Source organism: Pinus tabuliformis, chromosome 8, assembly GCF_031772625.1.
Source record: "Pinus tabuliformis cultivar Carrire ecotype Pingquan chromosome 8, CPIR1, whole genome shotgun sequence".
NCBI lineage: Eukaryota > Viridiplantae > Streptophyta > Pinopsida > Pinales > Pinaceae > Pinus > Pinus tabuliformis.
In genome coordinates, this window is record NC_142294.1 from 1,403,745,446 (window position 1) to 1,403,817,534 (window position 72,089).

The window sequence follows — 72,089 nt, forward strand, 5'->3', positions numbered from 1 at the left end:
AGCTATATAGCGCACAAATAAATTAAAAGAGTAGCATACATGCAAATAGTGATAATTAATTAAAATGAATATATATATATATATATATATATATATATACACGAGGAGAAAATACATATTTATACAACTGTAGAAAACTCATGTGACTAAATTTAACTGATAAATTAATGCAGTCAATTAAAGACCCTTGAGATAAAGGATATGAAAAAATTATGAAATAGTAGTAAAGGTTTTAGGCCTTCAGCCTTTTCACAAAAATAAGATAAAAATTTTCCTCGGGAAAAATTTAGCTTTTTCCACAATCAACGAACACACAAAATTGGAAACAAATCCATAAAGCATTAGAGACCAGAAACCCTCTAACAGAAACTGCCTGCCTTGTGTATGGAGAATCAGAAGGTGGAAGAGTTGTTTCCAACCTGGGATGACAAATCAGAAATTTATGTTAGATATTTGGAAACCCATGATAAGTGTTGAAGTTGTATAGGCAGAGAATGAACCGAGTAGCAGCAATCATCAAAACCTATTACAAGACTCGAAGGCTTTTAGCTGAATTGAAAATAAAATCAACTATACAAAAAAAGGGAAATAAAAACATTAGCAAAGAAATGAGAATTTGGAGCAGAAACCGAGTGAAGAAGATTTCCCTTGAAATAATCGATGAAATCGCTCCAGCTCTTTGCCTGGAGAGCAAAAGACATTAGCAATTATGGAGAAATATATTGTGCAGGAATGTAATAAATAAATAAATAAATATTCTCGCAAAAACCTAGCACAAAAAGAAAGTAAGCAATTACTTGGCGCACAAAATGAAATGTATATAATCTATATCAGAAGAGGAGTTAACTAAAATCATGAATTCGACTAAAAATCCTTTAATTAAGACACGATACTTCGACATAGCCCTAAACCTTCGACTTGGAGAACTGTTGCAAGTTAACAGAGGGCAAAGTTACACCCTCCATAAGCGACAGATGGTGTCTAATGTCCAAGCAAAAAGACAAGGAGCACAATCGTTAATGGGTTACCTACAGAGACTCGGCATGTGTTGTCACAGAGAGGTCAAACCCTAACCCCTGAAATGGCTGCAGAGACAATTTTGGAAACAAATGAAAGATTGAAAAATACCAAAAAAAAAACAAAAAGTCATTAAAACTCTCATGAAACCCTAAGTTAATTAAACATCGTTGATCTTGTGAAAACCGATCCAAACCGTCGAGTATGTTATTACGGAACCAGTATACGTGGCTAGTATATATTTTTCCCGCCCATGATTGGAAACCTCTGGAAACTCACTTAAGTAATGTAAGGAGTTGAGCGAATAATAAGAAATACATGTAACATAGAGTTAGTACTTGTATAAATATTGTTAAAAAATAAAAAATGGTGGTATTGTAGGGTCTTTACAGTGTTATCATGAATCTATGGAAACAACTATATCTTCAAGGACTCCCTCTAGTTTTACAAAGGACCTATCAATTAATTAAAGCATTGTTGGAGTTGGTCGTAGTGTTGATAGTTGGAGTTTTTCCATAGTTTCTTTTGACATCTAAACATTAATCATTGCCCCTAAATATTTCAAGGTATTAGGTATTGGGTTATGGTTAATATTAACGCTTACGATTGGACTCCCAATGTTTGTGTATTTGGCTATGGAGATTTTGCGCAAAATTAGGTCACCTAGTTTCCTTGTGATTTATACAACCTTGGGTCCTTGTTTCTCTTTCTTGGCTTCTTAAGACAGAGTTCTTGAATGGTATTATCATAAATTGGAACATCTTTTATCGCTTGGAATAGTGGAATCATGACACAAATGCTTCTAAGTTCCCCTAGAAAATGAAAATCTGGTGGTGAAGGAGGATTTTCTAAACATAACATTTTTGGATACGAGGGAACTATCTCCTTTCTTGATATGAGTTCAGGAGGTGAGGGTCTATTTTCATAATTACTCAGTCTTAGAATACTTTCTTCGTCATCATGTTATTGAATAACAGGAGTAGCCATATTGTTGATAACCTTCCTTGATTGTAAATGGATACCTTGGGAATCTATTAAAGTTATAGCATAAGAAGGAAAATGGTGTGGAAGTATGTGGCATCTTTGAACAAGGTTGTATGTAGCATATTTGAACAAGCTTGTATGTAGCATCTTCGAACAAGCTTGTAAAGCTTGGCTTCTTTCTGTTTCTTTTGAGCTTTTAAGATGTATATTTGGGAAATAATTGTTCTAAGAACATTGGTCTTAAATTTACCAACAAGTTTCCTAGTTTAGCTTTGGTCACACCAATCACATGTGATCGATTAGTTTTAAAAATAGCATTATGAGAATTTCTTCCATACTTAGAGCTACCTCTAGAATATCATCAACATTATTCAGAGATGGTTGGATAAGTTAATTTGGAAACATCCCCTACTCCCATAAGATTTAAGGTATCAATAAAATCTTCTTGTATCCCTTTAAGAAAATGGATGTGCAATCATCATCTAGAATGTTTTGTTTAGTTCTTTGGAAGTTGTATTGAAATCTCTCCACATAATCCTCCAAACTTTTGTCATCTTTTTGGGACATCCTAAATATTTCTTCCTTAATATCTTAGACCTTACAATAGACTTGATACTTCTTTAAAATTTAGTCTTCATATTATCCCAAGTTCGAATGGTATTTCCCCTAAGTCCTATAAACCAACGAAGAGCTAAGTCCTTTAAACTCGCTAGCAATAACTTCAATTTGTGTGCATCTGTAAAATAATCGTAGATATTACAAAGGACATCAGACTCAAACAAAAAGGTGTCTAGGTCTTCACTTGTGAGACCTTGAAAGTATAAAAGAACAAAAGAAGGGATGTTTTTCATTAATACCATTCCCTTGTGTCCCTATATGGGAAAGTTAAATTTAATGGGTCCCTTTGGTTTAGTTATCCGATGATCCCCCATTCCTATGAATGGTTTCTCTTGTTTTGGGATCTTGTTGGAAGCTTCAAAACTTTTGGGTTTCTCCACCATTGTTGGTTCTCCCCTATGAAGTTGAGCTACATTGTTATGGAGTCCTTATTAAGGATTGTTTTTCCCACCTTTACCTACCAAGATGTTTAATATGGATGGTTCCTACTACACCACGTAGTAGTTTATTTTCTTTTAATTGTGGTATTGTAATGCACCTATCATGCCCTAGTATGCAGGATAACAAGACAAAGGTTACTGAAAGGGGTAGTCGACAGTTCCATTTGGTCGATTCTACTCTTGGTATCATTTTACCCTATTCTGGTAGATCCCTAATTCTTTTTAGTGCCCCCCATCAATGGTGCCAAAAAAGATATTGTATTTATACTTTTCTCATTTCAATTAAGGATTTTGGGATACATTGTACATTTATTTTTTCAAACCGCAATTAGTAAATTTGTGAGGAAATCTATACAGTATATACAAAAAGTGAGCTCCTCATCTTATCCTAAATGGGCTAATCTATTAAATAGAAAAATCTACGGGAACACAATTTCAGATGGGAGGATTGTCCAAAGGATGGTCCATAACTTAGCTAGATTGCACCTTATGTGCCCAAATTTTATTCTCAGGTGGTTAGCTCTATGTCAGTAGGTAGGCCTAAATCCTGCCAGTTCCACTGCATGCCAATTCTGCAACATCTACTTGCCACAGTTCGAAGCAAGTTGACTCTATAACAATTAGCTATAGGTCTTGTTCCCCAACATTAAAGTTCTCAATGAAATGGACTCCAACACTATTAATCTATAGATTCATAAAATAACAAAAAACCACTCTAATAGCTTATTATGATATCTATTATTTCAAATGAATCAAATTTGAAACAACTAATCATAAAAAAGATTCAAATATAACTACTATAATCACAAACAATTTTCACTCTACTTAGAGAAACAAAACAAAAAAATTAATGACCATAGCACCATATGTTGAGTGGGACCTTCCCCAAGGTTTTCATATGCATTTTACAGTAGTGAACTGTCAACACAAGCTCGAGTGCATCCAAGTTTACCCACAACAGGAACTCACAACATAATCATGAAACTCCAATCGATTTTATAACACACATAGTTTTATATTATTTTCTTAGAAACTAACGAAGATTGATTATAAAGTATTGATTACAGATGATACTATCACTTCATTGAATCATATATATATATATATATATATAGAGAGAGAGAGAGAGAGAGAGAGAGAGAGAAGGGAAACCATCATTTCAATCGCATAATAAAATGATTCCACCTTTGTGAACCAAACAGTGGATAAAATAAGGAAAAACCATTTTTGTTACAATAAGGACAAGGAATGGTTACAACAATTTGGGATGCCACGAGAATTGATACCCCTCATGGACAACATTGTGACTTTATGTCAGTTATGCATGCATGTGGAATAGCCACCCATACTATTCGTTGAAATAATTAGATCCCTATTCTTCTTCTAGGATACTTGCATTTGGTCGAGGTGTTGGATAACACCATATGCATTGTATGAATTCCTTGATTGTTTATCATTACTCTAGTGGATATACGCCCTGCACGTTGGCTTGTTGGCCCTTGGAACATGGAACCAGTATATCCATGTGGCCTAGTTGAGTTGTCTTTCATTGTTGGGAAAAATGATCCTTGTGGACTTTAAAAATTCCAATCACAAAAACTGCCAACATGCCCTTGTGCCTTTATACCTATGGTTTAATAACTAGTTTGGTATTATACACTTCCAATAGTTATCCACTTATGGCTAAGAACCTTTTCGGAACCATAGTTAGTCCATTTTATTGTGCACACATCATAACTAGACACACAAACACACATATATATAATGTTTATTCGAATGGACGCGAGTGCAGGCTCTTTGTGACCATGTCTGATCTGGAATTTATCCAGGACAAAGAATTAAAGGTATTACAGACTCATGTGCATGGATGTGTCTATGTTACTTTATGCAATGGATCGATAAGATTGTAAAATGCATAGAGACTGAGGCAGTTATAGAAAACATAATAGGAAAACACATGTAATACAACAAGTTTAATAAGGAGTTCACCCAATGCTCCTGGGCTACGTCTCCTGGTCCAGCTTTCAGTGGTGGCCTCTCTATTATGTTTTCAAAGCAGAGTTTATTTACAACAGTGAGCTCAATTTGAGTCTCACTCAACAGATATGAATCAGTAGGATTGGAGTACACAGACTCTCCTTACTGATACTTGACCTCTAATGGTCACAGTAGTATGAGTCCAATCTGAAACTCATACATGATAGGCCTATGCCGAGGAGCTCGCTTGAACCTCTCAAGCTTTCTCTGAGTGCACAGATTCTCTGACTCTCTCTGGCTCTGTTTGGCTCGATGTTACCTTTAGGTCAGCTCAGCTTCTTCTCTCTGTTCTCTACTCTTAGCTTTCTGTGTCTAACTAACTCCTCTTTGTGTGTGTGTTTTTCTGCTTCTATCAGTTCATGGCTTTAAATCCAGTCTGCTTTTTGTCGGTTCGTTTCCGCTTCCCGGTGTTCTGGTTTTCCTGCCTCTATCCGTTTGAACTCCCATGTTCTGCGTCATCATCACTGTGTAACGCTTCACAGGGAGGTGGCCACCTATTCTGTAATGGTTGAGTGTGTCAGGTTCCTTGGACACATTTGAACGGTTGTTATTTCCGTTTGCTCCAAGATGCCCACAAAACACAAATCTGTTGTCAACTCGTTGTCCACGTCGGGCTTCAAATCCCATGTAATCTTGCATTACAACTTTGTCAAATCTGGTCATTTATCGGGACGCGCCTCCGCCGTTGATCTGGGTCCCCCAGATCCTACAATCGTTGTTTATATCATGCGAGTAAGTAGTGTGACGTTTACCCGTCCGATGTGAGCTTTTTTCTCTCTCTTCCGCCAGACGCGTGTCACTCAATGTGTGGCATTGGGCGGGACTCGGTCAAAACTGTTTACCACCTCGAGGCCTTCCGATATCTAGTCAGTTTTGTGGAATCCACGGAACCAAAATAATTACTTTTCCGCATTTCATAGCTATTTCGGGTCCGGGCACTTCGGGGCTTTACTTCACTAAGGGGGACGTCCTGCGATAAGCGATTAGTGCTTTACCATATTGCGTATCAGAAACCACCCCTGTTTCTTGGATTAGCCTCTAGTTTTTCCAATTTGCGCCAATGCGCATTACCATGGGCCAACGGTCTACACACTCGACCGAGGGTCCTCGTTGCTCCGCGCTGATCACAATTGCAACTGTCACGAGGATTCCTTCTGATAGCTTGATCTTTCTAAGACTTGAATCTGTTTGGCATAATTTGAACAAGTTTATGAAAACTTAGAGAGTTTTAGGATCCAATTCGGATCACGACCTTCCCACTGAAAAAGCTTTTGGACCCCAAAAGTTATTTTTAAGCATCAATCAAGTGAGGGTACTGATTGCTCGCTTACCCAATTTATATCCATTTCGCACTGTTTGGTTTTGAACCTTTGAGTCCAATCCGGAGGTACTCAACATCCCCTCTGCATGTAGTTCTTACCTTTCTGTCCAGAGTTGTATCTTCCTGCAATTCATTAAGATATTTAGGCAACAGATCATCAATAGAAGGCAATTGACTCTGCTCTTCGGGATCTTCAATTAATGAAGGTTTAAAAAATCTCAAGCTGTCTGCATTAACAACTGAGTAAATGTGCACGTAAGCTGGTAAATCAAGGCGAAAAGCATTCTCACCAATTTTCTCAAGTATCCTGAAAGGTCCATACCTTATTGGCTTCAACTTCTTACCTTGCATTCTGTCTTTGCTGATATACAGCTAGGCTTGATCACCAACTTGGAAACTATGCTCCATCCAATGCTTTTCATGCCTTGCCTTGTACTTGGCTTGGCTCTTTTCCAGCTATTCATGTATTGCCTGGTGAGTCTCTTAGATTTGTTCGATGAACTTGGTTGCCTTGTCCACATCACTGTGTCCATCAACCGCTATGTCTTTACCAAAGACAAAATCCAAGGGAGACCTTGGTGTGAAACCAAAATAGGTCTCAAAAGGAGATCTCTGTGTAGAAGAATGTTTAGCTCGGTTGTAAGCATGCTACACATAACATAAGTTTTCATCTCAAAGCCTGGGATGCTTGCTACAATAGCCTCTAAGAAATTGGATCACTGTCCTATTGACTACTTCTGTTTGGCCATCTATTTGCGGATGAAAAGTTGTTCTCTTCTTCAGCCTGGTGTCCATCAATTCCCACAAACTTGACCAAAATTTCCCAACAAATCGGGTATCTTGATCAGATATAATGGAAGTAGGTAATCCAAAATGAACCCATACATGCTGAAAGAACAACTTTGCAGTTTGTTCAGCTGTAATCTGTTTGTTACAAGGTATTAAAATACACATTTTGTTGAACCTATCCACAACAACATATAAATAGTCATGATCTTTCCTAGATTTAGGTAGTCCTCCAACAAAGTCCATGGAAACACTTTCCCAAGGATGAGAAAGAACCGGTAGTGGAGTGTAAAAGCCTAGTTTTCTGTTGTTGGGCTTGCTTTTAGCACACATGGTACACCCTCTTACATATCTAGAAATTGTCTCATTCGTTTTTGGCCAATAACAAAATCTTTACAGTTGTGCAACTGTTTTACTTACACCAAAGTGACCTAATATTAGAGAAGTGTGTGCCTCTCGAATTATCTTTACTCTTTCAGTTTTTGGAATGCATAGCTTCCCAAAATGATACAAGAGTTGGTCCTTAACATGATAATCCAATTCTTCTACTTGTTTGCCATGACTTAAAGTTGCATATACATCTTTAAAATCTATATCTTGAGCATACTGTTCAATGTAGCTTTCATGCAATACTGAATTATGCTTAAGTATAGTGGATGCATTTATGATTGGTCTGGACAACATATCTACAACTTTATTGTGTATGCCCTTTTTATACCTGATGACTAGATGAAACTGTTGTAGAAAACCCATCCATCTATAATGTCTTGATTGCTGCAACTTAGTTTGGGAGTGTAAATATTGAAGTGGTTGATGATCAGTATGTATAACTGTCTCTTTGCCCATTAAGTAATGTTTCCACTTTTTCACACTCTGTACTAATGCATACAATTCTTTATCATATATGGGATAGTTAACTATTGTAGAATTAAATGTCTCAGAATGATAACATATGGGTTCACCGTGCTGCATCAACACTGCTCCCATAGCATAGTCACTGGCATCCGTTTCAATCTCAAATGGTCTTTGAAGATCGGGCAGTGGTAGTACTGGTGCTATACTAATCTTTTCTTTCAAGGTGTCGAAGGCTTTCTGCTATTTGCCTCCCCACTGAAACACCTTGTTCAATCCTGTTAAAGCATGTAAGGGAGCTGCAATTAAGGAAAAGTTAGAAATAAACTTTCTCCAATATTGTGTTGCTCCTAAGAAGCTTCTAACTTCTGTAGCAAATTTGGGTTTAGGCCAGTTTACAATGACTGCAACCTTAGAGGGATCTATCTTCAATTCACCACCCCCTACAATATGACCCAAATAATTCAAAGATGTTTTGCCAAATTCACATTTTGAGAGCTTAACATAAAGATTTTCTTTTTTCAAAACATCTAGAGTCTGCTTAACATGCTTTAAATGTTCTTCCCATGTTTTACTGAATATAAGAATGTCATCCAAATATACAATGACAAAATCATCAAGAAAAGGTCTGAGTACATCATTCATTACTCTCATGAAAGTAGCAGGAGCATTAGTTAAGCCAAAAGGCATAACCAACCACTCATACAATCCCTGCTTTGTTTTGAAAGCAGTCTTCCATGCATCTTGCTCTGCAACTCTGACTTGATGATAGCCACTATGCAAGTCCAACTTGGAAAAATAAACAGCTTCCTTTAATTGATCCAATAGATCATCTATGTGAGGAAGGGGATAACGATTTTTTATCGTTATCTTATTCAGTGCTCGGTAATCAATGCACATTCTCCATGAGCCATCTTTCTTTCTCACCAAGACAATTGGAGACCCACATGGTGATGTGCTAGGTCTGATGAACCCCTTCTCGAGCAGCTCCTGTACCTGCTTCTTGATTTCTGCATTCTCTAAAGCGGACAACTTGTACATTCCGATGTTAGGCAATGGAGCATCTTGCTGCAAATTAATATCATGTACTATTTCCTTTTTGGGTGGCAGACCTTTAGGTTCTTGAAACAGTATATCATATTCTGAAACAACTTTTTCTAAATCAGCTTGTTGTTTAGCATCACAACCCTCAAATACATTGGTTTTATCAGGTTTCTTTTCCTTTACAACCATCAGTAAAAATTGTTTGCATGAATTTACAATTCTTTTCATCTGCCTTGAGTTTATGAGAGTATAATTATTCTTGAGTTTATGAGCTCTTACAATATATTTGATTCCATCTTTAACGAGTTGATACTTGTTATAAGAAGAGCTTCGGCGTAAATCACATATAGAAAGACCTTTGTTGACGCGTTTCGAACCAGCAAGTGTGGCTCATCGTCAGGACAAGCCACACTTGTTGGTTCGAAACACGTCGACAAAGGTCTTTCTATATGTGATTTACGCTGAAGCTCTTCTTATAACTGTTATGGATCACAGAAGTCTCAATTCAATAATTGATACTTGTTCTCAGCTCTATAGAAAACAGCTTTTCTATCATGCAAGTAAGGACTTCCTAAAACAATTCCACATATATCCAAAGGAACTATATCTAACTCAACCTCATCTACAAATGCTGACCCAAAAGAAAACCTAAGTTTACATTGTCTAGTCACTTGTAGCTGTGCTTTATCACATAACCAACCTAATAGATATGGCTTTTTGTGAGGTGTGGTTAGTAATCCCAACTTCTTTACAATTGCTTCAGAAACTAAACTTACTTGTGAGCCACTATCAAACAAAGTATCAATCTTTTGATGCTTGGAAATAACTCGAATATGAAAAACTCATGTCTTTTCCTCTCATTTTCTTCATTATCAGTAAATTGTGCAGAATTACTAGTAGATGCTTCATAATTTTTACCTTTTATACATGTGGCTACGATTGTTGTTTCATCTCCTGAGTCTGACCCCAAATCCTTTTAAATAGTCGCAGCAGTCTTCTTCTTCTTGCCCTCAAATTTCTTGGATCTCAGCTCTTGATGCAGGATCCAACAGTGTTCATCATCATGCCCATCCTTCTTACAGTGAGTGCATGAAGACTTGGTCTTTTGTACAGTATTGGCCTTCCTCTCTTTCCATTTCTGTTTTCTCTTTTCCTTGCTTTTGCTTGCAGTGGGTTTTGATGATCCCCCAACTTCTGGGTTCACATTCTTTCCTCTAGCTTCTAGATGTGTAGCCTGAACAGATACCTCATCTATGCTAGTGGGATTAAACATGAGAATAGTGTGCCTTAAGTAGCTGTGTAGACCACCTATATACTTCAGCAGAGTTTCAGGTGAGTCTAAAGAAATTCCTAGAATCAAAGCTCTTTTCCTAAATTCTTGAGTGTAACTTTGTACACTTTTCCCTTTTAATTGGCGAAGAGTTTGCTAGCTCATCATGGCTTGCTGCATATAGGCTAGTGGATAGAATTGCTTTTTAATTGCAAAAACAAATTCACTCCAGACATAAAGAATTTTACCATGTTTCTTCAGGTCAGATTGTGTCATGCCTTCCCACCATACCAAAGAAGTGCCTCCAAGGCGTAGGTTGGCCAGCTGAATCTTACTCTTGTCTGAATTGATGCTCTGCACTCTACAATAAACATCAATCTGTCTAATCCAATTATCCAGCTTCTCTGCATTCAACTCTCCATCATATATCGGTAAATCAAATTTAACATCTAATTTAATCAAAGATGTTTTCTTTTTGTTTTCAGGGCTACTAGGAGGTGTGGGAAGTTTTTCTTCTTTCCCTTTGCCTTTAGAGTGGTCATGGAGGAGAGATTCTTCTGCTCCTTTATCTTGTTTGGAGTTTGATGAATCTTTAGCTCTACCTTTCTTAAATTCTCTATACATTTCCTCCACCATGGCTTTCATGGTCAGGAAACCATCCATGAACTAGGAGTCTGATTCCAAGGGGTTTTCTTCTGACATTTTCCTCTTAGAGTGGACTCTTCCAATTTCAAGGTTAGCTTCAACCAATTCTCCTTCTCCTAATTTAAGCTTTGATCTAGTTAGCATTCAACAACAAAATCCAGCATAAGCTTGTCTAACCTTAGTAACCTAGAGCTCTGATACCACTTGATCTGGAATTTATCTAGGACAAAGAATTAAAGGTATTACAGACTCATGTGCATGGATGTGCCTATGTTACTTTATGCAATGGATTGATAAGATTGCAAAATACATAGACACTGAGGCAGTTAGAGAAAACATAACAGGAAAAACATGTAATACAACAAGTTTAATAAGGAGTTCACCCAATGCTCCTGGGCTACGTCTCCTGGTCCAGCTTTCAGTGGTGGCCTCTCTATTATGTTTTCAAAGCAGAGTTTCTTTACAACAGTGAGCTCAATTTGAGTCTCACTCAACAGATATGAATCAGTAGGATTGGAGTACACAGACTCTCCTTACTAGTACTTGACCTCTACTGGTCACAGTAGTATGAGTCCAATCTGAAACTCATACATGACAGGCCTATGCCGAGGAGCTCGCTTGAACCTCTCAAGCTTTCTCTAGAGTGCACAGACTCTCTGACTCTCTCTGGCTCTATCTGGCTCGATGTTGCCTTCAGGTCAGCTCGGCTTCTTCTCTCTATTCTCTGCTCTTAGCTTTCTGTGTCTAACTAACTCCTCTTTGTGTGTGTGTTTTTCTACTTCTGTCAGTTCATGGCTTTAAAGCCAGTCTGCTTTCTATCGGTTCGTTTCCGCTTCCCGGCGTTCTAGTTTTCTTACCTCTATCCGTTCGAACTCCCCTGTTCTGCGTCGTCATCACTGTGTAATGCTTCACAAGGAGGTGGCCATCTATTCTGTAACAGTTGAGTGCGTCAGGTTCCTTGGACACATTTGAACGATCGTTATTTCCGTTTGCTCCAAGATGCCCGCGAAACATGAATATGCTGCCAACTCGTCGTCCACGTTGGACTTCAAATCCCATGTAATCTTTCTTTACAACTTTGTCAAATCAGGTCATTTATCAGGACATGCCTTTGCCATTGATCTGGGTCCCCCAGATCCTATGGTCGTCATTCATATCGAGCGGGTAAGTAGCGTGACGTTTACCCGTCTGATGTGAGCGGTTTTCTCTCTCTTCCGCCGGACGCGTGTCACTCAATGTGTGGCATCGGGCGGGACTCGGTCAAAACTGCTTACCGCCTCGAGGCCTTCCGATATCCTGTTGGTTTTTTGGAATCCACGAAACCGAATTAATTACTTTTCCACATTTCATAGCCATTTCGGGTCCGGGCACTTCGGGGCTTTCCTTCACTAAGGGGGACACCCTGCGATACGTGATTAGCGCTTTACCATATCACGTATTAGAAACCACCCCCATTTCTTGAATTAGCCTCTGGTTTTGCCAATTTGCGCCAGCGCGTGTTACCATGGGCCAACGGTCTGCGCGCTCGACCGAGGGTCCTCGTTGCTCCGCACTGATCAAAATTGCAACTGTCACGAGGATTCCTTCTGATAGCTTTATCTTTCTACGACTTGAATCTGTTTGGCATAATTTGAATGAGTTTATGAAAACTTAGAGAGTTTTAGGATCCAATTCGGATCAATATCACCTCGGGAGTTAAATCTTATCAAATCTCAACATTGATCCCTGTTGAACTTATAGGGATGATCTTCTAGGCTACATGGAATTATTGTCCTCGTGTTGAAGCTTTCCACCCCCTTTTCCCATCTGTCAATATATTCACACCACACAATGCTTATCCCACTGAAGACCTCGCGCCATGTCATCATGAGGCCTTAAGCCTGGTGGTTCTACCAGGTGCTCCATCTAAAATATATAGGGAACGAGGTCTAGGGTAACATCATTGGTCCTAAATGTATTGATATGACGGTGGAGGGAAGTCAAGAATTCGACGATTCTGATTTGATAGCGAACCCCCCCCTCCCCTTCTCCCTATGATGTCACCAAGGGGGTCTGCTTTCATGGTTCCACTATTAGTTTTGTCACTTGAATCTCGTTTCCACTTGGTTAATGTTATGTGGAGGCTTGACCTCATTTGGTACATAGAAGGAGGGGTGTCCACTTTTAGATCCCCACTGTCTGTTAGTGTTTATGATCCACCATCATTTTGTGCATGCTCCAAAGTGCTCTAGTCCAGGTTACATGCACCATCAGACTCACCCTCTTAGTGATATTCTCTATAGAGGATAAGCCCTTCCCACAATGGGTCCATCGCTTTGCCCCTCAGCTATGACCATGAGTGCCAAACCATTTGACAAGGCTTAGTGCTTAACCCTGTCTCCCTCCCTTATATTCACATGGTTTGTCATGTTACCAAAAGGGAACATCCATGGAACTGAGTTTCTAAACGAGTGTAAATGCCATTTGCACAATGTACACAACAACTGACCCTTGAGCCCTTCGTTACGATTTTGGAGAATAACCTCTTGACCGAACTTAGAACATCCAACATATATATATATATACACATGAATGAACCTGAGATTGTGACTTAGAAACCAGGACGTACTGGTTCCATTATTTATTAATTAATCCACAAATGTTATCCACCTCTCTTTGCACATAGGTCATACAGACAGATCCACAAACTCAGGACATTTATAGAAATAACCATTTCTGAAGGAAAACATTCAAGACCATTTCAACATAGGAATTCCACATTCCTCATTATCAACATGTGCTAGTCCATAACACAAAGACCAAATATACCAACAAGTCAATACAAATATTTTACCCATTTATAGATATTTCAATCTCTTTATGTCCATGTAGGCTTAATTTATTTCAAGATTATCACATCCATGAATAATAAGCCATTTCACAAGAAGTGGGAAGAGTACTTTTCACTTGTGGAATTCGCAAACAACAATGGGCATCAAGATTCGCTAAGAATGATCGCATTTGAAGCGCTTTATGGGAGGAGTTGTAACACTCCTATCAACTGGAGTGATCTAGTGAATAGGTCCTTTATTGGGCCTGATATGTTGAAAGACATGGAGCAATAAATGCAAAACACCAAAAGAAATTTAAAAGTGGCACAGGACAAGCAAAAAAATCTATGAAAACCAACATAGAGTGCACAAAAGTTCCAAGTAAGGGAACATGTTTTCTTGCGAGTTAGACCCAAGAAGAGCTCCTTGAAATTTGGGTCTTGCATGAAGCTGAAACCACGGTTTTTTGGGCCATTTGAAGTGCTTGAAAGGGTAGGGGCAGTGGCATTTGAAGTGAATTTGGCATCTCTATCTGAGATCAATTTCAAGTCGTTGTCATTTGTCACATAAATTTTGCTTCTGAATTTAATCAGCCCTTTTTTTGTAAAGCAATAGTCCTTACCTTCATTGCCTTGAGAGCCTTGTTGTAGCTTCTCCTTTAATTGTTGATACTTTTTATCTTGTTGTCCAACATTTTTTATCTTTTCTTCAAGATTAGTTCCATAGGAACTTATGGTTGTTATATGATGTATTTGCACTCTCCTGCTAAGTGCATTAGCCACTCTATTCTCCTTGCCTTTTATATATTTGATTTTGAATTCAAATTCATTGAGTGTGGCCAACCATATGGCTTGGCTTGCATTTAACTTGAGTTGTTAAAATAAATACTTCAGCCCTCAATGATCAGTCATTAGAGTGAATTTTCTTCCAAGAAGGTAATCAATGATGGTAGCCAATTTGAGATTATGAGTTACATAATTATGCTCATGCTCATTTAATTTTTGAGATTCATGGCAGACCACTTGGCCTTCCTGCATCAGGACTCCACCAAGTCCCTCCTTCCAAGCATCTATAAATACAACAAACTCCTTTTCAGGATCGACTATTCTTAACATTGGTGCATTAGTCAACAACTGCTTAAGATGATTGAAGCTTGTAGCACAATCAGTTGTCCATTAAAACATCTTTCCTTTTTTTTGCAAAGAAGTAATTGGGAAACCAATCTTGGAGAAATTCTTAATAAATCTCATGTAATATCTTGCCAGTCCCATGAAACACTTAACTTTAGCTACATTTCTAGGTGTTGGCCATTCCATGATAGCCTTGACCTTCTCAGAATCAACTGCTACTCCCTCTCTTGAGACAATGTGTCCCAAGTAATTGTTACATGTTATTTTGTCATCATTAGGAAAATGACCGCCAATCTGGATCTCTCGCTATCTGATGAAGTGTTTCAAGAATTCCCCTGCAATGTTGGAAGCAAAACAATCCCAAATTATATGAGAATTCTGGATTGCATTGCTCAAAAACCTATTTTTAAGCACTTGCACAATTTCCTTAGCTATTGCCTGCAAAATCGTAGTTTTAACCATTATGCACTGTGCAAATTTGCGTTATGTCTTCCACTAAAAACTACGTAAATAACTTAACGTGAGTAAAAATAAAAAGTGATTTCTAGAAGCCTTGTTGGAGGAATATTTCCCAACTAAAAGCCTCAAGCCTCTACATACTTGGGCCTCATCCCTCTGTTCATGGAGCAAACTTCCTCCCTTTGTGGAACCCTAATCCCTCCTTTTGAGGATCTCATCCCTTGAGAAGAGGATCTCAAACCTCCTCCTCTTGGCCTATAAATTCAACACATACTAGAGGGCTGGGGGGGCTTCTGAATGTAAACTTATGTTGTTGGAATAGGGCTAGAAATCTTGTCACCTAAGGGGAGGATTGGAGATCATTGGAAGGAGGCTTACATCATCAAGGCTAAGGTTGTATTGCTCCTTCATATTCAATATTAATACAAAAGAGTGTTTATTTCTCACTATATTGTTCAATGGAGCTGATGTATTGTGTATTTACTTCCATTTTTCCATTGATAATGATATTAGGTACTAGTTTCCTTGATCACTAGTATGGGTTTTATTAAGTCATTTATCTATCATATGCCTTTGATCCTTTGTTGTTATTATGTTTGCGGGTCTCGATTTTGAGCATTTAGGAGCTACATCAAACCATAGCGAGGATCTTCATCAGGAATTTCCTTTGAAAGGTGTGGATTTCATATTCTATAATTCTTTCTTATAATTCAATAGGAATGAACTCACAGAAAGATTTACTAGTTTGTTTGTTTGTTACTAGATTCAACCACTGAATCTAGGGAGATTTCTCTTGTCTACAAGAGCGATTTGTGTGCATAAGAAATTGGCGACCATACTAGGGATCAAAGGCTCACTATAGATGCCAATGATATTTATTTCTTAACTAGGCTTTCATGTCGCGGGACTGATATTTCCAAAGCGAGGAAAAGGACTAGGATTCTAGTTAAAAGTGGTTTCTTTATCGATAAATTCTGGAATTGTTGCCATTAGATTCAATTTTAATAAATTTAATTAAGAATTTTAATAATATTAACAGTCCAAATTCACATGTGTTCTTTCCATATAAATATTCTTCCTTTTGAGTAAGACCTCTTGGAAGCCATGATCGAGATGTGCCCCTTGTCATGTGTTTCTTCCTCTTTGAAGCCATGATGAAAATTATTGTGAGGAAGGTTCTTTACTGTGTCAACCTCGCTAAAAAATGAAACAAATTATGAGCATGGTTGTTTTCGTTTCAAGCCCGCATAAAAATGAAACCGACCATGAGCATAGTTCTGTGTCAAGCTCGTTAAAAAATTAAACATATTCCCCTCTAATTAAGTTGAGTCTTTGATTAGGTCGCATAAATGTTAAGTCATATTTTTCATCTCATCTCGTTAATGAACCTTCATTTCATCCACCTATTATTAACCAGTAGTCTACTTAGGTAAATCAAACAAAGCTCGTGGGGCATGCGCCTCTGCAAAGGTACATTGTAAATTGTTGTATCACATTTCACATGTGTGGAAATTTTACTTGTTTTTGTAAACTCCTTTCTACTTCTCCTACTTATCTTGTGTTACACTTGATTTGCAGATGTCGATGCTCCCTCAAACCTATATTAGCTATGTTGATGGTGCTAGTCGTAGAACTCAGAATATGTCTTTTGCAGGTTGGGGCATTTATTCGCCCATCGATGAGTTAATAAGCCTATATGGAATATGCCTTGGCCGAACGATAAACAATATTACATAATATAGTGTAGTTATTGAGCTATTATCTGATGCCATATCTTTTGACATTCGTTGTTTAATCATTATAATGGATTCTCAACTCATATTACAACATTTAAAGTGTGTTTATTCAGTTAGGAGTTCTACAATGTTAAGGAATTTTTGTGGATACACATCGTGGAAAGAGAATTTGATTACATTGAATACCAGCATATTCTAAGACATTTAAACATATTAACTGATGCATTGGCTAATTATGTGTTAAATTGACATTTGAAACATTTGTAAATAGAAAAACAATAGTCATTCACACATTGTACAAAATAAGCTTAGAAAATAGAAGTAGTCTCCATTAATCATAATGTCTACAAAATTTCTAGGTTTACAAAAAATTTCATCCAAGACATATGAGGCTTCGTGGCCTTTATTATCCAAACATGCTGATAGATCAAAAAACAAAATCTAGCCCTATGACTAGCAGCTAAACATGATGATTATGATAGCAGACTATAGCACAAGCCACTCGTCATAATGAACAACTAATCCTCCCAGGTACTCCTACTTTATGTCTTTGGTAGCGGAGAGATGAATCATTAATCCCGATATCTAGGATATCTAGGGTCAACCTCTCTAGGTTATGCTCAATTTTGATCAAAGCCTTTGTTGCCTCGGAGTTCTGTGCTACGGGAGCAAATGGTTTCTCGTCACGTCTGTCAAATCACTGCATCGTTGCTGGTCTGACTGGTCCCACACATGCATGATTATTTTAGATGATTAGTTTTGGATGTAAAAACAAACAAAAAAATACAAAACAAACCAAAGTGATAATTTTTACCTATATCACCCCATTGTATTCCTGCAGTGAGTGGGATATCCGGATCACCGGTGTAGTCCATACCCATATATGGGTAATCCTCAATCATGATAATTTGGCGATCCAGGCATCTAAAAAATGCAAGAGTATATCTGACAATCAGGCCATCACCACCTTCGTGGCGAGCCATCAATGTAACCCACTGCAGCATGCGAAGATCTCGTGGTTCTCCCATCTCCATAGGCATATGTTACAAAGAAGAGGAATCCTCTCCATAGCAAATGAAATAACCATAGCACCATATTTAAATTTCTTTATTTTGTCCTTCTTTGCTCTAATGAGTTTCCCTTTGATATTGGCAACAACTCCTTCGCACAAGTTAAATACAATGGGCTGCAAGAACTCTAGTGAAATATACATTTGGGCTTTGGTAACCAAGTGGAGTGCAACACTTCCACATAGTCGAGCAACAGTAAATGTAATGGTCCTCAATGGAAGCCTCTGGATGCTCTTAATATCGATTCTTCCATTACTAAGTTTGGCCCTAGGACCACAATGCTCGACTAGGTAAGCCTTTGTTGTTCCACCACCTGGTATGCTCCCAAATAATGAAATATCAGTCCCGCAACGTGAAATCCCATTCAAGAAATAAATATCATTGGCATCTATGGTGAGCCTTTGATCCCTAATATGAAAACATTGTTCTTGGATATTCCAAGATCTCACCAACCATGTCAATAAATCCACTTGAGCTTTCATTCCTGGAATCATAAAATATTTGAGCAAGCCACAATTTCTCAAAGCCTGTAATGTAGTTGGATCATTCAAAGCCTCAAAATCTTGAGCTTCATGTTCTCTCTCTCTCCATTCCATTTTTACACTTCAAAAACCTGAAATCAATGATGGAAATTAGTTAGAAAAGAATATAGAAGTTTTTTACAAAAAAAATTGGGCATTTTTCATTATTTTTAGAAAACCTCGACACCTTGTGCAATTGCCTTTTAGGGAGTGCGGATTTGTGTAGTTCCCTTTCAGGAAAACTACGCATATCACAATTTTCCAACAATGAAAAAAAACCGGGTTGCGGAGACCCGATGAAGAAGAATTATGCAAACCTGAGGGCAAAATTTTAACTAATAAAAACCATAAAAGAAAAACACCAAATCACCAGTGAAATGCAAAGTAAAAACTAATTCAAATTGAAGAGAAAGGAGTGATCTTCTACCTGGAAAAAAGCGGCTTGTGAAATGGTCCACCGATCTGATCACTATTTGTTGTTGAAGTTTTGGGTGAAAATGCACTTTCAAGGAACTCCTAATGGTAAAAACACAAATGGTAAAGAATTTTTTACTTTTTGAACTTTTATAAGCAAAATAGGCCTATTAAAATAATACGTTTTGCCTTTAGCTTCTAAAAAATCAAATTTTTAATGTTTTTTTACTATTTTTCGAGTAGTTATGATTATTTTTGAGTTTGAAAGTGCAGTTTACAAGTTTAATTACAAAAATATATCATTTTGACGATGACTAAACTTTTATCACTTTTTTGGGCTCTTATAAATTACAAAAAAATGAAATACTGGAGTTACCTTTAAGCTCTTTTCTGACTCTCAAAATGTGAAAAGATTGTTGAGTATGCTTGTTTGTTTCAAACTCATTAAAGAAAACAAAAAACTTCTACTTGATATAAGTTTATCCCTTTTACGGATCATGTGGACTATTTACAAAAAAGGGTATACTTTGACTAATCATGGTCAAAAAAGTTATCTCTTGCATTATTTTACCCTTTTTCGGGCTTGAGAGACTAAATTTATGAAAAAGGACATTTCAGAGTTTACTTATGTTTTTCTCCTGAACCCCTAAAAATGAAAAACACTGAGATTTACTTTCTCCAGGCTCGTTAAAATTTTAAGTTGTAAAGAACTATATGAGTTTTATTTTTGTGTATTTTCAAACTCTTTAAATATGAAAACGACATCAAGTTACCTCTTCATTCGACGCGTAAAAAAAAACAAATAATGTAGGACTCGTCAACCATAATGAGACTGAACCACTCCTTCCTAAGGTTCATTATTCGAAGGACTCATCCGAAGGATGAGATTATAGAACAAGCATATGTTATCCTCCTCAAGCTTGTGTAAAAATAAAGAGCTACTTACCAGTAATGGTGAGGGGGGATTGGAAAGAAACATTTGTTTTTATATTGTAAGAAGACAATATGTCGCTCTTGACCATGACACTTCATCACTTTTGTGTTTGGGTTGGGAAATCCATTTGTCTCTGAATTGATCATGCCTCATTGAAAGCCTTCATATTGGTTTTTGGTCTTATTTTTTGAGTCAATTGTTGCCAAGTCAAAATGTCGTGTCGTTGATATGTTCAAGAGAAGTTCAACCTCAGTTAAAATTACCTTGCAAATCATAGTCTTCAATTGCATCGGCCATCCTTGATTCAGTCTTGAATCATTCCAAATTTTTTCTTCAAAACATGACATGAGTTTTGTGTCGTAGGCCCTCCTACGATGGGTCGCTTCCTATCGTTTTCAACTTAATATCTAGGAAGTTGACTTAAAAACCTCCTTCAGTACCTTGAAGCATGCACGCCTTAATGGCAAGTTTCTCGCTTCCGACGATAGGTTATCATCATTGACCTTTGACTGAATGATCCTATGAGAGTTTGACTTCAAGACATTCAATCACACTTCATAGATTGTACTAGGGTACCTTGAGAACCATTCTCATTATTGGTGGTTTCTCTCGCACCTGTTAACGGTTCACATCATTGACCGGTAATCATGTGGTTTCTACCATGTTCAACTTCGAGACATTCACTCGCATGGCTAGATTTGTACTATGGATCAATGGAGATGAAGACCAAGATCCTAGATCTAGTTTCATCCATCTAGGCTGCGTGGAGTTTCAAGATATTCATGATTGTAAAGATGGATCCATATTTGATAATTGCGTCCATATTGTGTCTACCGTTGACATGGATATGTGTATATTTCCATATTGGTTCTTTGAGATACTTCTACTCTTGAGTATGGGAATTCCTACCTCAGTGATGTTTATATGAAAATATTGTATCGTAATCCTTGATTGTTTGTTTCAGGTCTCCAACCAATTGGTCTCTAATCCAAACTTTGGCATGATAAAGCGCTTCAGTCCTTAAACATATTTTCTAACTTTACACTTTAGGGGGGAATTTGTTACACGTCATGTTTTCACCATTAGGAAAATGACCTCCAATCCGAATCTCTTGTTATTTGATGAAGTGTCTCAAGCATTCCCCTACAATGTTGGAAGCAAAACAATCCCAAAGTCTGCAAGAATTGTGGATTGCATTGCTCAAAAACCTATTTTTAAGCACTTGTGCAGTTTCCTTACCTATTTTATATGCAATCATAGTTTTAACCATTATGGATTACACAAATTTGCACTCAGTCTTCCACTGAAAACTATGCAAATCACTTAACGTGAGTAAAAGTAAAAATTGATTTCTAGAAGCCTTGTTAGAGGAATATTTCCTAACAGAAAGCCTCAAGCCTCTACATACTTGGCCCTCATCCCTTTGTTCATGGAGAAAACTTCCTCCCTTTATGGAACCCGAATCCCTCATTTTGAGGATCTCATCCATTGAGAAGAGGATCTCAAACCTCCTCCTCTTGGCCTATAAATTCAACACAGACTAAAGGGCTATGGGGGACTTCTAAATGTAAATATATGTTGTTGGAATAGGGCTAGAAAGCTTGTCACCTAAGGGGAAGATTGGAGATCATTAAAAGGAGGATTACATAATCAAGGCTAAGGTTTATATTGCTCCTTCATATTCAAGATTAATACAAAAGAGTATTTCTTTCCCATGGTATTGTTCAATGGAGCTGTTGTATTGTTTATTTACTTCCTTTTTTCCATTGATAATGATATTAGGTACTAGTTTCCTTGATCACTAGTATGGGTTTTATTGATCCATTTATCTATCATATGCCTTTGATCCTTTGTTGTTAGTATGTTTTCAGGTCTGGATTTTGAGCATTGAGGAGCTTCATCAAACCGTAGTGAGGGTCTTCATCAAGCATTTAATTTTAAAGGTATGTGTTTGGTAAATTAATTGTCTTTAATTTACTTCATTAAATATCAATCAAGACTCATGTACTTGTGAAGTGTATGTGCACTATATATGCTAGGATTTCTTCTGTAAATCAAGTGATCTAAGAATATAACTATTTTTAAAGATGGATGAATGTTTTTTATACAATTTGGAGAGAATCAAGGCACGTGTTCTTTCAATATAGAATCCTACCTAGGTTTATCTTTTGAAAATAAAATATCCTATCTATATTGTAGAAATCACACTTAGTTCTAACTGTCAAAAGGAAATGCCTGATAATTGAACATGAAAGAAAATGATTTAACTCTACTATTGTGGAATTGAACTCATTCTACAGTAGTTGTTGAAAATAAATCTTTAATCTAATTAACAAATATGAAAAACCTGATAACGAAATTTAGATTGCAAAAGATAAAGTTGCTTCAAAAAGAGAATGGCAATGAAATCTAAAATGTGAAACTTTAACTCAAGACTTATTACTAATGTGCGCATCAACCTCTAAAATGCATCATGTTTAGCATATCAGAAGTTAAAAGTAAATGAGGAAATGACTTAGAGAAATTGAAATTGAATGCTAAAACAACTAAACAATGATATAACCCCCGATCGGGGTGACGGAGGAAGTAAAGAGCCATAATGGCGATGTCAGACGAGAGACGGAGCGAGGACTGCTCACCGTAGCTCGCATGAGTGAAAGAATGAACGTGGAGAGGTACCGCCGAACGGTTGAGAGAAGTGGCATAAGGAATGCCGAGACGAGGAGAGGTCGGAAGGACGACGATGAAGGAAGGATGGGACAACAAGGTGGTGGTAAGAGATATGAAAGGAGGAGTAAGGCAGAAATGAAGGTTAGAAGGAGAGAGATAAGAAGAAGGAGTAGGACGAGGAAGACAAACAATTAGCCAGAGTTCAGGAAGCTGTTATACTCCTATAGTTATAGGTGTCATATTTCATGATTGACTGGTTGAGCTATGTAATATGTTCATACCTTTCCTTGCTGTAAAGGTTTCCATATTATCAAAAAATCAAAAAAATTAAAAAATGTAAAGAGGGTATACCCTAAAACGAAAATCAAAGGGTGAAAAAAAAAATGGTCAAAAGAAAAAATGAGAAGAAATGAACCCCAAATAAAAAAGACCAGGAAAGTGTGCAAGTCCAAATGCCACTACTATTTCATTTTCTGTAAATAAAGCATCATGTACAGCTTGTTGAAACTTTTTGCCACAATTGATGAATGACCAAACAGCTTAATCTTGGCCAGTTCATGTTTGAATTTCATGTTTTAGAGATAGAGAATAAAAATTTGTCCAAATTGTTTAATCTTGGCAGATAAGTAGATAGGTAGAGAAGCAAAGGAGCTCAACAGTTTAATCTGAGCCCTTGGAAGAAATAAGTGCAGACTTAGGTATTCTTATCATGCAAAAGAAAAGAAAAGTTGAAGAGGGTTTGCTAGTCTAAGTGCACCCATGTAAAGAGAAAAAAATTCTAGGCAAAGTAGGTTGGGTAGGTAGTTTTGGTGTTGCAGAATGAGACTTGTGATAGGTTTTGTCTCTAAAAATGTGTTAATCTTATCTTTATCACAAATGCCATGGCAAACATTACTCTTGGAGCAGCTCAAGCGAGGCATGACTAACTCCCCTTCATCCTTTTCCCAAATCATTCACTAACTCCCCAATGGTATTAAGATCTGCTTAATATCCCTCTTGAAGCCACTCCTTCCATTTCATCCATTGCCTAAGTAAAAACCCCATTTTACTTAGAAAGATTGTATAAAAATCACAAAAAACCCCTCTTTTCCCCTTTAAGCCTGAGTTTCCTAACATTAAACTTGGCACTTTCATTCATTTTTCATATTAACAACTAACATTTATTATATAACTCCCATGCAAATATACCCTTCCCCGTATTAAAAATATAATAAAAAAGCCCTAATATTTAATATTCCCGCCCCGGTTAAGTTATAACCATATCGTTGTTTCAAATGGGGATTAATGGTTTATTTGGAACCGATTAATAACCCACTGCGCGCAAACCTTGGGATTAATTAACCTTTGGTTAATTAATAACCTAGCCAAATCACCCCGATAACCAATAAAATCGCGCTCGAAATTATTTACTAACGTTAAATATGATCGGGTCCGCATCGTTAACCTTCCGCCATTTTTTATGCCCGCCAACCGTCTGATCTTGACCCTATCCATCGAACGACCGATATTCATATCGCAACCCCCCGTTTGCCATTGTTTAAACCTCCGGCATGTTCATTAAGCCTCCGCCATGTCCGCAGAGCGCCCACCGTCGAATCTCGGCCCTCGCATCCAACGGTCTACGATCATTTAGCTAGCCCTCCGCCACCGAACATTAAGTCCCAGGGAAACAGTGGTTTTGGCCCCGTACCAGGGACACGTGTCGATCACCCGCTGTGTTCGCTGCCCCTTCGCCCAAAACCGCCCAAGCCCAAAGGCGTTGCAGGGAAAACCATTTACCGCCCTCCCGTTGACCCCCCGTTGACGTCATCTGTTGACGTCAACTGTCCTTTGCTGACATCACCCTGCCACATCACCTTCTGCTGACGTCACCGCCACGTCGCCTGCCACGTCATCTGTCTCGTACATCATGCTGACGTCACCCGTCCGAAAAATCAAATTTTCCCGCAAAAAATCATTTTTGTAAAAAAAGGGTAAAAAAGTCATTTTTGATGTTTTTTCGCTGCAAATAGTGCTCTGGGCGTAAAAGTGACTGAGTTCACAGTTCAGGTTTTCGATCGCCTGTGGACCACAAAGGCTCCATCAATGTGCTCGCGGCCTCCCCCAACCGACCATTTTGCAGTTTTTTTTCCTCTTAGAATAGTTTAAAGCAAACAGAGTACTCCGAGTTCGCAGAAAAATAAATAAAGGGATGAACAGAGATATGTGCTACCCTAGCCAGTGGAAACCCGCAAAGACATCAATTGCAGAGGAAAGGCAGTGAAAGGACGCGCAAGCAGCTTTGTTTCACCAGACAGCGATGTACAGAGATAAACAGGGGTCAGTTCACAACCAAAGAAGGTCAATTCAACATTAAAGAAGATGATTAAAGTCAAAGAGTATCAGAGGAGCGTTAAAGAGTATCAGATCAATGTCACAGAAATATCAGATTAGCCATAAAGAGTATCAGTGCAGAAATAAAGACAAATCAAGTCAGCATTAAAGAAAGCAGATCAACATTAAAGACTATCAGATACGCACAGTTATTGCAGAAGATCGCTGCAAGCCGAACACTAAGAGCCAACCTCCAACATAGCATAAGTCAGCTATTTTTTACTTTGTCTTGTAAATTACATTAGGTTAAGAACTAGATAATATCTCACAGCGGTAATGAGATATTTGTGTACATGTTTTGTTATATAAATTCCCCCTTCATTAGAGTTTTGAAGAGGTTGGGTCTGTGTAGATTTTCTAGACTTTGTTGTAATACTGAAACTTTGGAATAAAAAGCTGTTGGAACCATTTGTTGTCTGGTCTACTAGATGAGGAATTGATGCTGAGCACTTGTCTCAGAATTCTGGAATCGACCCATGGATCAATGAGTACTCTCTATCTTATGTTTTACAGTTTTCATGTTTACTATATCATTTGTGTTTCATGATCTGAATGATAAAGAGAAAGATTAATTCAGAATTTGCTTTGTTGCACTCTGTTTTCAGTCTTTATTATTCTCTGTGTTTTCTTCAGAATTAGTATAAGCAGTGAATTCTTAATTGCTCCTGCTTGTTGTTTCTTTCATGGTGTTTAGTTGCTAAGGAATCCTTAACTGCTCCTTAACAATAAGCATCCATTTTCCCTCTGTCAATATGTTGAAGGATTCTTAACTGCCCTTCATCTATTTGAGTCCATTCCATCTGATTCCAACCTTTAAATTGTTCCATGTTTGACTACCTTGCTTTGTGATGTCGTCCTCTGTTGAGAAACCTAATCCAGGAAACCCTCCTTCTTTGACTCCATCATGCCCAAAGGACTAAACTCTTCAGTTTTACCTCACTGTTCTATTGAATCTCACCACCCAAACTCAAACAAAACCCTTGAACTTCATAACTAGCCTAAAACATTTAAAAAAAAAAGCTAAATCATAAAGAGAGAGCCCTCTCTAGATGCAGATTGGCTAGAATCTGTATCTAAAAGATTGGTCTATGGTTACCTCGGTCGTATTCCCTTTCTTACAACTTTTGGGAACAACCTGAGTGATAACATCATTGGCGACTCCACTGGGGACCTGAATAATTGTTTGTTGCTACTGTTTTCTGTATAAGCTACAGATGGAGCCTGAAGTTAGCCAGGTAGCCTTTGAAACTGCTTTTGCTTTGCAATTGCAGAAGTAAATAAATGCTGCTTCAGTCTATCTCTAGTCCAGTTTATGTTTTGAACAGTTGGTTCCAAACCTTGATCAGTTCCTCTTGTCAAATAAAATCTTTAAGAAAGTTTAAATCTCATATCAAAAGCCTCTTAAAGAAATCATAAAAGTTGTTTTGAAAAATCATAAAAAAACTCAAAAAAAAATTGTTTCCTGGAGAAACTAAACCTTTTTCTTCAGAACTGTTTTACGGATTTAGATCTGATCTATGATGGTGGATAAGGATCAGACACACAAAGTTTAAAATCATCGACCTGGCAACTCCACATAAATTTCACAATCAAGACTCCACTGGAGAAATGAACCTGAAAGAACAATACAAAAAGATAAAGATCAGGCTTTTTAAAGTATCATCCTTTTGACTCTTGTGATAATCATTTTCCAGTCAAAACATTGTTGTTCAAAGATCCAGAGCTTCAAATTTTAGAGAAATTCCACAACCAAATAATCCGTATTCCAAAGCATTAAATAGTAAGACAGGATGACTGGGTTTGTGGAAAATCTTTCATATGATGAGGCTTTAAATGAATTCAGGGAGGTGTTATCAAAATTTGAGCTTGACGAAGATTTTTTAAGAGTGGTGTTTATAGCGGTCAAATCAAGAGAATTCCCTCATAAAATTAAAATGTGTTCTCTTAATTTAGTTGTTGAAAAATATGAAAATGAAATTAAGCTTTTGCATTCTCAAATTCAGTCATATAATTTCTGTGATCCTAAAGAATTCTTACAAAATCTTCCTTCCCCAAATCATGAAGAAATTCTACTACCTTTCGACTTGCAGATTGAGGATGATTATGCTTTCAAGAGAAAGGCCAAAGAATTAGTTGCAGGGTTTAGTATTGAGGATACAACTAATCAATTAGACAATGAAGGCCCAGAAGAAACTATCACACATTATGCTTTTGTTGATCCTATAGCAGATTACATGGAGGTTCTTCTCAACTCAAATTCTTTAACATGTTTCCTCTATGAGGACCAAATACATCAGTAGTGGCCTTTTTATATCACAATTTCGATTATGGGGGCACATGATCAAATTATGCTTCTGATTTCACTGACTATCAGTCAAGCAGTTCATTTGTTTCTACAGTTGATTGATTGGCTTAATTGGCACTTTTGTTTTATTTAATTCAACCTGATTTTCAATAAAATAGAGTAGGTAGGATTTCAGTTTGTTTTAATTCAGTTTTCAATAAGTTAGGAAATAAATTTTTAAATGATTGAATCCAATCAAAAGACCCTAAAAATCTTGACGATTTACTAATTTGGTTTAAAAGTTGCAGCACTTTTTTGTTTCAGGACAGATCTCATAGTTGTGCAGGAAAAAGTTGAAAAGATTTTAATCAAAAGGACCAAGGCTAAAAAGTTCCTACCCAAATGACCAAGTTCTAAGGTGGGACTCTAGGAGAGAAGACAAAGGAAAACATGGGAAGTTTGACTTCCTATGGAAAGGACCATATATCATCCAGACATTGCAAAGGAACAATACTTACTTTCTGAAGAACCTGGATGGTACAGAAACAGAAGAAGGACCAGTGAATGTTTATCAAAGCCTCAAAATGCCATTGAATATCAGAGATTGCAGAAGAATACTTGGGAGCAGAAAACATAAGATCAGATAATCCAAGAAAGCTATCCAAAACAGATGTACAGTTGTTTGAATCAACTCTAGAATAGTGTATATATTTTACAGCATCATTTTGTACAGTTTCTACATTCAGCAAAGGATAATTTCAGAGAAGAGCAAAAGTTATGCAGAAGGCCATTTGACCTGCTGTTCTTGACTTTCCACCAGGGAAAGCCATCCCCAAGTGGAGCTAGTGTTATACTCCTATAGTTATATGTGTCATATTTCATGATTGACTGGTTGAGCTCTGTAATATGTTCATACCTTTCCTTGCTGTAAAGGTTTCCATATTATCAAAAAATTAAAAAATGTAAAGAGGGTATACCCTAAAAGAAAAATCAAAGGGTGAAAAAAATAAATGGCCAAAAGAAAAAATGAGAAGAAATGAACCCCAAATAAAAGAGACCAGGAAAGTGTGCAAATCCAAATGCCACTACTATTTCATTTTCTATAAATAAAGCATCATGTACAGCTTGTTGAAACTTTTTGCCACAATTGATGAATGGCCAAACAACTTAATCTTGGCCAGTTCATGTTTAAATTTCATGTTTTAGAGATAAAGAATAAAAATATGTCCAAACTGTTTAATCTTGGCAGATAAAGTAGATAGCTAGAGAAGCAAAGGAGCTCAACAATTTAATCTGAGCCCTTGGAAGAAATAAGTGCAGACTTCGGTATGCTTATCATGCAAAAGAAAAGAAAAGTTGAAGAGGGTTTGCTAGTCTAAGTGCACCCATGTAATGAAGAAAAAATGCTAGGCAAAGTAGGCTGGGTAGGTAGTTTTGGTGTTGCAGAATGAGACTTGTGATAGGTTTTGTCTCTAAAAATGTGTTAATCTTATCTCTATCACAAATGCCATGGCAGACATTACTCTTGGAGCAGCTCAAGCGAGGCATGACTAACTCCCCTTCATCCTTTTCCCAAATCATTCACTAACTCCCCAATGGTATTAAGATCTGCTTAATATCCCTCTTGAAGCCACTCCTTCCATTTCATCCATTGCCTAAGTAAAAACCCCATTTTACGTAGGAAGTTTGTATAAAAATCACAAAAAACCCCTCTTTTCCCCTTTAAGCCTAAGTTTCTTAACATTAAACTTGGCACTTTCATTCATTTTTATATTAACAACTAACATTTATTATATAACTCCCATGCAAATATACCCTTCCCCGTATTAAAAATATAATAAAAAAGCCCTGATATTTAATATTCCCGACCCGATTAAGTTATAACCATATCGCTGTTTCAAATGGGGATTAATGGTTTATTTGGAACCGATTAATAACCCACCGCGCGCAAACCTTGGGATTAATTAACCTTTGGTTAATTAATAACCTAGCCAAATCACCCCGATAACCAATAAAATCGTGCTCGAAATGATTTATTAGCGTTAAATATGATCGGGCCCGCATCGTTAACCTTCCGCCGTTTTTTATGCCCGTCCACCATCCGATCTGGACCCCATCCATCGGACGGCCGATATTCATATCTCAACCCCACGTCTGCTGCTATTTAAACCTCCGGTGTGTTCGTTAAACCTCTTCCATCTCCGCAGAGCACCCACCGTCGGATCTCGGCCCTCGCATCCAACGGTCTATGATCATTTCGCTAGCCCTCCGCCGCCGAACGTTAAGTCCCGGGGAAACGGTGGTTTTGGCCCCGTACCATGGACACGTGTCGACCGCCCGACGTGTTCGCTGCCCCTCCGCCCAAGCCCGAACGCCGTGCGGGGAAAACCATTTACCGCCCTCTCGTTGACCCCCCGCTGATGTCAGCTGTCCTTTGCTGACATCACCCTGCCACATCACCTTCTGCTGACGTCACCACCACGTCGCCTGCCATGTCATCTGTCTCGTACGTCATTCTGATGTCACCCGTCCAAAAATCAAATTTTCCCGTCAAAATTCATTTTTTGTCAAAAAAGGGTAAAAAAGTCATTTTTGATGTTTTTTCGCTGCAAATAGTGCTCCGGGCGTAAAAGTGACTGAGTTCACAGTTCAGGTTTTCGACTACCTGCGGACCACAAAGGATCCATCAATGAGCTCGCGGCCTCCCCCAACCGGCCATTTTGCAGTTTTTCTTCCTCTTAGAACAGTTTAAAGCAAACAGAGTACTCCGAGTTCACAGAAAAAGAAATAAAGGGATGAACAGAGATATGTGTTACCCTAGCCAGTGGAAACCCGCAGAGACATCAATTGCAGAAGAAAGGCGGTGAAAGGACGCGCAAGCAGCTTTGTTTCACCAGACAACGATGTACAAAGATAAACAGGGGTCAGTTCACAGCCAAAGAAGGTTGGTTCAGCATTAAAGAAAATGATTAAAGTCGAAGAGTATCAGAGGAGCATTAAAGAGTATTAGATCAAAGTCACAGAAATATCAGATCAGCCATAAAGAGTATCAGTGTAGAAATAAAGACAAATCAAGTCAGCATTAAAGAAAGCAGATCAACATTAAAGACTATCAGATACGCACAGTTATTGCAGAAGATAGCTGCAGGCCGAACCTTAAGAGCCAACCTCCAGCATAGCATAAGTCAGCTATTTTTTACTTTGTCTTGTAAATTACGTTAGGTTAAGAACTAGATAATATCTCATAGTTGTAATGAGATCTTTTTGTACATATTTTGTTATATAAATACCCCCTTCATCAGAGTTTTGAAGAGGTTGGGTCTGTGTAGATTTTCTAGACTTTGCTGTAATAGTGAAACTTTGGAATAAAAAGCTATTGGAACCATCTGTTGTCTGGTCTACTGGATGAGGAATTGATGTTGAGCACTTGTCACAGAATTCTTGAATCGACCCATGGATCAATGAGTACTCTCTATCTTATGTTTTACAGTTTTCATGTTTACTATATCATCTGTGTTTCATGATCTGAATGATAAAGAGAAAGATTAATTCAGAATTTGCTTTGCTGCACTTTGTTTTCAGTCTTTATTATTCTCTGTGTTTTCTTCAGAATTAGTATAAGCAGTGAATTCTTAATTGCTCCTGCTTGCTGTTTCTTTCATGGTGTTGAGTTGCTAAGGAATCCTTAACTTCTCTTTAACAGTAAGCATCCATTTTCCCTCTGTCAACATGTTGAAGGATTCTTAACTGCCCTTCATATATTTGAGTCCATTCCATCTAATTCCAGCCTTTAAATTGTTCCATGTTTAACTACCTTGCTCTGTGATGCCGTCCTCTGTTGAGAAACCTAATCCAGGAAACCCTCCTTCTTTGACTCCATCATGCCCAATGGACTGAACTCTTCAGTTTTACCTCACTGTTCTATTGAATCTCACCACCCAAACTCAAACAAAACCCTTGAACTTCATAACTAGCCTAAAACCTTTAAAAAACAAGGCTAAATCATAAAGAGAGAGCCCTCTCTGGATACAGATTGGCTAGAATCTGTATCTAAAAGATTGGTCTGTGGTTACCTCGGTCGTATTCCCTTTCTTACAACTTTTGGGAACAACCTGAGTGATAATAGAAGCGAATCACCGAGTATGTATACTGCCTATACTCTGTAATTCGAATAGCCAATTGCAGAATGTTTGGGGGTTTAGAACCAGGGGTATGGGGGATAAGGAAAGACTCGGTGAGGAAATTCAGTTACGTAATCAGTATGGGACTCGGGGGAAGAAAGAGCCTGGTAGTTCGGCTCTGAGGCAAGAAAAGGGAGAGGGCATAGATATGGACAGGAAGAGGCAGGATGAGTCCAGAGCCATGGACATAAAGGGTGACAGAGAGAGGGACAGGGAGGATGTGAGGTTGGATAGTCTGGAAAGATTAACCAGGCAGGGAGGTTGGATAGGGGAGGGAAACCCGAGTCGAGGAAGAGAGCGAACCTAGGAGGGTGAATCGGGTGAGAATCCTAGAAAGAAGGAAAAGACCTCCCAAGGGTGGATCACTGACGGGAAAGAGAGAGAAGCTAGACTGTTGGGGAGGAGGGGAGAGAACTTTGAGAGTCAAACTGATGGGTTTACCAGGCTGAGGAAACCTCAAGTAGGGGAAAACAAAACTAAAGAGGGAGACCAAGGAAGTGATGAAGAGACCGGTATTAGAAACCCGAGGGAGAAGAAGGCAAGGGGGAATATGGAGAAGGGATGGAATAACCCACCAGGAGATTTGGGAATAGGGGAGTGTAGCCACAGAAGAGATAGGGGAGACAAATAGAAAACTCTAGAGTTTATGGGAATTTGGTTGGAAGATGATTTCATCCTGACCCATTACTGTTCGTCTTGTGAACAGATAGAAGGAAGCAGTGATATGGCAAGGACAACCCAAGGTCGTGGTCTGGGACGCAGAGGAAGGGCAAATAATAGCCCGCGCCCCCAGGTCAGTGGTACCCCTGGAAAAATACGGGGTCGTCGTCCCATGGACGAGACAGTGCAGGAAGCAGCCAGAGCCTACATGCAGGACACAGATGAAGGCATCAGGAAAATAATTGAGGAGATGGAAGATAGTGTGAAGGAAGAAGATTCTGAGGAAGAGATGGAAGAGTGGAGAGACCTTGTTTCTGACCCTGGCAATACGAGAGGCAGGATGTCTCAGTACAAGCAGACTCTTCACTTATATTGGCTCATGAAGGGGTTGATGTGTAAGGCAGTGGAGCAAGTCTCCATGGGTATGACTTTAATAATCAGGGACATGCCCGATTACAAACGGGACTTGCAGACTATTCAATTTCAACTCTGTAAACAAGATATTCGCCTGGATCGCATAGAGAGACATATCCCCAGTTTAGTGGACAGGACACCAGCGCACGCTGGCTCAGCAGTGGATCCAGCAATTGTTGAGCCAGACCAGGATGAACCGATGGAATAGACTGAGCATATGTTCTCAGGTCACTATTATTTTTTAGCGGATGGTTTTTCTTATATTTGCATGTTTGTGGGAACAGTAGATAAAAACTGGATTTTAAATAGCTCTGTTTACATAGCCTGGGTAGAAAGACTTCTAATTTACCAATTTTGGATGGCGTATAATATGCATAGGTGGCCAACAGACTTGGTTTCCCATTGGGCAAGTTGAGGCCACCTATTGCCAGTATTGACAGTATGTGTACTCAGCTTGTTTTGTTATGAATAGAAAAGGACCTACCTAAGCTTACAAAAAAAAAAAAAAACTAAACAATGATATAAAAATTGCATAGCATAAGCAAACTCTTTTTGGTATTTTTGTTTTATGAGTACCTTGTAAAAATGAATGTAAGGAGAAGCAGAGCTATAACTAAACTTTAAAAGAAATGTTAATGTTAACAATAGTGAAAAACTAAAGCAAAACCTCACAGCTCGCAGGGGGGCCTCACAGAGTGCAGGGTTGTTTTAACAATCAACGATTCTTCACGCACACATTTAGAAAGTAACAAGAACTTATATTAAGAGAACAGAGAATCAATTTGTCCACAAAAGGATTATAAACTTAATAACAATAATTGCCACTATTGTGTTCTTTGTCCCGCTTATTGCTATTTATACAAATGATAAAAATGACTTTGAAAGAGTTTTAGGCCGATAAACTGTAAGAAAATTTGACAACCTCATATCGATGACTAAGAGTCCAATCTCTTTATGACTTGCTATTGGAAAAGCAAGTCATATGAGATTTCATGTTTTAACAATGCCTTGCTCGCTTTATTCTTGGCTTCCTATGTTTAACTGCAACAAGTAGTTTCCAAGTTTGACTTAGCCTTTGAGTTCAAGATATCTGATTTTGCTTAGCTTGCCAGACAATCTCAATAGGTGGTTAAACATCTAGAAGCAAAATGTCATCTTTTGACAGTCTTCTTTATTCTCATAGAATGTTGCAACCTATCTAACAATGGATTCTATTAGGTCCCTATAATACTAGTGATTCCCCCATTACTATTGTCGTTATATCCCTTATTGTTATTGTTGTGCCCATATTGTCCCCATATTGTTATTATTGTGCCCCATAGAATCCCACTATTGTTATTTTTGTGCCTTTATATTATTATTGTTAGGTCAGCTTTGGTTATATTGTGACCCCTTAGACTCCTATATATAGAAAGGAGGTTTTTTCATTTGAATCATCTAAGAATTGTTCATTTGTGTAATGTAAAGGAGGTTGCCCCCTCGAAGAGGCTTATTTTTAAGGCGTTGATCTATCTTTTCTATCTTTTTGTGAGCTGGTTTCATAACATTTGGTATCAGACCTTTGGATTTCAGGGTTTCGCTGCTCCAAACAGGGCATCGTGGCATTTTTGCTATAACGTTCTTACTACAAAGTTTCAGAAGCTAAAAAAAAAACCATTTGAGACAGAATCAGTTTGAACCTCGGGCCTGAATTTCAGATCTTGTCTCGCTATATTTTCGGAGATATAATCTGAGGAAGTTAGGGTTTTTGCAGACCCCCGAATTACATTCCAAATAGGTGACCTTGGGAAAATTGTCATAACTTTCGCTCTGAGCATCAGATTGAATTTTCGTAAGAAGTTACAAAAAGAGGATGGACTGTAGTATTTTTGGTATCATTTTCAGAACCTAAGGTTGAAACAGTGACCCGTGTCACATCGTACAAGTTCGCTCTATTGAACCAGTCTATACTCAGGTCATCGTGGGAGATTTGGCATAACTCTTCATTAGAGAATCCAATCTTGATCAGACTTACGGGGTTAGAAAGATTACTCAGAGGGTTACCGCAAGAAGAAATTTCAGACCTTGGAGATCCAAAATTACAGAGATACATCAGATTCAATATCGAGCTCCTACAAAGTGAAAAAATGTGTGTAGTTTTTTTTTTTTGCATAAGCTTGGTTTGAAAAATTAGTTTGAAGGAATTCAAAGGGCATAATGAAGCATTATTATCGGTAATTGATGCCCCGAAGAAAGAAAATGGAAACACCTAGTAAGCAACCTGAAATCTCTAGCATGACTCGTGAAGAAGAGGAAGAAATGCAACATGATATATCAAAATTACAAGACCAAGTGCAACAAATTTCACTCGCACAAAAAGTAACAAAAGCTAAGATGGATGGTTTAAAGAAAGACGTAGAAGCTAAGATGTATGGCGTGGAAGCTAAGATGGATGGTTTAAAGAAAGGCATAGAAGCTAAGATGAATGATGTGGAAGCTAAGATGGACGGCATGGAAGCTAAGATGGATGGCGTGGAAGCTAAGATGGATGATTTAAAGAAAGGCATGGAAGATTTGAAGACAAATTTGACAAAGTTTCTACAAGAAATGCTTACTAATGGTGAAAGGGTAGTAAAGGAAACTCATGATGAGAACAAAATAAATGTTAATCATGATTTCATAGACTCTAACATTGGATCGAAGAACCACCATGTTCCAAAGATCGATATGAGGAAGTTTGATGGCAAGGATCCTGGAACATGGATACTATAGATGGAGCAATTTTTCGATCTCCATAATGTGCAAAACACACAAAAGGTACACATTGCAACTTTATATTTGGAACCAAATCAGTTTGTATGGTATCGATGGCTTTGCTGTCGTAAACAAATTATCACTTGGGCTATTTTTACGGATGAAATGGTAGCACATTATGAAGATACAAAAAGCAACACTTTTTTTAGCCGGTTGATAAATCTCAAACAAAAGGTTTCAATGATGTAGCACATTGAGGACTTCCAAAAATTGAATATAAGGGTAAAAGATATTCCAGGGGAGCATAGGATCGATGTGTTCATAGGGACTGTAAAATATAACAACCAACATGAGGCTCGCTTTTGGGAACCAGATTCATTGGAGAAGGCATTCAGGTTGGCAAGAAAAATGGAAAGCAAAATTATGGCAACAAGGAAGCCTACCACTCACAATCATAAAGATGGAAGTGTTGCTGCCCCTAACCATCCACAACCTACAAGGTTGACACCACAACAATTGGAAGAGAAAAGAGAAAAAGGGCTTTGTTACAGTTGTGATAACAAATACACTAAAGGTCATAAGTGTGTCGAGAAGAAATTATTTTACATAGATTGTGAAGAGGAGGAAGAAAAGGAAGAAGAAACGTCAAAAGAAGATGATATACACCAGGAACAAACACTAGAAAAAGATAAATGAATCCGACCATATCTTGTAATGCATTGGCTAGAATTACCACTCCTTAAACTATCAAGATAGAAGGGCATATTGAGAAGAAAAAGGTAATAGTGTTGATTGATTCGGGAAGTACCCATAATTTTATTCATTTTAAGATAGCCAAGGAATTGAATTGCTTCCTATATCCAACACCAGAGTGTCAAGTGATGGTTGCAAGTGGAGGAACCATAAATTGCTCAGGAAAGTGCCATAATATCAAGCTATACATGGGAGAATATGTATTGAATAGCCCAATGCTTTCCATTCTAATGGGTGGTGCTGATGTTGTACTAGGAGTCCAATGGCTACAATCCTTGGGTACAATAGCTTTTAATTTTCAAGAACTTTTCATGAAATTCTCTTCAAAAGGAAAGGAAGTTGAATTAAGGGGTATCGTAGGGAAACCAGGAAAGATAATCGACTCTAATGGAATGACAAAGCTTCTAAAGAAAGAACAATGAGACATAATTGCACAATTATGTTCACTAGAGGTTCCCACATCGAAATCATCCATTTCTCCAGATCTCCCAAAACTCTTGGACAATCATTCCAAGATATTTGAGACTCCCAAAGGCTTCCCACCTATTCGTGATCATGATCATGCTATTAATTTCATTCCAGGAAGTGTTCCTCCAAACATCAGGCCTTACAGATATCCTGATGTCCAAAAAAGTGAAATTGAACGTATTGTTGCAGAAATGCTAGAGGCTGGTATAATTCAACCTAGTCAAAGTTCTTTCTCTGCTCCAGTAGTATTGGTTCACAAGAAGGATGGATCATGGCGCATGTATCCAGATTATAGGGAGATCAACAAGCTCACTATTAAAGATAAATTTCCCATTCCTGTCATTGATGAATTATTGGATGAATTGCATGGATCAATTTACTTCACCAAGCTGGATCTTCGTTCAAGATATCATCAAATCAAAATGAAGACTGAAGACATTCTGAAAACAACTTTTATAACTCATGAGGGTCATTATGAATTTTTGGTCATGCCTTTTGGCCTTACTAATGCACCTTCTACATTTCAAGGTTTGATGAATTCCATTTTCAAACCCTTCCTTAGAAAATTTGTGTTAGTATTTTTTGATGATATACTAATCTACAACAAGTCTTGGAAGGATCATGTCCAACATGTTGACATGGTGCTCAAACTATTGGAGTAGAAATAATTATATGCAAAAATCTCCAAATGTTTCTTTGGAGTACAAGAGGTGGAATATCTGGGTCATATTGTATCTCATGAAGGTGTTGAGGTAGACCCTAGCAAAATTAAAACCATTAAGGAATGGAAAATCCCCACATCCATAAAGCATCTACGAGGATTTCTTGGGTTGACAGGGTATTATCGCAAGTTTGTTAAGAATTATGGGAGAATAGCAACACCTCTAACAACATTATTGAAGAAAGATGCATTCTCATGGACTCCAGAAGAAACGAAGGCCTTTGAACATCTTAAAGAGGCAATGTGCCAAGCACTAGTCTTAGCTACATCGGACTTCACAAAAACCTTTATTGTGGAATGTGATGCCTCAAGAAATGGAATTGGTGTTTTTTTAATGCAAGAAGAAAGACCCATTGCTTTCGAAAGTCGTCCAATCAAAGGAAAGTATTTTACACAAAGCTATTTGTGAGAAGTAAATGTTGGCAATACTACATGCACTTAAGAAATGGCGACCCTACCTAATGGGAAGACACTTCAAGGTAAAAACAGATCACGATAGTCTTAAATACTTTTTAGAACAAAGATTATCTTCAGAAGAGTAGCAAAAATGGGTCATAAAGATGTTGGGTTATGACTTTGAAATCATCTAAAAAAAGGGAAGCAAAATGTTGTGGCAATGCACTCTCAAGAAACGATGAGGATGTGGAAGCATTTCTTTGCGCCATTTCTATTATCCAACCAGATTGGATAAACGAAGCAAGGGATGAATGGAAGAATGACGAGGAAGTGTGGGCACTCATTCAAAAGATACAACAAGATCCCAGTACATCTAATACAATTAGCTGGAAAAACGATTCGTTATGGTACAAGGATCGGTTATACCTATGTAATAATTCACAACTCAAACAAAAGATTCTTAGGGAATTGCACACCTCTCCCTTAGGAGGGCACTCAGGATTTCTAAAAACCTACCATAGGGTTAAGAAGGATTTTCTTTTGGGATGGCCTTAAATCGGATATTCAAAAGTTTGTGGCGGAATGTTTGGTTTGCCAACAAAATAAAGTTGAAACAATTAAGACCCTGAGACTATTACAACCTTTATCCATTCCAAGCTAACGTTGGGAGGAGGTTTCAATGGATTTTATCACAAGTTTACCCAAGTCCGAAGGAAAGAGTGTTATCATGATGGTAGTTGACAGACTTACCAAGTATGCACACTTTTGTGCATTATCTCATCCATTTAAAGCGAGTACAGTTTCTACTGCATTTATGGAAACAATTCAAAAGCTACATGGAAACCCAAAGATTATTGTAAGCGACAAAGATCCCATTTTCACTGGAAATTTTTGGACAGAATTATTTTATTGTCTTGGTACTCAGTTAGCTCATAGCTCATCTTATCATCCTCAATCTGATGGGAAAACTAAGATAGTAAACAAATGTTTGGAAGGATATCTTTGTTGCTTTGTATCTGATAAACAAACACAATGGTTCAAGTGGTTGCCTCTGGTTGAATGGTGGTATAACACTTCCTTCCATACTGCAACAAAAATGACCCCATTTATGGCACTTTATGGATATCATCCACCATCCATCACATCATATTTAAGAGAAAATTCTAAGGTTCAAGCAGTGGAAGATCACATCAAGCATCAACAACAAGTTCTCCAACTCTTAAAGGATAACCTCACCTTGGCGCAAAATAGAATGAAACAGCAGGCAAATCAACATTGCAGCGAAAGAAGTTTTGATGTAGGTGATTGGGTATTCCTATGGCTACAACCATATAAACAAATGTCCCTCAAGCAAGCTAAGAAGGATAATAAATTATCACCAAAGTATTATGGTCCGTACAAGGTGTTGCAAAAGATAGGTACTATGGCATACAAATTGGAGCTTCCTGCAGCGTCCCGAGTGCACCCTGTTTTCCATGTTTCATGCTTAAGAAGGTTATAGGTGACAAGCTTCCAGTTCAAACAATATTGCCAGAACTTGATGAGGAAGGAAAAATCATATTGGAACCTGAAGCAGTCAAAGAAACAAGAACTCGATAGCTATGAAATCGATCAATTTCAGAGTATCTCATCAAGTGGAAGAAGTCACCAGTTGTAGATTCCACATGGGAGGATGAGAATTTTATACAGAAGCATCCAGAACTACTCAAGCGTTGAGGACAACACTTTTTTGAAGGAGAGGGGCATGTTAGGTCCCTATAATACTATTGTTTCCCCCATTACTATTGTCGTTGTATCCCTTATTGTTATTTTTGTGCCCCTATTGTCCCCATATTGTTAGTATTGTGCCCCATAGAATCCCACTATTGTTATTTTTGTGCCCTTATATTATTATTGTTAGGTCGGCTTTGGTTATATTGTGAACCCTTAGACTCCTATATATAGAAAGGAGGTTTTGTCATTTGAATCATCTAAGAATTGTTCATTTTTGTAATGTAAAGGAGGTTGCCCCCTCGAAGAGGCTTATTTCTAAGGCGTTGATCTATCTTTTCTAACTTTTTGTGAGCTAGTTTCATAACAAATGCTACTGCGGAAACGGATATTAGTTGCAGAATATACAAAATCCGGTAATTGCAAGATACTTTTTTCATAATTTCACTAAAGAGAGAATTTAAATATGGATGATTAATACCTTGTAAGTATTGATCTTTTCCTTAATATGTTGAGGATTTTGTAGAAAAATAATAGAAAAGTGAAATGTGATGGCAAAAAGGATGGTCAAAAAGAGACATTTCTAGACTTCAACATTCCTCCACACCAAAGGTTTTGCATGTCCTCATGCACCAAAATTTCAAAAACTAGTTATTCCTTCCTCCTTTAGTGAATAATCTTTTAGGCATGTGCAAGTACATCCAAGCTAGTATTCTCTTTCTTATTTTTAATGCCAAATATGGTCCTTGGTTTATTCATTAAAATTATGCTTTGTAATCCTCTAACCCTGTTTTTAAGAAACTTACTTTGAACTTTAAGTTTCTTATTCTTTTTGTACCAATGACAAGGTGTAGAAGTATGTTTTCATTCTGAGTTTTGAGTATCTCATTTCGAACCTTAGTTTCTTCCATTTCCTGAATTAGATGTTTACTAAGAACCTCTGATTCATAAATATATTACTTCATATTCTCCTCAATGTTGTGTCCCTACTCTGTTCTTGGTTTTGTTGCTGAGGTCTCACCTGCTTCGAATTGAGAAGACTTTTCTTTTTGTTGCACCTTTTTCTCTAGAGAATGTACATAATCATAGATTTCTTGTTGAACTGGATCGATTTCTGGGGTCCTCCTTGTTGGACTGCCTATTGGACTGACTGTATGAGGAGGTGTGTGAAATTCTTCATCTTCAAGATTTATCATTTCTGGCGATTGAGTGTTGGACATTTTTGAAATTCTTTTACTCCTTCTTAAACTTATTCCTGAGCTTCCAATGTTCTGCTTTTTTACTCTGATGTCCTCTGTTTTCTTCTTTTGTTCAGGTATTGGCTTACCTGAGCTATATTTCTTCCTTCTAAGGTCTTGCTTATCACTTTTCTATTTATACTTTTCAAGGTATTGAAACAGTGGAGTATTGTCCTCAAATGGGTCCTCTGGAATTTTAGTCATATTTGGATCCTGGATTTCTTCTTCAACTCTCTCCTTTTTAGGGTTACGGTTTCTTCTACTTCGTTTGACCTATGGTTTAGTTCTTTTTCTAGAGCTTCTATAAAATTATTTCTTACCAAGAAATCCTTCCAATTATCCCCTTTTGCTTGTAAATGTTTTTCAACGAAAATTTTAACAAGTCCATGATGGTACAGAGAGTTATCTATGGACCTAGATTCTCTTTGGATACTAAATGCCATTTTCTTTAAACTCTGAAGCAGAAAGTAAGGTAGATTGATTTCAAACCCATCAACGAAATGCATCATAATTCTAGCATGATAGAAAAACATTGTTCCGAACCTCCCTTCACATGTTATAAATTTTTGAATTACAAGCAATAGATTTCACCATTTTTCTTGTAATGTTGTCATTGAGATACCTTTCTTGAAAATAGAAAAGTCTATACCTGGTTCCCTTAAGAAGTGAACCCACTCATTCTCTTTAATTCTTCTATTTTTGAACCATATTTTTCCATTCCTTGGTAAACATATTTCTTCAACTACAATTGACTCTGTAAGGATGAGTTTAACATCTCCTATTTCGGCTTCCACTCCATCAAATGATTGGGCAAAGGCTTTAGTAATCTTTGTTTCATGCCCATCAATTTTTTCGAAGAACTGGATCCAACCCACCTATTGTAGTTGCTCCTTAACCCTTGGATAAGCCTGGAGGAATTTCACACCATTTGGTTCATAATGAACAAGCGTACCCATAGCGTGGAGAATTTTTCGGTCTAGAATGCTCTTTTCAACTGATAAATGGAAGAGTGAAGAGAATTAAGGGATTTGGAATGAGTGCAATGAATATGGAGCAAGTTTGAAATGATGGCAAGGTATGATATTGATGAAGGAATTCATGTTACATCTAACTTGTACTTACAAAACCTCCCAGATCCGATTTCAAAGGACTGGTGTTATGTGCTTGATCTATTGATCGGATCTTGATGTGACAAGTGGTGTAATGATGAGGGGTTAAGGTCATAACGGTTAACATATTTATAAGGTCCTTAATATTTTGATATCGCATCCATAATTTAAAATCTAAGTTCTTAAATGAAATATAACTCAAGTATTCTTACATACCTTAATGTTTCTTTTGATATCCTTCTTGTTGTTGAATTTGATTTTGATTGCAGAACTGTGAATTGGCTGCAGAATGATAAGAATTATGTCTCTGCTCTTTATTCTCAGACTTTCTTTATTGATTAGAAGAAGGCTTCCTTATTGTTGTTGTTGTTGACGATGATAACCAATATTGATCATGAATGTAGTTTTGGCACCTGAAAATAAAGAGAAGGACAAAATAAATAGGGACAAGAAAAAGGGGTTTTGAAAATCTAAACTGCCAAGAAATCTTGGTTTTTAGTTAAGATTTTCTGCATAAATATGCCAACATAGTTGGGTTTCATATTTATACTTTTTTTTATATATTTTCTTTTCTTTTCTTTTTTATTTTCAAAAATTACAATGAAGTTGGAGACTGAGGAGAAGAATCCTCTTCCTTAACCAACTTGAATTCATAATTCCCTTGCAAATATTTAACAAATTCTTCCCTTGTTAGTGGTTTATGATACAATCTTAATCTATGACCATTAACAAGGAAAGTAATTTGTTCATCATCAATAGTTTTGATCTTGACTGCTCCATTATAAAAAATAGTGTCAATCTCATAAGGACCAAGCCAATGAGTTTGAAATTTTCCTTGAAAATCTTTAAACTTGGAATCAAAGAGAAGATCCCAATCACCTTGCTTGAACTTTTTAGCTTTGATAAACTTGTCATGCCACTTAGATCTTTGTTGTTGAACTATGTTGGTTCTTTGAATAACATCTTGTCGGATCTCATCTAGCTCATTCAATTGTGCCAACCTTTGTTTCTGAGCTTCTGAGAGATCAAGGCCCAATTTGACTGTTGTTCTCAAGGTCTCCACTTGGAATTCAATTGGAAGAAATACTTTCTTTCCATAAACAAGCTCATAAGGAGTATGCCCAGTTGTGTTCCTCCATGTAGTTCGGTATGCCCATAATGCTTCTGGAAGCTTTTATGCCCAATCCTTTCTATGCAAATGCACAATTTTGGTAAGAATTGCTTCAAGAACTTTGTTGGTAGATTCCACTTGCCCATTGGCTTGTGGATGATATGGAGTAGACTTTTGATGCTTGATTTTGTATTGCTCCATGATCTTTTGCACCAACTTTGATGTGAATTGAGTACCTTGATCTGTTACAATTTCTCTTGGAACACCAAAACGAGTAAAGATATCCTCAAAAAGAAATGTAACTACAACATTTTCAGTTGCAAATAAAAGAGGTTTAGCTTCTACCCATTTTGTAACATAATTCGTGCAAACAAGTATATACCTTTTTCTATTTAGATGGAGGATTTATTGGTCCAACAAAATCTAGAGCCCATTTTTCAAAGGGTTCTACAAGTACCTAAGGTTGTAGAGGAATCTCATCTGATGGAATGGGTTTCCCCATTCTTTGACAACCATCACATCCTTTAACATATTCCTTGGCATCCTTAAAAGTAGATGATCAATAATATCCCAAAAGGAGGATTTTGTAAGCAGTTCTTTTACCGGCAAAATGTCATCCAAATGGTTCATCATGAGAAGCCTTCAGGATTTCAGGTACTTCATCTTCTCAAACACATCTTCTGATAATCAAATCAAGTCTAGTTTTGTACAATTCTCCATCTATCAAAGAATAAGGTGCACAGGTTTTGATCACTTTTTGCTTTTCTCTAGCTAATAGTTGCAGAGGTAACTTTCATGTAGCCAAATAATTAGCAATATCTGCAAACCAAGGTGTTTTATTAGATACTGCAAAAAAGATATTCATCAGGAAAGTTGTCTTTTACAGGGATATCCTCATTATTATTTTGTAATCTAGAAAGAAAATCAGCAATTATATTTTCTTTTCCTAGTCTATCAAGAATAGTAATGTTGAATTCTTGTAGTAATAACAACCATCTTGTAATTATACCATTAGTAATTGGTTTGTTCATTAGATATCTAATGGAAGAATAATTTCTATGAATAAAAGTTTCATAACCAATAATGTAATGACTAAATTTAATTATGGCATGAACAACAACTAAAAACTCATTTTCTGTTACGGTGTAATTTAACTTTGCGGGAGTCAAATTTTTACTTGTATAGTAGATGGCATAAGGAGTTAAATCGTTTTGTCCCAAGACAACCCCTAGAGTTGTATCTGAAGCATCAATAGAAATATGGAAAGGAAGAGCCCAATCAATAATCTTTTGTTTCAATGTCTCAAATGTTTTATGATAGTCAGGATTCCAAGCAAATTCACAATCTTTTGTAAGGAGTTTGAAAAGTGGAAAGGCTTATTTTGTGAAATTTTCTATGAATCTCCTATAAAACTTCTTACATCCCTTTGGCAAACATGAATTTAAATTTTAGAAATTACTTCTACTTAGATGTATCCACTTTAATTCCATCACTTGAAATATGGTGGCCTAAAACAATCCCTTCATTGAACATCATAAAACATTTCTCATGGCTTAATGAAAGGTTTGCCTCCTTACATCTAACAAGAACTTTTTCAAAATTTTCCATTGCTTCTTCAAAAGTATCACCATACACAGTAAAATCATCCATGTACACTTCCACACAATCATGAATTAGATCAGAAAAGATACCTAAAACTGCTCTCTGAAATGTGGCAGGTGCATTACATAATCCGAAGGGAGAACCATATAGGCATATGTTCCCCGTGGACATGTAAAAGTAATTTTATCTTGATCTTCTCGTGCTATTTGGATTTTATTATATCCACTAAAACCATCTAAGGATAAAAAATATTTTTCCCTATCAAGGTATCTAATACTTGATCTATGAAAGGTAGTGGAAAATGATCTTTTAAAGTAGCTTTGTTTAATTCCCTATAATCAATGCATACTCTCCATTTTCCATTTTTCTTAGGAACGATCACTAAAGGTGATGCCCATTGACTATCTGATACTGGATAAATGAAATTCACATTAAGAAATTTTTATAATTCCTCCTTAACAATTTCTCTCGAATTAGGATTCATCCTTCTCTGCAGTTATCTAACTAGTTTGGCATTTTCTTCAATATATATATGATGCATACAAGTTTTAGGACCAATACCTTTCATGTTAGTGTACTCCCATGCATAAGCAAAAGAGTGTCTTTGTAGCATCTGAATCAATTTTCTCTTTTGAAATTCTTCCAAATTATTGTTAATATTCAATGTTATATCTGGAAAATTTTCTATTTGAGAATTGCCAAAATTTTCCATAGAATATAAAGCCATTTGGTGAGATGATAAATATTCAACGTTGCATTTCTCCTAAAAACATTTATCTTGCTCATACTATTAATAAGAATCATTATTATTCGGTAGGAAAATGGTTAAAACTTCGGCTCCCGCTCTGCAACCTGCAAGATCCGCATTCCGCGGGATCTGAAGACTGCGAGCACGCCCACTTCTGCAACCACTGATCCCTACAGGCGTATCCGCCGAGGGCTTCACTCCAACCTGCCGCTGATCTAGTTGGATCTGCTGGCCCATCATGGAGGAGCTGACTTCCCCCCAGGGGTCTTCCTCCCCTCCTCTGCCTTCCGCCGCTAAGGCCTTCAGATCCTTGCTGGCCTCCTTGCCCAAGAAGAAATGCGTGGAAGCTGCTAAGTTCGTGAAAAAGCTAGAAGATATCCCTGAGATCGCCCTTCCGCCTGAAGGTCTGATTCAGGTAGCCCTATCTCTGGCAGATCGTGCTCTGGTCGGTCAGTTTATAGGTCTTTGGCCTTCCCCGAAATCAACGAAGAACTGTGTTGCTAGGAACTAGGCTCCTCTGATAAAGAACAAGGTAACCTCTTACTTCCTCAGAAGAGGATACTTCTTATTTGAATTTTATAAAAAAGAGGACAAGGATCTCATTTTCAGGAATGGCCCCTACTTCATGGGCCCTCAAGGTCTGTACCTAAATAAATGGACGCCAGACTTCGATCCGGTGGTGGATGTGCCTTCTGCAGTCCCGGTGTGGGTAAGACTGCCTAATCTTCCTGTTCACTGCTGGAACTAGGACTCTTTGAAACATATAGGAAACACTCTTGGGAAGTTTATAGACAAGGCCAACAGCAAAGATCAGTACGATTGCGCCAGAATTTGTGTGGAGGTAGATCTGGAGGTCGGGCTACCAGAAGCCATCAAAATAATTGTAGGTCCCTGGACGCATGTTCAGAAATTGGACTATGAACAGCTGTCGTTCAAATGCCGGAAGTGTCACGTCTATGGACACTTCGCCAGAGACTACCCGTCCAAAGGAGTAGAAGAAAAATGAAAGGAAGAAGGATGGAATCAAGCAAAGTGACCCAAAACCTCACTCAGGAAGAATGCAAATGCAAATGCTAGAGCTCCCCAAGCGGGCCCTGCTCAGAATCCACCCATGGAAAGCCAAGGGAACAAATTTGAGATCCTTGGATCTGAAATCATGAACACGCAGGAGACAGAAATCCCGAAGGAGATCTCTCCATCTAAATCCAAAAGTGTACCAGAGAGATCCAAAGGGAGGATGTCAGAAGAAGAAGAGGAAACCCAAGAATCCAAGGAATCGGAGGAAGAAGGGGAAATAGGAGAATCACAGTCTACCCCTAGAAGATCTACAAGAGGGCGCATGTCAACAAAGGAAAAAAGAGAACAAGAAACATACAAAGACAAGCTTCAGGGCAGCCAGCCAATGCTAGAGAAACTCCTAGCAAAAACCCCGAAGATGAAGAGGATCCAAACCCAGAGCTCCAAAGGAGCTCACCACAGCAAAAGTAAATGATGAAGATAGTCTCCTGGAATTGTAGGGGAATGGGCACCAAAGCTAAGGAAGAAGCAATGAATAGTTTAATAAGACTGGAAGCCCCGGACATTCTTCTCATCCAGGAGACTAAATTGGAGGATTCAGTCTTCCTCCAGGCAAGCAAAAAATTTTGGAAGAAAGACGGAGCGCAAGCAACCTCTGCCCGTGGAGCATCGGGAGGACTTGGGTCGCTCTAGAATCCAAATAAGTTCTCTTTAATCTCTGAGTCCTTGAACACTCATTGGATTTTGTTAAAAATGCAGCACTTAGAATCTAAGGAAATTATTTGCCTGTTCAATGTATATGCTCCTAACAATGCAGGTGAGAAAAAACTATGCTGGGACTCCATCAAAAACTTGGCAGATCTAGAAGATCTGGAGAATATAATCATAGACGGAGATCTCAACCTCACCCTCCTCTCGTTAGAAAAAAGAGGAGGCAATATCGTTAGGGATCTAGGAAGAGAATTAGTGGAAGATCTCATGCAAGATTGGGATCTGATAGACATTAAGCCGACTACTAGTAAGTTCACGTGGTCAAACAAGAGAGTTGGCCCGGGTCACATAGCGGCAAGACTTGACAGATTTTTGGTGCAAAGCTCCTTCCTACTTCTTGGACTAGAAGCTAGAATGCGCATTCTTCACAGCAGCGTATCAGATCACAAGCCCATTAGCCTAGAGCTGCTGACTCCCAAGGATCTGGGGCCTATTCCTTTCAGATTCAGCTCTCTCTGGATCAAAGAGACAGACTTCATGGAAAAGGTCCGAGACTGTTGGAAAGACCCAGTCAAGGGATCCGCCTTCTTTGTTTGGGAGGAAAAACTCAGAAAGGTTAAAGCCATGCTAAAAAAATTGGGCTAAGACCCTGCCCAACCCTATTGCGGAAAGGAAACAAAGCAGCTAAAATCACTAAAGATGAGTTGGAAAAGGAGGCCAAGCTTCAGCAAAGTTTCCATAAGGTCTGTCTGGCAGAAGAAGAATATTGGAGGCTCAAGTCCAGAAGTCTTTGGCTCAAATCTGGCGATAGAAACTCCTCCTTTTTTCATAAACAAGCCCAAGCCAGGAAAGGTCGTAACTCCATCACGGAAATAAAAGAAGAAAACAACGTTCTGAAGGACTTTACAAGAATAAAAAAGGCAGCCTCAGAACACTTTGAGAAGCTGTACAGGGAAGATCTAGGAGTTGAGCAAAACGACTTTTTGTTGGACGTTGTCCCTAGCCTCATCACCTCCAAGATGAACCAGGCACTTGAAAGCAAAATCTTGCAAAAGGAAGTCAAGGAGGCCCTTTTCGCAATGGATCCCGACAAAGCTCCGGGACCAGACGGTTTTACACCTAGATTTCTCCAAACCTGTTGGCAGATTGTTGAGAAGGAGTTCTTCAAAATGATCCAGAAGTCCCAAGACTGTCAGAAGATTGGAGGCTGCACAAATTCAACCTTCCTCGCCCTCATTCCCAAAGAGAAAGGAGCAAACTCTTTCAACAGATTTCGTCCAATTTCCTTATGCAATATTGGGTACAAAGTGATAACCAAAGTGATAGCTAACATGTTGAAAAGAATTCTCCCCAAAATCATTCCAGATAATCAAGGTGGATTTATTCATGATAGGCAGCTGGTGGACAATTTCGTGTTGGTTCAAGAGGCGATCCAATCCAGCCTACACCGAAAGGAAAAAGGTATGGTTATTAAATTAGATCTACCAAATGCTTTTAATCGTGTTAGACATAGGTTTTTTTTTGATGTGTTGCACAAACTGGGGTTCGGGCATAATTTCATCAAGTGGATCAGAGCATGTATTTCGGAGCCTTGGATTGCCCCACTGGTGAATGGTAGGGCTGCTGAATTTTTCAAAGCCTCTAGAGGGCTGAGGCAGGGGTGTCCCCTTTCACCCCTCCTATTCGTCCTTCAAGCCTCTGTCCTCAGCTTTTATCTAAATAAAAAGCAGCAAGATCAAGACATCGTTGGCCTGTGCATTGCAAGAGGGGTAAAAAGCATTAATCACACCCTCTTTGCTAATGATACACTACTGCTGGGGGTTGCTTCTCCTCATTCAGCTATCAAATTCAAAGAAGTTCTGGACGAACACTGTAAGGTCTCTGGCAGCGTATTAAACAGTGGCAAATACCATATCTATTGTTGGAACATTCCTGCTTCAACTGCAAGCTCCATTGCTAGATGCTTCAGATTTGCAGCCTCAACTTCCTAGTCCTCATTTAAATATCTTGTTCTGCCCATCTTTCACAAGAGGGCCTTAAGCAAAGACTGGTATCCTCAGTTAGATAAATTCAAAGCAAAAATGCAAGCCCGGGGATCCTCTTGGCTCAACATTGCTGGAAAATCAGTGCTCATTAAAGCAGTGCTCAACAGCCTTCCGATATTCAAATTCTCTGTCCTCCTGGCACCTGTGGGAATCATCAAAAAGATGGAGGAGCTGATTAGACAGTTTTTCTGGAAAGGAGGCAATCAAAACGAGAAGAGAATTTCCCTAGTCAATTGGGAAATAGTCACCAGACCGTTTCATGAGGGAGGACTGAACTTTAAAGATCTCAGAACTCAAAATCTAGCCATGGGAGCCAAATTGATTTGGAAAATCATAGCTCCTAATCCAGGCTAGGCACAGGTTGCATTGTGGAGGAAATACTTCAAAGGAACGAGACTTAGATGCCTGGATCAACCCAAAAATCAACTCAGAACTCCTTTCAGCATGTTCATCAACATAATTGGCTCGCTGATAAGAAATCACTCCTTCTGGATACCAGGAAATGGAAAATGCATCCATCTATGGAATGGCAGTATCTTGAACAGACCTCCGCTGGCAGATTCTAGAGACATGACAGAGTTGGAACGTTGGATGTCTGAAGCGAGTATCAACACGCTGTGGGATCTCTCGAATTGGAAAGATGATGCCTGGACGGGATGGAAACAGCTCCCCGTTCCTCCCACCTTGCATTCAGAACTCGCAATGCTCACCAAGAATTTACACGGGCTGGCTCCTATACATGCGCGCAGGCAGGATGCGAGAGGTTGGGGCACAAATCGGGCAGGTTACACGGTAGCTCAGGGATACGCTAAATGCCTAGAGCGACCCCACGTGCCTCCCAACCCTGCCCCCTGGGTAGGCATATGGAAAATCCCTTCAATTCCAAAAGTTGATCACTTCTATTGGCTTCTTTGCCATCAAAAAACTCTCAATGAAGACAGGCTTCAGAAAAGGGGCATCTATGGGCCTTCTAGATGCACGCTCTGCAAGGAAAACTCAAAATCCGCCTTCCATCTCATGATCGAGTGCAAATTCGCGGCCTCCATATGGCAGGAGCTTCTTGCTACCTAGAAATACAAGTTCATCTTCCCCTCCTCAGCTTCGGATCTGTTCGCGAGCTGGATGGCCAAATATCTAGGCCCATTTCCAAAAAATAAAACAATAAGAACAACGTGGAGTGCTCTGCCTAAATTCATCAGTTGGCAAATTTGGCTGGAAAGGAACAGAAGGATTTTCCGGAACAAGGAACAGGACTACAGAATAGTTGCTAATTCAGTGAAAAGTTAGCTAGTCGAGTGGCTGGAAGACAAAGGAGATGACTCAAATCTAAGCCAGCAGGACAGAGATTTGGGAACCGCCCTCAATTTCAAGTTTCAAAATTCGAACAGCTCTCCTCCAACCCCCAAAGAATGGCAAATCAGGAAAAATGAAGAAGATTTTCAGTCCTAGCTGTCCATTCAACCACTTCCCTCTCTCTTCTTTGATGGGGCAGCCAAAGGGAATCCAGGAATTGTTGGAGCTAGAGGGCTCATCATTAACCCAGAGGACACATCTACACACAGATTTTCTTGGGGATTAGGCCATTCCTCAAGCATACAAGCTGAAGCGATGACCCTTTTCCAAGGAATCAAACTCCTCAAAGAGCTGGGTCTTGAGGAGGCAAATGTCTTTGGAGACTCCCAGGTTATCATCAAAGCAGCGGCAAGCAATTCAATTACAGGGGACCTGCAGCTAGCAAGGATAATTACAAGGATCAAAGGCATGTCCAAGTCCCTAAATCTGAATTACTACCATGTCTTGAGAACAAATAACAAAGAAGCAGACATTGAGGCAAACAAGGCAGTCTAGTTAGATGTCAGTACTATTCTAAGAGATAAGGAATTCCTTTGGGAACCAATCCCTTAAAGAGCCATGTTTTATTGCATTCTTTTGCAACAGTTTGTTTGTATCTTTCAGCTCGGGAAATTAGCAGTAGAAGTGCACTATATTAAATGTAAAAAGAGGAACCTGATAAGAGTAGGTGTTATATTCCTCTTGTTGGAAAGTTATGCAGAAATCAGCTCCTCCTTATGTAACCGGATTTGTGGCTCTTATCCAATCAGTTAATAAAATCCCATAACCATTCTTGTAAAAAAAAAATCATTATTATTCATTAAATTTATCGATTGATCTTCTTCATCTAATTGTGAAAAAGTATAAACTCGTTGCAAATCATTAAAGTATTCATTATCATCATCTAACCAAATCTCACTTTCTATTTCAAGGTAAACTTTTTAGTGGAATTTCCATCAGAGATATACATATCACCAGATCTACAACTCATGAATGCATCAATTTTAGCTAGCCAAGGTCTACCAAGGATCAATGGATGGACTCCTAAATTATTCTTGGGAGTTAAAATCATGAAATCTATAGGATATTCCCAAAAATCTAGAGAAACAAACACATCTTCTAATACTCCATATGGTTTGATAACATATCGATCTACTAATTGTAATAATGTAGGATTATATTGAAGATTAGGAAGCTTAAGTTGCTCTATTGTTTGTTTACTCGTGATATTAATGGTTGCTCATAGGTTAATTAAATTATTTGGAATCTCAACACCATTGATATGAATTTACACAATAGGACTACCAGAATATAGATATTTTTGAACAATAGGTTTTCCCATCATGATATCAACAATATTTCCTACCAATTGGATCTTTTTGATATCTTTTCTTTTTCTTCCTAGTTTTCTAATGCATAACTCCTTGATAGTTTTTGCAAATATTGGTATTTCCTTTATCGTTTGTAATAAAGTAAATTTAATGAAAATATTCTTAAGTTCATCTAGCATATCATAATCTGGTAAAATAATTTGCCTTTATATTCCTTTATCAATTTTAAGCCTTTCAGGAAAAGGTGGATCTTGTAAAGAAACAAAAGGTTGTTCTACTAGAGGAACTGTAGGAGCTTGCTTTATTTGTTCATCCTTTGATAATATAGGAACATCTTCCTTTAGGGGAATGTTTTCTTGATCAAGATTTACATCTTTCTTAGGAACTTCATTCTCTTTAGATTTTTGGATGATAGTTGTTGGTGACTTCTTTGGTAAAACCCTACCAGATCTAAGTTGAACATCATTTAGACCTAATGGGGTAATCATACAAGATTGAAAATTTTGTCCTTCGACATTATAAATAGCTTGTTGATTTTTATTGTTTGGATTTGGAAGTGGTTGGGCAGGTAGTTGATTAGGTTTTGAGGAAATGCTAATGCAAGTTGTTGATTTGAATTTTGAAATTGAGGAAGTTGAGTTGGCTTAGGAGGATAATATTGTGGTGGAAAATAAGGATATGGTTGTTGGAACTGAGGATATTAAGGATATTTGCCATAACGATTTTGCCAACCTTGAGCCCAAGATGGGGGCTAAGGCTGTCATTGCATGGGTGCAATCCAATTGTTCTGTGGTTTTGCATATGATTGATTATTGAAACCCTGAGTCATATTTTATTGATTTTGACATGGTCTTTTAGCAATAAAACAAAGAGATTCATCTTGGCTTGCCCCAACTTCATCTTGAAAAACAACTTTAAGACCAAGTATTGAAGGACATTCCTTTGTATTACGATTTTCAACACATATGACACAAATTTCTATACTATCAAGGGGACATTCTCTTAGGACATGTTTCTTTCTACACTTGGGACAAAAAATAGATAATGTAGCATTCTCAGCTTTTTGCTTGTTTTGTATCTTAAGGGTATCTAGGTTTTCGCTAAGACTCCCTAATATATTTGTTTTGAAATTATCAAGCAAATTGCCTATTTCAGCTCTACTTATTGTTCCAGATACAGATTTATTAATTCTGGACAGCACGGGATCTCTTGGATTTTTGCCTATCCTAGCTTTACCCCTAGAGATATGTTTACATAAATCACAGATTTCTCCAAATGAAAGTTGTGACACATCTCCCTTGCCCATTAAATTCAGGGGATCAATCCATTCATCTTTGATGGATTTTAACAAAATAGATTTTAGTGTTTCATCATCCAAATTATACATATTAGCTCTTTTGATGTACTAGATCTTCAAGGCTCTCGTCCTCTTTTTGCATCATTTTAAAGACTTCGTATTTGAGGTTATGGGGCATACAATAATCCTTGTATTTTTCTAGAACATATTTTTCATTTCATCTCATGTTTTAATTATATGTTTTCCTAATCCCATAAATCATTTAAGTGCTCCATCTTTAAGATTTGCTGGAAACAATTTCAACTTTTAAGGATCTAGTAAGTAATCATAAGTTCTACATAGAACCTCAAACTCAAAAAGAAATGTTTCGGGATCCTCATGTCTTAAACCATGGAAATTAGGGAGAATGGAGGGTGAGATGTTCTTCATTGTAGTTGTGGTATCTTCATCAAATATGGGAAATCCATAAGGATCTTATTCTGCCCTACCACCTCTACCACCACCTCCACCTCCACCTCCACCTCAACCTCTATTTCATCCTCTTCCTCTTCCACTTCCAATCCTAAATTCACCACCATTTACATTATGCACTTCTCCTTCTCCTTCCCCTACCATTGTAGATTCTTCAGAGCTAATATAAGGTTCTATAATAGGATTATCTAGCTCTTCTTCTGGTTCCTCTACTAATGGTATGTTAAAATAAGGTTTTTCTTCTTCTTCTTCACTAGGCACCTCTAGTTCTTGTCCTAGAAGTTGTTCTCATGTTGAAGAGAGGAAAATTACTCCTTCTATTGGGGATGTAGGTTCGTCAACTACAACTTTTGTAGAAGAAGTTGGTGAATCTCTAGATTGGATTTCTGATCTATGCACCTCATGAAGTCTATGTCTACCTTCCAATGATGGAATGTGAGTATGTTGGGATGGTGTGGCACTACGAGGCCCAGGTGGAGTGAGTGGTGATGTTGGAATTGAACTCCTACCTCTACTTATAAATCTACACCTAGAATCCCTTTCTCTATGCATAATTTTTTTTTTTTTTTAACTCCTAAAATGAAATGCAATAATGGAATCCTATATACACTTCCCCCGCAATGGCACCAAAATGTTTGGTAAATTAATTCTCTTTAATTTACTTCATTAAATGTCAACCAGGAATCGTGTACTTGCGGGTGTGGCACTACGAGGCCTAGGTGGAGTGAGTGGTGATGTTGGAATTGAACTTCTACCTCTACTTGTAAATCTACACGTAGAATCCCTTTCTCTATGCATAAATGTTTAATGTGTTTTTTTTTTTTTTTTTTAACTCCTAAAATGAAATGCAATAATGGAATCCTATATACACTTCCCCGTCAATGGTGCCAAAATGTTTGGTAAATTAATTGTCTTTAATTTACTTCATTAAATGTCAACCAAGAATTGTGTACTTGTGAAGTGTATGTGCACTATATATGCTAGGATTTCTTCTATAAATTAAGTGATCTAAGAATGAAACTAATTTTAAAGATGAATGAATGCTTTTTATACAATTTGGAGAGAATCAACGCACATGTTCTTTCAATCTAGAGTCCTATCTAAGCTAAGCTTTTGAAAATAAAAGATCTTATCTATATTGCAGAAATCCACACTTAATTCTAATTGTCAAAAGGAAATGCTTGAAAATTGAACATGAAAGAAAATTATTTAACTCTACTACTGCAGAATTAAACTCATTCTACACTAGTTACTGAAAATAAATCTTTAAGCTAATTGACAAATATGAAAAACCTGATAACGAAATTTAGATTGCAAAAGATAAAGTTGCTTCAAAAAGAGAATGACAATGAAATCTAAAATGTGAAACTTTAACTCAAGACTGATTACTAATGTGTGCATCAACCTCTAAAATGTACTTTGTTTAGCATATCAGAAGTTAAATGTAAACGAGGAAATGACTGAGAGAAATTGAAATTGAATGCTAAAACAACTAAACAATGATATAAAAAATGCATAGCATAAGTAAACTCTTTTTGGTATTTTTGGTTTATGAATACTGTGTCAAAATGAATGTAACGAAAAACAGAGCTACAAGTAAACTTTAAAAGAAATTTTAATGCTAACAATAATTCAAAACTAAAGCAAAACCTCACAGCTCGCAGGGGGCCCTCCCGGAGTGCAGGGTTGTTTTAACAATCAACGATTCTTCACGCGTGCATTTAGAAAGTAACAAGAACTTGTATTAAGAGAACATAGTATCAATTTGTCCACAAAAGGATTATAAACTTAATAAAATAATCTCCACTACTGTTTTCTTTGCCTCTCTTACCACTATTTATACAAATGATAAAAAAGACTTTGAAAGAGTTTTAAGCTAATAAACTGTAAGCAAATTTGACACCTATGAGATCGATAATTAAGAGTCCAATCTCTTTATGACTTGCTATTGGAAAATCAAGTCATAGGAGATTTCGTGTTTTAACAGCTAAGTGCCTCGCTCGCTTGATTCTCTGCTTCCCGTGTTTAATTGCAACACGCAGTTTCCAAGTTTGACTCATCCTTTGACTTCAAGATCTCTAATTTCACTTAGCTTGCCAAGCAATCTCAATAGGTGGTTAACCATCTCGAAGCCAAATGTCATCTTTTGACAGTCTTCTTTCTTCTTTTGGAATGTTGCAACCTATCTAATAATGGATTTTGTTGCAGAAACAGATATTAGTTGTAGAATATACAAAATTTGGTAATTGCAAGATACTTTTGTCATAATTTCACTAAAAACAGAGAATTTAAATATGAATGATTAATATTTTGTAGGTATTGATCTTGACCTTAATATGCTGAGGCTTTTGCAGAAAAATAATAGAAAGGTGAAATGGGATGGCAAAAAGGATGGTCAAAAAGAGACATTTCTAGACTTCAACAGTATGGATTTCATATTCCAACATTCTTGCTTATAATTCAATAGAATGAACTCAAGGAAATAATTACTAGTATGTTTGTTTGTTACTAGATTCAGCCATTGAATCTAGGAAGATTGCTCTTATCCATAAGAGTGATTTGTCTACATAACAGTAATGAATCTACGACTGAATTAAATTGCACTTACTAAGATTTTATCTCTTAGAAATTGTAGTATTGTAGTCAGGAGTTCTTCATGCCCTTCCTTAGTCTTCAAATAGACCAAAATGTCATCAACGAAGACTATGACAAACTTATATAAATAGGAGCACAACACATTGTTCATGAAGCACATAAAAGTTGCAGGTGCATTGGTAAGCCCAAAGGGAACTACCATGAATTCATAATTCCCATACCTTGTTTTAAGGGAAATTTAATGGATATCCTCATCCTTTATACACACTTGATGTTAGCCCAATCTCATATCAATTTTAGAGGAGATTGTTTGTCCTCTTAACTGACGGAATAGATCATTAATATGTGGCAATGGATACCTGTTCTTGATGGTCACCTTGTTTAGTTGTCTGTAATCAATGCACAACCTGAGTGTGCCATCCTTCCTCTTAATAGACAGATTAGCCCTTGTCTAACATCTCCTTGAGTTTTATCTTCAACTCAACTAATTCTAGAGTGCTCATTCTATATAAAGCTTTGGATGTTGGAGCTTCCCCTAGCACTTATTTGATGGAAAAGTCTACTTCTCGATGAGGAGGTAAATCGAGAATTTGTTCAAGGAATACATATGAAAACTAATGTAAACAAGATATTTCCTCAAAATATCACTATCATCATTCTCAGTGTTGTGATTAACTTCAGCGTTACTTGATATTTACACAACAAACAAAAGGCATCCTTTTCTGTGGATTCTTTTGGTTTGCATAGCTGAAATTAATCTCACCGAAGTGGGTTTTTGCTTCAAACACAATATTCTATGCTTTCTAGCTTCATTCAGGCATTCAATGGTATTCTCAAAGTAGTCAACCTTGGTTCGGTGTGCATATAACTAGTCCATGCCCAATAATACATTATATGTTTCCAATAGTAATACATTGAGGTTCGTAGTTGTCGGCATCCCATTTAATTCGATTGGGAAAGCCTTCACCCAATACTCAACCCTTATTTTTGTCCCTAAGGCCAATTGAACTAGCCAAGACTCATTGTGTGCTTTCTTCTTTAGTGTGCATTTCTCAACAACAATGGGACTTATGTAACTAAAATTGGAAACAAGGTCAATCATAATCGAAATGTTTTGGTCATGTAGAATACCTTCCATCTCTATAATCATTGCCTGATGATCAGAATGACAATTATCCATCACTGCATAAATTTTGGGTATGCTTTGAGCCACGTCCATGACTGTTTTTGCCCCGTGTTCATTGTACAATTTCGAGCTAGCATGCTTGTGTTGTGGGCAATCTTTCCTTAGCTGATTTTCTCTAAAATTCCAACACTTATATGGACCCTTCCCATAAATTTTGGCTTCATCTTGAGTAGAACAGCCTTTGTTGGCAGCATTGGACTTTTGTTAGTTTTCTTGGTTAACAAGGGTCACACTCACTCCCTTGTTGCCTTTTTTCTTTTCCCTTTAAACTTGGGATTGCCCTTGAATTTCTAATCTGATTTATATTCAAGCCTATGCCTAGACTGCTCATAGTAATGATTCAGTTTTTTAATTGTGTCCTATAATTTCATGGGCTCATCAAATTCGATTCTATCCTTGAAATTTTGTGGCAGGCCACTGGTGTACCTCTGAATCTTTGCTTTCTCCTCAAGGTAGGGAACATACCTTAGCAGCTTTAGGGATTTTGTGGTGCACTCATCATCTGTCATTTGTCCCAATATGAGTTAATAGAACTACTTTTCCTTGTTGTCGAAGTATCTCTCAGATAGATATTTGCTTCTAAAATACTCCTCAAACTCCCTCTAGGACAATTCTTCTTCCCTTATTCCCTTTACATTTTTCAAATATTCCCACAATATATCAGCCTTTCCTCTTAGGCTAAAAGTGGTTACCTTTGCTTTCATGTTCTCTGAAGAATCATGGATTCGGAAAAACTTTTTCATTCCTAACAGTCGGGCTTCGACATCCTTTTATTTCCTCATTTCGCCATCAAAGGTAGGAGGCTTGGCCTTTTTAAACTCCTCTAATATATACTCTCCTTCCCTTATTATCCCATGATGATGCTGATGATAGTGACAACGATGTGATCTTCTATGAGTGTCCTCATATTGTTGCTTATGAGTGCTTGAATTATTTCTAGGAGTGCTCAACAAAGTGCCTCCTTTCACAGTGTCTTCACTAGACAACATGTGCCTCTTTTTAGATATACTCTCATTCGCCCCATTGGTTCTTTCTTCCTTCCCCACTGGGATTCGCATGTCTCTATGGATGATCCCCAATGCATGTTATGCCTGCCTTTGTAGGTCTGATAAGATTTGCAGTATTACTGCATTGACTTAAACTTGCTTTTCTTGTGCTCTGACCAGCCTCTCATTGTCAGATTTATAGCTCCTTATTTATGCTCTTAGGCTTTTCAATGCGTCCATCCAATTAGGAGAGTCTGCCCCTCCTCACTGTTAAATTGATATTTCCTCTTCGTGTCCATGTTGTGATTGGTCACAGCTATACTGCACCATTTTACTATTATTTCTTTGGTTTGTTGCTTCTATACTATACCACCCTTTGCTATTCACGTGGTCCTTAAACTTCATCTCTTTGAGCCTTAGTGTATTTTATGTGTTGTCATATACACACATGGATGTTAGATTTTAATAGAATTCAACTACATAATAAACACCATCACATTGGCTTGTTGATGGAAATCTATTGGTGCATTGCTAGTTTCAGCACTACACCTCAAATAGTGCATTAACATTAGTAAACCATATAAATCATCCATATTATGCCACATGCAAATATCACGATAAGGTATACCAAGAAGTACACAGAATCTATACATCTTTTATGCTAGACATGAGGCTTTATGGCCTCAGTAGATCTCCCGAAGTCTAATGTCAAACCCTTGCTTATTAATTTTGTGATGATGCCCTTACAATCCAAGTGTTGAACCTGGAAGCTTTAATACCACTTTGTAATATACCCCCTACTAACCCCAACCCTAAATAAGGTTATAAGGAGGTAGTTACTATGTTGACCCAATCTCAAAGGTCCAGTTATGGAAATGGGGACCAAATTTTTTGACCTTTTCTGACTTCCTTAAAAGTTAAAATGAATAACGCCATTGTTTCCATCTCATCGAGACCTTTCCAATGATATAAAATTTGCTTTGATTCAACATTTGGATCAAAGAATATGGTTGTTTAAAGCTAGCCTATCGAACAGTTCCATGTCATTTAATATGTCATGTGGTGCCCACGTGGCTATCCTAGTCGTTCGACATGTCACCACCCATGTGGTAATTCCACATAGATGCCGACCCATTTATATTGGGATCACATATCAATCCCCTTTCTATGGTCCACATGGACCAACCCACACACACACACAGATGGATGCAGGTGCAAGCCCTCTGTGGCCACATCGCCCCCGAAGTTAAATCCCAACAAGTCTCAACACTGCTCCCCGCTAAAATTTTGAGGATGATCTTCCAGGCTACATGTTGTTACACTCCTCGTGATGAAGCTTGCAACCCTTTTTTCCCATTCGCCAACACATTCACAACACACGGCGCTTATCCCACTGAACAGGCCCACACACCACATCATCTGGGACCTTAACCCCGATGGTTCTACTAGGTACTCCATCAAAAATATCTGAGGAATGTGGTGTGGGGTGATGTCATCAGTCTTAAACGTATTGATTTGACGACAGAGGGAATTCGACCATTCAACGGTTCTAATTTGATAGCGTACAACCCCCCCCCCCCCATGACGTCACCAAGGGGGTCCGTGTTCACGGTTCCGTTATAGGTTCCATCACTTGAATCCAATGCCCTGTCTCATTTATCCCTAATCAAAGGTATCCAGGGGCTCAACCTCATTTGGTACAGAGAAGGAGGGGGGTTCAACTTTTGGATCCCCACCATCCATTGGCATTTATGAACCATCATCGATTTGTGCATGCTCCAAAGCACTCCATCCCGAGTCACATGCACCATGTGACCAACCCTCTCAATAATATGCTCTACGGAGGATAATCCATTCCCACAATGGCTCCATCACTTTGCGCCTCACTCTATGACCAATAGCGTTAGACCATGTTGAAAATAGCAACAAGAAATGCTAAAAATAGCATTGCTATATATAGCATTTCAGGATATATTCCAATTTTGATTTGTCCTTGAATTAAAATTGAGAATTAAAATTCGAATTGAGTCTCACCAGTTGTTTGAAAATAATTAATTAATCATCTTGAGTTAATTAGTTCATAAAAATCAAACATGAAGTCTTTGTGAAGACATGCAACAATTATCCCTTTGATTGAGGAAGTTATCCCTTAATTAAGGAGATAAGGATGAGTTGTAATTAGTTAGCTCAGTTAACTGAGTTAAGTCCAGTTAAATTAGTTCCAAACAGTTTGTGGAACTAATTGTGAGTTCAATTAGTTAATGCATGCATGCATGCAACTAGTGTTCTCCAGATAACTGAATATTCTCTCATAAATAACTCATGCATGTCAGTTCAGACAAAGACCCAGTTGAGATTAAAGGCAGGGACAATGTACTATCAGTTGCTAGAATATTCCTATGAGAATATCTCTTGCATGTAGAAGGAATTCATTCCTTGAGGATTGTGCAGTTACTACAAAGGTCAGAGCAGTGTGTGAGGTGAGAATCACACAGGTGGCAGCTGGAGGACCCAGGAGAAACTGCACAAGGAAATAGGAGGCTTGGAGGATTGAAGGAAGGCATATGTGTTGTCTATTCTGTCTATGAGCAGCAGTAAGGGATTGTACTGAGAGTTGGATAGCTTGTGAGCTAAAGCTTTGTGTAATCCTAAGATATTTCCACTTGTATGATAATATAGATAGCAGGGTTTTTAGCTAAGGCTTTCCCCAGAGTATTCTTCTATGTTTCATGTGTGATTGAATCTTCTTCTCTGTTATATGTGTTCTGGTTGATCTTGCTCAAAATCGTTTAAGCTTCCGCAAGTTTGATTGTAGAAGTAGATTAAGTATTTTGCTTTAGTACATATCTACAGTGAAAATTTATACAGACCAATCGGCGGGCCTTGGCGCTTAGTCCTAGCTCCTTCCCTCCTTGTCACATGGTTCTTCATGTGACTGAAGGCAAACACCCATGGAACTGAGTTTTTGAGTGAGCATAAACACCATTTGCACAATGTACACAAAAATTAGCCCCCAAGCCCTTCGTAATAATAATGGTGAATAACCTCTTGACCAAACTTAGAGCATCCAATATATATATATATATATATATATATATAAGAACACCATCCACCTGAGACTGCAACTTAGAAACCAAGACCTATTGGTCTCATTATTATTTTTCTTACAATCAATTAATTAATCCACACAGGTTGTCCACTTCTTCGCGTACATGTCATATAGACCAATCCACAAACTCATGACATTTGTATAAATAACCATTTTTGAAGGAAAACATTCAAGAGTGTTTCAACACGGGAATTATGCATTCCTCACTATCAACATGTTCCAATCCATAACGCAAAGGCCAAATATACTAGCAAGTCAGTACAAATAATTTACCCATTTACAAAGATTTCAATCTCTTCATGTCCATGCATGCTTAAGTTATTTCAAGATTAGCACATCCATGAATAATGATCTATTTAATAAGAAAAAGAAGCATTCCATAAATCTTGTACATAAAATAGTGGCATTCTTGTTCATATAGGAAACAACGCCCCCCATCATTAACATTGTATTGTTTTAATACAATAAATAGAGACATAAGAGGCACAAACACAGAACATGGTTACATACTTATCGTATAAGAGATCTGGAAACTAAGAGTGGGACTCTAACTCTCCACCCAACCATAGACAAGCTACAACCATGGTTATTTATAGCTATCACCCCCGAGCCAGATTCCAGTGCTTGAGGTGGAGTGCTTTTATGGGAAACTTCACCAGAATTACAATTGAAACAAGATGCCACAAGGCCACTCTATCTTCATCCACCAGTTATACAAGATTTCACTCACTCTTTTCAAACACAAATGACATCCATGCTAAGATACTACTGTACAAATGGTTTTATCTCACTTTCAGGAGAAGATAATCCACTTACAAGGGAAGTTTCATTAGTTGGATAAGGTATTGTTTGGGTAAATAAGCCACCTCTCCGGGTACTTCATCAGTGAGTTAAACACCATATCTTTAGCCCCAAAGCAACTTTTGGTGTTTCATCAACCCTCACCAATACCCATGTGTCTCTTCCTTAATCAAAAAAGAAATTCCCTCGTAGTACATAAATTACCTCGGAGAGAGAAGGCCGACAGAAGTGTCAACGAAGAGATTCCCAAATCAAATCCCTCGGAACCAAAGTTTCATCAATCCACAAGCTCCGTAGTGGGATGTTCAGACTTTAGGTAAGCCATTGCTCTCAATAATTCTCAACCAACAAGTCCCTTTCAGATTCCTCAGTTGGTTAAATTTCTCATACTTACTTGTTTTGTGTTTACAACCACACCTTTGTTCCTCCCTCTTCTCTTGCTTGTGTGTATGCACGAGAGGGTAATCGGGATGCAGTCTTCCTTCCACACTATCTCTGTGCATCGATAATAATAAGAGAAAATATGTTCTCTCTACTAAGTGTGCATATACATATCTATCTCCTTTGAGAATGCCCCCAACAGACTAATTGTTTGTCTCTTTCCCAACTCCATGCCAGTCAACCCCTAGGATAGTGGAGCCCATGCTGCCTTTCATATTTTTTCCTCCTCTTGCTTATTGTTGGGCCTTAAAGGACACTTGGACTTGTCCTCTTCTTTTCAGTTAAATTTATTGCACATGCAATCCATTTAAAACCACTCATCCAACTAGGATTGTTCTTTAAAACAACCCATTGATCAATCAAGCAATCTAGAATCTGTGTCCCTTTTCTTGAGCTTTAATTGTTGCCATTATGACTAATGTGTTGTCCTTGATGGAAACCTACTTGATAAATATGTCAACATGATGGTTATGCAGATGTTACAGGTTCGATAGACAAAGGAATATTAGTTCAGATACAGAGAAATTATAAAATTGAAGTTTGGAAAACATATGTGGGTCTTATGAATAAAGGTCGCATACATACACGGGTATGGTATAGAAAAGTTGTGTATAGCTTCTGCACCATGGTATTATGAATACCATTAGCCTTTACCATGGTATTTTCCCATAATAATGAGCGCGACAATGAATATTTGATCCCGTCAAAGAATAACATCGATATTACTAAAGGATTGGCCTAAGGTATTGGCTAAGGCTTATAATATTTAAGGAGATGGATATCAAGTGTTAGTGTGGGTATGTGATGGATTATTTATGAATGACTTGATCTGGAAGAGGAGTGCACCAGGGAGCATGGAGATGGATCAGATCTAATAGATCTGAAATGACCACATATTGAATAATTTGTTTATGGTTTGATATATATGTGATGATGACATTATGATGTGTGTCTGTAATAGTTTGCATTTCGATATTTAGGTTTGATAGATGTTGTGTTGCAACGAAGGTATGTCTGAGTGATTACAGATCTGTAGACATTGAGAAGTCGCGTACATATGCAGATCTTCATCTGAATAGTTGTGTATATTTTCTACAGTATGGAAAAATACGTACATAGGTGTCAAGTACGAAAGGCACGTACATACACATGAGTGCTTTATAAGAGTCGAGTACATCTACTAGGGTTTTGCAGGATGAGCTGATGATAATGGTTTATTTGTTCTGTTATGTTTATCGTTGTATGTCGATGAAGTCTTTCTTATAATTATCTATGTTTGATAGTGTTCGCTGGGTTGACTTGTTTATGGAATGATAAGTTGACTGGGGATGATGCTATTATGTGAAGATCTATATATGGTTTAGTGGTCTGTGATGGATTCAGCATGTGTTTCAATGATTGGTTCAATGTGACAATGATTCAGATTCAGGTATCAATATTTTGAGATCTATATGTGGGTATGCTTCAGGAGAAGCGTGTACATACGCATGTATGATTAAGAACAATAGCGTATACAATCTGACGTATGGTTGATCAGGTTTTGCATTAGCAACAATTGGTTTTTGTGATGGGTAACAATGTTTGGCTTATTGATGAGTAGATGAATGATCTATTATGGTTTAGTTTGATCTAGTTGTATTGATTGATTAAGATTCAATGATTGCTTTGATGATTCAGTTGATTCAATGATTGAGTGATTTTATACAATGCTTGGTTTCATAATTGTTATTTGGTGTTGGGCTTAAATGATGGTAATGGGTCCAATATGAAAATATGATGAAAAGTGGCCTACAGATTTGAGAGGTGTTGAGGGTTGGAGCCTTCAGTGAGGAAGTCATAGCTTCCTGCCAGCAGTAGCTAGTAAATCTGATCATGGGGTTGGAGCTCCCTTCCGGTGGGTGTCAGTAAATGAGATCAGGGGATTGGACCTCCCTTCTAGTGGGTTTTGGAGAACAAGACAAAGTTGTATCCTTCTGTAGGTCGGTTCCTACATACTAGTACGAGCCTGCGTCAGTACAATATTATAAGATGTTTTCTTTTATAATAAAAGATGAAGACAAAGACAATGGCAGTGGTGGTTTTCTCGTACATTGGGTTTCAACCTAAAAATCTTTGTGTCCTCATGTGTTGATGCGTTGCTTATGTGTGATAGTTTATTATGTTCTTTTTGCTCATGGTTATTGTTCAATTAAAGGCTAATGAAGTAATGACATACTGGTTAAAGTAGAATAGATGATGAAATATATGAAAAGTTTGCTAACTGGATATACGTTGTTTTCCTTCATCATATTCACATGCATATACTAGTTTACTTAATGACAGTAGGATACAGAAATTTGAATAAGAAATTGAAAGGTTTAAGTGAGTTTTAAAATATTGATTCACCCACCCTCCCTCCCCTTAATATTTTTTCCAACAATTGGTATCATAGAAGATCACTTTAGTTAAATCTTAACTGCTTGGAGTGGATCAAGGATGATGGAAAAGAAGAAGATAGCTCAAAGGAAGGAGTCAGAAAATTGTGGTAGTGACAGTGATATATCAGATGCAGTGACAGTTCTAAGATGTCAACAAATATTCAGTTTTGGGAGCACCCCACCTTCTATTGATCAAGAATGAAGAAGACGGTAACAAAGAACTATCAAGTATGGAATTTTGTTCTAATTGTGGTCCATGTCCTTGTCTATGTAATAATTATTATAGTGACAGTGAATCAATTGAACTTGCACTCATGGGTAAAAGTGAAAGTAAGCATTCTAAAGAGAAAACATATTCAAAAATGATGGCCCTAGAAGCAGAAGAACAAAACAAGTCAGAAACAATGGACAATGAAGGGGTACCTATGCTAAGAAATGATAATTATCAACAATGGAAAGAAAAGATGAAGTCTAATCTAATGAACTGTGATGTTTGGTATTTAGTATGCAATGGCTTCACCAAAATTCCTCCATCAGACAAAGAAGTGAAAAAGAATAGTAAGGCATTAAGTGACATCATTAATAGCATACCTGATTCAACATTAAATAGGGTTATGCATTATGCAACTACAAAGGAATTATGGGATAAGATATAGGCAATCCATGAAGGAAGAAAAAAGGAAGATTGTTCATCAGAAGAACCAATAGGTAACCTTATTTCTAAAGAAAATAATGATGCATCAAAAGATGAGTATGTTATTGATTCAGAAGAAGACAGAATAGAGGAAGTTCTTAATCTTAGAAGAAAACTTGATCTTTCTTTGAAAAAGATTATTAATCTTAAAGATAAGTTGCAGGCATATGATAACAGGGATCATATTAAATCAATAAATGTTGCAGTAGAATCTAAACAATATTGTGAAGGCCTTGAAGTAGAGATTGTCTCTCTAAAAGCAAATCTTGAAAAGTCAAACAAGCGAAATGAAGAACTACTTCAAGCATTTGAAGAACAAGAGAATGGGATGAAGGAAGAAATTATCAACTTAAAGGAGCAAATGGAAGAAGGAAGAAAGGTTGAAGGAATGAGAAAGCAATATCTTGAAAAGGAAAAGCAATACCAAAGAATGGAGGTTGAGGTAAACATTCTAAAAGGTAAATTAGAAGAAAAGGATAAACATTTGAGATTTCAATATAGTACTAAGATTTTGGATAACATTCTTAGTAGTCAAAGGTCTCCTTCCATTAAATTTGCTCTTGGTTTTCATGAAACTATTAAAGGAGAATCTAGTTCACAAGCTAGTGCAAGGAATATAAAGGGTAACACTGCAAAACCTGAAGTGCTTAATAAAGAGATACGAAGCCAACCTAATCAACAATCAAGGAAAGTGAATCTTCAAAGGAAATCGTTTGCCCCTAACTATAGAAGTGTTAATCAATTCTCTCCTTTGCTTAATAATGTTGAATGCTTTATATGTTATAATTATGGACATGTTGCAATCAATTGCACAAGCAGATTGTTTCAAGCAAGGAGTCATCTCACAAGAAGTCTTGCAACATATTTGATCACAAAGCCATTGATTACAATAGAAGGAACATGAAACATAAATATTATAATTCCCCTACTCCCTTTCCTGGTCGTATAAGATGTTATGCTTGTAACAAGTTTGGAAATGTAGCAAAAGAATGCAGTAATAAATCAATGAATCGCCAAAGACAACATGGAAAGAAATTAGATAATGTCAAAAGACCTGAGAAATATGGATCCACAAACATTTCTCATAATAAGCAGAAAGAAGAAGAACAAATAAGGTGTGGCCTTGCTTTCTGCTCGTTTGAAGATGAAGATGAATGGTACATAGACAACAGATGCTCTCATTACATGAATGGACATAAGAGTTAGATGGAGTCTCTCAAGAAAAACAATGATGGTAAGGTTATTCTTGGAAATAGTGATCCAGCAAAAGTTTTGGGAAAAGGTAGAGCCATAATTAATAAACATAAAGGAGCAGCTAATACTTTATTAATTCAAGGGCTAAAGCAAAATATTCTAAGTGTAGGTCAAATGGTGGATAAAGGAAATGTAATTGTGTTTACATCAACCAAATGCAAGGTTATAGATGAAGAAACTGGAAAGTTCATAGCAAGAGGATACAAAAATCCAAACAAATTATACGTGTTTAAAGAAATGAATTCTCGCAGAAATGAGGAGGATTCAGACTCAAAGTAAAAGAAGATGATCTCTAATGCAGTACATTGTTCTTAAAAGAATACTTCTCATAGTGACTACAGAAGTGATGTGAGGTACATGACCTCATAAAGAGCAGGTGATGATTATGAAGTCTCAGAATCATTGGTGTATGAGCTCAGGGGGAGTTGTGGCTATGAAAAATCAGTGTTTTACTTTCTATACACAGATCTCATAAAGGATAGTCACGTATATACGTGAGTTTTGATCTAGACAGTGGCATATGTCTCTCTGAGATGAAGAAACAGTGGGACATACTCATGGAGAGGTTCTGATATGCTTCAGTTAGTTATTATTTGGCTTTCTGGTTTTGACATTGGTTGGTTATAGTCTGTTGATGCTTAGATATTACTTAGAAGAAGTATTGGCTTATCATGGCTTATGAGTTGTTGAAATATGGCGTTGTTATTTTGGTTCTTTTGATGGATTTACAGATTGGTGGATATGATCAGACTTGATAGTGAATATTTGGCACGGGTTCAGGGGGAGCATTTATTATGCTTCTAATAGTGCATTGTTGGTATTATGATTTCTTGAGAATCCCTTGTTGCGTGATGATGTTCATGATAAGTATATATATCATTGATGATGTGTATATGTTGATGTTGAAGACACATATGATGTTTTTATTATGTCGTTGGTGATGATAAAGTCTTGGATAAAGTTTCACTTAGTGGAGTTAATTCTACATGAAGAGGATATGCATGCCATGGTCCTTATTAACATTGGTTGATGATGATGAGTTCTTACATATTGCTATCTCTATGTCATGCGATATCAATAAATTGCAGATATGAATCTTATGGATGATCACTTGAGTTGCCTATGGTGTGATGATTCTTCATGATACACTTGATTGATGTTGAAGGTTCTCCTTATCTTTGATATATGCATATGATGACATTAAGAGGATGGTTACTGATATACTACTACTACAACTGCTGGGTGATGCTAACATTACATATTTAGTCACATATTGATAGATTTGGTCACATGTTGATGCTAATGAGGATTGATGCTACATTGCCCTATATTATTTTATGATGATATTCTTGGTTCTCACATATGTTGTTGATACATGAAAATATATGTTGTTGTGCTACAAAAGATCTATATGTCTTTGGATTGAAACTCTTCCTACAAAGAGAAAGAGAAAGTTGACCTTGATAAGGTCAAGGGGATGAGTTGATAACAGATCTCTACGAAACAATCTTATGATGTTGCATACTTGGTCACAGGTTGATGATATTAAAGCTACATTGTCTTATCTTACACATTGATGATGAGGATGTGCATGTTGTTGTTAATATTGCTGCTATCTATGTTGCAAGATCCTATGATGACTATTATGGTCTTGCTACTGCATGGTTGAGGTCCTTGGTTTTGATCATAAATGTCATATTTGTCTCTTGATGTAAAGTTTATGTAAATACCCATGATGTAATAATTGTAATATTCAGTCATGTTTGGACTATCAGGGCCAAGTCAATTATGTATGTAATCCCATTATTTTGGGCATTTGATGTAATGTTGAGTCAAATATGTAACCCCACTATGTTGGGTGATTGATGTAAGCATGAGTCCTTGGTGATAGGAAAGGTCATATTTGGTTGAGTCATAGAGTCATGTCCTTCATTGAAAATCTTCCGTAAGCTTCAGCATATGATCAGGGGGAGCATGGTCAATGTTCATATTCAGCAGATCTTACCTACAGTAATTCTCTCTCTACAAAGGGAGAAAGAAGTCTTCATTTAGCATTGGTCAACCCTTTGTCCTTGATGTCAAAGGGGGAGAATGGATTGGTGTTTGGAGAAGTATGCTTGAGAGAAGCTTGGTATGCTTACAAATGTTTGTTTGTTTTTTTGTTTTTGTTTTTTTTTTTTTTTTGCCAGGTATTTACAAGTGATGGTGACCAAACACCAAAGTGGTTGCCATCAATTCCAAAGGGGGAGATTGTTGGAATTATGACTAATGCATTGTCCTTGATGGAAACCTACTTGATAAAGTTGTCAACATGATGGTTATGCAGATGCTACAGGTGAGATAGACAAAGAAATATCAGTTCAAAGACAGAGAAATGATAAAAATGAAGTTTGGAAAGCATACACGGGTCCTATGAATAAAGGTCGCGTACATACGCGGGTATGGCAAAGAAAAGTCATGTACAGTTTCTGCGCCATGTTATTATGAATACCAGGGGTATTTACCATGGTATTGGCCCATATTAATGAGCGCTTTAGTAGATATTTGATCCCATCAAAGAATACCATTGGTATTACTAAAGGATTGGCCTAAGATATTGGCTAATGCTTATATTATTTAAGGAGATGGATATCAAGTGTTAGTGTGGGTATGTGATGGATTATTTATGAATGACTTGATCTGGAAGAGGAGTGCAACAGGGAGCATGGCGATGGATCAGATCTCAAAGATCTGAAATGACCACATATTGAATAATTTGTTTATGGTTTGAAAGATTTGTGATGATGATATTGTGATGTGTGTCTATAACAATTTGCATGTCGAGATTTGGGTTTGACAGATGTTGTGTTACAACGAAGGTATGTCTCAGTGATTACATATTTGTACACGGGTTTGACACAGAGGATAGATTTGTACGTTGGTGTCAAGTATGAAAGACGCATACATACAGAGGAGTGCTTTATAAGAGTCACGTACATCTACTAGGGCTTTGCAGGATGCGATGATGATAATGGTTGATTTGTTATGTTATGTTTATTGTTGACTGTCGATGAAGTCTTTCTTATAATTATTTGTGTTTGATAGTGCTCGCTGGGTTGACTTGTTTATGGAATGATAAGTTGACTAGATATGATGTTACTATGTGATTATCTACATTTGGTTCAGTGATCTGTGATGGATTCAACATGTGTTTTAGTTATTGGTTCAGTGTGATAGTGATTCAGATTCAATTATCAGTGTTTTGAGATATATACGTGAGTATGCTTTAGGAGAAGCGCGTACATACGCAGGTATGATTAAGAACAATAGCGTATACAATCTGATGTATGGTTGACCAAGGTTTGTAGTAGTAGCAGTTGGTTTGTGTGATGGGTAACAATGTTTGGCTTATTGATGAGTAGATGTATGATCTATTTTGGTTTAGTTTGATCTAGTTGTATTGATTGATTAAGATTCAGTGATTGCTTTGATGATTCAGTTGGTTCAATGATTGAGTGATTTGGTACAGTGATTGGTTTCAAAATTGTTATTTAGTATTGGGCTTAAATGATGGTAGTGGGTCTAGTCTGAAAATATGATGAAAAGTGGCCTACGGATTTGATTTTTTGGATCAGGTGGATCTAATATGAAATATTATGAAACGTGGTCCATATAGGTGCTAAGGGTTGGAGCTCCCTTCCGGTGGGTGTCGGTAAATGAGATCAGGGGGTTGGAGCTCCCTTCTAGTGGGCATTGGAGAACGAGAGAAGGTTGTAGCCTTATGTGGGTGGGTGCCTGCGTACTAGTATGAGTCTGCGACAGTATAAGATTGTATAATTTTTTCCTTTATAATAAAAGATGAAGATAGAGATGACAACAACAGTGGTCCTCGTGTCCTCATGTGTTGATGTGTTGCTTGTATGTGATGGTTTATTATGTTCTTACTGCTCATGGTTACTACTCAATTAAAGGCTAATGAAGTAATGACATACTGGTTAATGTAGAACAAATGATGAAATATATGAAAAGTTAGCTAACTGGATATATGTTGTTTTCCCTCATCATAGTCGCGTACATACGCTAGTTTACTTAATGACAGTAACGTACATAAATCTGAATAATAAATTAAAAGGTTTAAGTGAGTTTTAAAATACTAATCTTAACCCCCTCACCCCCCCCCCCCCCTCTCGGTATTTTTTCCCAACATTAATTAATTATTATTTATTTACAAAGGGAAAAATATTGACCAAGGGATGTCCTGGTTATACTAATTTCAGTGTAAAGTGCTAATAAGACATATATATATTAAAATAAATTTAGGTTTTTGAAACTGAATTTCAGATTAATCACATCATCATTATTTGTTGGTCAATGTTTAGAACCATTTATTGTGGCTCATCCTCACGACAAATATGAAAAAATCGATCTATACTTAGAATTAAATAGCATAGATGCATCTTGTTCCAGAATTAACCCTTTGAAAATATAAATTATTTTAATCAAAATAAGAACGTTAACTGGGATTTTTTGGTCAATATATAAGAAAATATTAAAAACACTAAGTTGGTTAAAGAAACTAAATGTTAGAAATAGAAAAAACCATAAATATTTTTCTTTTTGGCCTTTTTTCAAATTATTAATTTTTATTTTAGAATTTAATAGTTTATAAAATAATATTATATAATAATAATTTATGCTAAAATAATAATAAAATTAAAATGTTTGGTCCTTTTTATCTCAATTTATTATATAATATAATAATATATTATTAATTTAGCCAAAAGTTTTTTTTTCAAATTATTAATTTTTATTTTAGAATTTAATAGTTTATAAAATAATATTATATAATAATAATTTATGCTAAAATAATAATAAAATTAAAATGTTTGGTCCCTTTTTATCTCAATTTATTATATAATATAATAATATATTATTAATTTAGCCAAAAGTTTTTGTCCTTTCCTATTTTTTTCTTTATTAATTTCCCTATTTTATGGCTTTTTCTATTTCTAACTATTAATTTCCCTATTTTATGGTTTTTTCTATTTCTAACATTTAGTTTCCTTAACCAACTTAGTGTTTTTAATATTTTCTTACATATTGACCAAAAAGTCTCACTTAATGTTCTTATTTTGATTAAAATCATTTATATTTTCTAACAGTT

General features: G+C 37.3%; 1 protein-coding gene and 2 long non-coding RNA genes across 4 annotated transcripts; 1 reads left to right on the forward strand and 2 right to left on the reverse strand.

Annotated features, from left to right (window-relative positions):
- Window positions 1-67: 67 nt before the first annotated feature.
- On the reverse strand, window positions 68-1,287 carry LOC149240803 (uncharacterized). Of its 2 annotated transcripts, XR_016245556.1 has the most exons (3): window positions 1,029-1,281; window positions 630-683; window positions 68-419 (listed from the first exon to the last, which is right to left on the reverse strand). It is a non-coding gene; the product is annotated as an uncharacterized LOC149240803 (long non-coding RNA). The 2 variants fall into 2 exon arrangements; XR_016245557.1 differs by having other exon boundaries at window positions 68-683; window positions 1,033-1,287.
- A 16,295-nt stretch (window positions 1,288-17,582) lies between these two features.
- On the reverse strand, window positions 17,583-18,872 carry LOC149240804 (uncharacterized). Its single transcript, XR_016245558.1, has 2 exons — window positions 17,964-18,872; window positions 17,583-17,869 (listed from the first exon to the last, which is right to left on the reverse strand). It is a non-coding gene; the product is annotated as an uncharacterized LOC149240804 (long non-coding RNA).
- Window positions 18,873-49,602: 30,730 nt separating this feature from the next.
- Window positions 49,603-50,103, forward strand: LOC149240805 (uncharacterized). Its single transcript, XM_089370317.1, has one exon. It carries the CDS (start codon window positions 49,603-49,605, stop codon window positions 50,101-50,103), a length of 501 nt encoding a protein of 166 aa, XP_089226443.1.
- The last annotated feature ends 21,986 nt before the right edge of the window (window positions 50,104-72,089 follow it).

Excerpts from the sequence above, each read along its gene's own strand:
- LOC149240805 (XM_089370317.1), top strand. The coding sequence starts at position 49,603 with ATGACAGAGTTGGAACGTTGGATGTCTGAAGCGAGTATCAACACGCTG.